This window comes from Lotus japonicus, chromosome 1 (genome assembly GCF_012489685.1).
Source record: "Lotus japonicus ecotype B-129 chromosome 1, LjGifu_v1.2".
NCBI lineage: Eukaryota > Viridiplantae > Streptophyta > Magnoliopsida > Fabales > Fabaceae > Lotus > Lotus japonicus.
The window spans coordinates 73751581-73822659 of record NC_080041.1 but is presented as its reverse complement, the minus strand read 5'-3'; the positions used below and the strand labels follow the sequence as shown (position 1 = coordinate 73822659).

General features: G+C 38.7%; 5 protein-coding genes and 1 long non-coding RNA gene across 6 annotated transcripts; 4 read left to right on the top strand and 2 right to left on the bottom strand.

Annotated features, from left to right (window-relative positions):
- Positions 1–20141: 20141 nt before the first annotated feature.
- Positions 20142–23058, bottom strand: LOC130745652 (uncharacterized). Its single transcript, XM_057598016.1, has 4 exons — positions 22789–23058; positions 22683–22691; positions 20722–22050; positions 20142–20612 (listed from the first exon to the last, which is right to left on the bottom strand). Exons 1-4 carry the CDS (start codon positions 23056–23058, stop codon positions 20142–20144), a joined length of 2079 nt encoding a protein of 692 aa, XP_057453999.1.
- An 885-nt stretch (positions 23059–23943) lies between these two features.
- LOC130732032 (uncharacterized) lies at positions 23944–26329 on the top strand. Its single transcript, XM_057584164.1, has 2 exons — positions 23944–24157; positions 25649–26329. Exon 2 carries the CDS (start codon positions 25649–25651, stop codon positions 26150–26152), a length of 504 nt encoding a protein of 167 aa, XP_057440147.1. The 5' UTR covers positions 23944–24157; the 3' UTR covers positions 26153–26329.
- Positions 26330–36107: 9778 nt separating this feature from the next.
- Positions 36108–40072, top strand: LOC130748815 (ribosome biogenesis protein NOP53-like). The gene is made up of 12 exons (XM_057602060.1): positions 36108–36485; positions 36847–37021; positions 37209–37257; positions 37360–37391; positions 37503–37583; positions 37682–37792; positions 37918–37997; positions 38428–38547; positions 38665–38787; positions 38999–39065; positions 39166–39242; positions 39807–40072. The coding sequence occupies exons 1-12, from the start codon at positions 36319–36321 to the stop codon at positions 39811–39813; spliced, it is 1089 nt and encodes a 362-aa protein (XP_057458043.1). The 5' UTR covers positions 36108–36318; the 3' UTR covers positions 39814–40072.
- Positions 40073–40236: 164 nt separating this feature from the next.
- LOC130745626 (uncharacterized) lies at positions 40237–44248 on the top strand. The gene is made up of 7 exons (XM_057597981.1): positions 40237–40805; positions 40854–40989; positions 41089–42436; positions 42599–42635; positions 42926–43250; positions 43569–43927; positions 44107–44248. The coding sequence occupies exons 1-7, from the start codon at positions 40237–40239 to the stop codon at positions 44246–44248; spliced, it is 2916 nt and encodes a 971-aa protein (XP_057453964.1).
- A 9126-nt stretch (positions 44249–53374) lies between these two features.
- On the top strand, positions 53375–54888 carry LOC130732031 (uncharacterized). The gene is made up of 2 exons (XR_009016923.1): positions 53375–54284; positions 54687–54888. It is a non-coding gene; the product is annotated as an uncharacterized LOC130732031 (long non-coding RNA).
- Positions 54889–66605: 11717 nt separating this feature from the next.
- LOC130748756 (chloroplastic import inner membrane translocase subunit HP30-2) lies at positions 66606–69480 on the bottom strand. Its single transcript, XM_057602001.1, has 6 exons — positions 69112–69480; positions 68907–69022; positions 67644–67770; positions 67156–67304; positions 66991–67053; positions 66606–66910 (listed from the first exon to the last, which is right to left on the bottom strand). Exons 1-6 carry the CDS (start codon positions 69406–69408, stop codon positions 66871–66873), a joined length of 792 nt encoding a protein of 263 aa, XP_057457984.1. The 5' UTR covers positions 69409–69480; the 3' UTR covers positions 66606–66870.
- Between the last annotated feature and the right edge of the window lie 1599 nt (positions 69481–71079).

Here is a 71079-nt window from a genome sequence, read left to right as displayed (position 1 = left end):
TTTAAGTATTATTAAATTTAAAATTAATTATAAACTAACAAAATGAAGTGTTGTAATTAAATGATTGTGTAAAACTCATTTACATCGTCGGTGCATAGAAATTAATCTCTATAATTATTAACTTTAATTTTGAAACTATATTTAATTATTAACTAAAAAGATTGCAACTTGCATGTGTCAAGTGTCCCAATCACATTGCCCCTTTTTCTTTTCTAAGACGCTTCCCATTGTCTTGTTGTGAATTATTTATTTTTGTTAACATTGTCTTGTTGTGATTGTGATTGTTTTTTATTTTTTTGGTCAAAGGTTCATCGGATCGGATTGTTTTTGGTCAAATGTTGTGATTGTGATTTGTGAGTGAAATTACCGCTTAACGCATCATGGCCTGCAAGCTGGTCCAATTAGCTCCTGGTCCGCTCAGCACCAATTCAAAAATAAGTGGTCCAATTAAATGGAACCATATGCTCACTGTCATTTAGGAGTGTACAAGGGACGGGTTGGGACGGGTTTTGGTTAACCCTAACCCGGCCCTAAATATTGACCGGGTCAATTCTTAGACCCTAACCCGTCCCTAGACCCGAAGCAACCTGATAATATGCGGGTCCAATTTAGGACGGGTCTATGTAGAACGGGACCGGGTTGACCCGAGGGACAATAAATCTAAGAGTATTTGATACTAATTGTAAAATTTAAAGATAATAACATACTAAAAGAGTTATAAGTGAGAACTATTTTTTAGAAGAAAGAACTTGAAATTATCCAATTCTTGCATAATCTATGTCATAATCTATTGTACTTGAGAGGTTCACATTTTGTTTGATATATTTGCACGTGTCACTCATTTTGTTTGATCTCTCTTCACTTGTCTCACATGTGCATTACATGATTTTCTCTTATTAAAGCATGAAAGTGTCCATCTTTTGACCAACGTTTATTTAATTCATAAGTTAGATGTTAAACATTTTCATCTCATCCACATGGTAAGATAAATTTGAGCACCATCTATCACATTTTGACCATTATAACAAATTGAAATCTTGTAAAATGTATATGTGGGACGGGCCGGGTGGCCCGAGTGCCAACCCGAACCCGACCCGACCTGAAGCCGGATAACTCTATGATCAACCCTAACCCGACATCTTTTAATGATCGGGCCGGGTTCAACCCGGCCCTAAAGGCTTGGGCCGGGACGGGTTGGCAGGTAGGGCCGGGTCTTGTACACCCCTACTGTCATTGGCTCATTGCTGCTAAATAGCTGCCTAAATATGAACTTTATTTTATTTAATTAATAAATATATTCAGTTTTTAATATATTATCTGATATTTTTTATGATTTAAATATATTATCTAGAAAAAAAATGCTACTTAACTATTTTTTTATAGGCAAATGTTAGTGGTTAGTTGTTAGTAATTACAAATGTTCATCTTCAGGGTTCGAATCCTAGACCTCCAACACCTATTGAAATATATACACCATTTTTTTTTTGCTACTTAACTAGTTAGCAAATGGAAAATGCTACCATACCTCAATTGTATCATACCTTAGTGACTTGGACCAATCAAAAATATTTGATAATTAAAATTGTCAGGTTGGGTTAAGTTAAATTAGTGTGGTTAACATTAATGAACATTACCAAATTGAACATTAAATGAGAAGATAGGGAAAATAGAGATTGTTGAAGTTTCCAGAAGAGGGAAAATAGAGAGGCATTGTTGAAAGGAGGGTTAGGGTTCATCGGATGGGTTGTTGTTGATCGTCGACAGCGTCAATGACTTGCTTGGTTTTTGGCGGTGACTTCATCGTGAAGCGTCTTCATCGTCAACGTGGTAAGCCCCAAGTTAACTTAACCAAACTTAAGTTGTATTAACCGGGGAATTAGTCATTAAACATTTTGTTTGGTTTATTTCATTTTGCTTGGAACTTAAGCGTGCCAATGTGTCTTGCTTCATCATGAAACTATGCACATCGTAGGGCCCACTATGTGGCTGCTTTATGACGGACACAATTTCTCTGTTAAGATAATAATGTTTGAGTTGAGTATGACCTGTATGAGTGAAAAATTATTCATAAGTATTTAATGCAATTCAATATATTCATATGAGTGAAAAATTATTCATAACTAATCAATATATACACACACACATGCATATTCTTGTTTTTTTTTTGTGTGTGCCAAGTTTAGTCTTTTCTTTCAACAATTTTACATATAGAACAAAAAGCTAGGGTCCAACAACCCTGAAGCCCAACCCAAGTTACTGAAACAACCATGAACAGGGTTGCTTTTAGGCTTTTAGCAACACACTCTTAACTCTTTTACTCCTCATCCTAAACATAAGTTTTTTCTCTGCTAGGTCAGAGTTTTTCTCCACCTCGTTGGAGCTCTTCTCCGCCGTGTCGGAGTCTAAAACCTTTCACCTCTACCCTCTTACACCCCTAATCCCCCCTAGACTCACCATACCCAACCTCCTTCTCCCACCTATCACTAGCCCTCACTCACCCACTTACACCTTTCCTCCCGCAAAGCATCCGGGTCTTTTCATCCACTGTTATGGATGTCCCCACCTCAGAGGGAGCTGTTGTCCATCTGGACTTCAACGCCCCTCAATCAGCCTCCTTTGCCACTCACTCTCTTGTTGGAAGAGTTCTGACTGAAAGAAATGTAAACCAGAATGCAGTTAAAGGGCTCATGGACAATGCTTGGCAACATGTCCATGGATGGCAAATGTCAGATCTGGGTGCAAATCTTTTTCTTTTCCAGTTCAAAAGCCAGCAAGATGATACACTCATTTTGCAGGAATCCCCCTGGTTTGTCATGGGTGATCTCTTGAGTCTCCAGGCATGGCACTGTGACACCTCGCTGCAGGACCTCAACTTTGACTGGGTGCCTTTCTGGACCCTGCTCCATGGACTCCCCCTTGAAGCTCTCACAATGGAGAACACAGCGAAAATTGCAGACTTAGCTGGTAAGGTAGTAGAAGTTGAGGACCCCTGGCTCAGGGGACAACTCCTCCGTCCCTTCTACCGAGTTCGCACACTCCTTAATGCCCGCAAGCTGTTACTCACTGGTGTCTGGGTACCTCGTATCAACAAAGAAAAAGTCTGGGTATCCATCCAATACGAGAAGCTACAAGACTTCTGTTATACTTGTGGCTGTTTTGGGCATGACCATCGCCGCTGCAAGAAGGAGAAACTGCTGGCTATCTATAACCCATCTTAACCTCGCTATGGTCCTAAGCTTAGTGCCCAGCCGGCTAAGCCGCTTGATTCTGCCATGGCCGGAGCGCCGCCGAAGGGGGCACAAACGACAGAAGATGAAGAGATGGGATTTGGAAATGGTGAGGGAGTCTCCACCTTTGCTGACCCTCCAACAACCACCAGCCAAAGGTGTCAGAGCAGTCCGAGGTTCTCTCCTAAGCAACCAACCATGTCTCCCCACACTAACACATGATCAACATATGACCCCACAAAGTTGACCTTAAAAGGTGGCCCCACTGCTGATGTCACTGTTGATTCTCTCAGCCCTCAACGGGAGGAACCCTGCTGCTACCACTTACCACCGGACCGACCCAAGCCCACCATCCCATGTCCCAGATTGACCCGGTTACACACCAAACAACCTATCCCACCCCAACCCCCCCCCCCCTAACCAAAAAATGGGCCCAATACCATTTACACAACCCAACAAACACACATCCCAGCATCCCCCTACCCTTTGACTGGGAGTCAATCTCAAGTCCAAAACACTAACGGGCTATCTCAGCAAATCAATAACTCTCCTAGCCCACCAATCAACCACCAAAATTACCACCACTTACCCACTAGAAAGGAAGGGGAAACCGTGAGAAGACTCACCATGCTTACTGCAGGGCATCCCCCAATCACCACGAATTACATACCAAAACTACTTTGTGGAGCTCCCCTCCGACGATGAAGGTGATAACCAGAAACAAGCACTATCCCTACCAACAAGGCACGAAAGTCACCTAAGTTTCTCCCTTCAGGAACTCTTGTGCCTCAAACGTGACAGGCATGTCCCAACTTTGGATGAAAAGGATTATGCTGGGGCTGTGGCAAAGAGAAAGAAGAAGGAGATTCATGATGCAAAGGACACTGCGAAATTTCTGAAGGAATAATTCCCTTTCAATCCACGTTTTATGGCCGGGGCGGCGGGCCTAAACTTGCCCCCAACGGAGCCATGAGGCTCCTCAGTTGGAACTGTCGTGGTGTGGGGGCTACCGCGATAGCCCGAGAGCTAAGATAACTCATCTCGAAGCAAAAGCCCTCCATCTTGTTCCAAATGGAGACCCGGGCCATAAGGAGCAAGGTTGAACATTTGAAATATGCATTAAAATTTACGAACTCTTTTGTGGTGGAACCAAATGGCACGACAGGGGGTCTTGCCCTATTTTGGAATAAGGATTGTGCTGTAGAAATCTCCTCCTCCTCCCAGAACTTCATCCACACAATGGTGACTATGAAGGACGAAATCATTGGCAAGGATTATACTTTTATCTATGGGGAGCCCATTCAGCAACGGAGACAGACCTTGTGGCAAGTGATATCGCGCCTTAAGCCCCCAGACCACAGAGCTTGGTGTTGTCTGGGCGACTTCAATGAAATTCTCTTCCATCACGAGAAAGATGGATTGAGGCCACAATTTCAGGCTAGTCTCAACTGATTCAAGGATTTTGTTGACTCCAATGAACTCACAGACCTGGACATCAAGGGCTGTAGGCTTACATGGTTAAGCAACCCACACAATGGCCATATCACAAGGGAAAAACTTGACATGACCCTTGTCAATTGGGGATGGAGACATGCTCACCCTCACGCGGTAGTTGTGGCTCTTCCAGCAGTGTCTTCCGATCACTCACCGATCATCCTTGACCTCATCCCCCGTCATAGTAGCGGTGCTCAATTTAAGTATGAAGCGATGTGGAATGAACATGCTGATTGTGGACGCATTGTTGAGGAATCGTGGAACAACAGCAACCAAGGGGAGGGCCATTGGGAAATTCTACGTGGCAAGATCAAAAGGTGTCAGCGAGACCTTATGAAGTGGCATCATGCAACATTCAACAATGCTGACAAGGAAATTGAGAAGCTCAAAGCCAAACTAAGGGGAATGCACAATGATGACCAGCAAAGCATTTATTGGAATGATATGGCTCGCACCAAGGCTCAAATTCGACAATTATGGGGGAAGGAGGAACTTTATTGGGGTCAAAGGTCTAGACTCAAATGGGCTAAGTGGGGTGATAAAAACACCCACTTTTTCCATGCTACAACGGTACAAAGGAGGGGAAGAAACAAAGTTCATAGACTCAAAGCTGCTGATGGTACTTGGCAGGAAGGACATGATAGCATAATGGCCTGCATCACAAACCATTTTCAAGAAGTTTTCAAGAGCGAACCGGTTTCACAAGTACAAGAATGCCTCAATTGTGTCCCAGAACTTATTACTGATGACCTCAACAACTTTCTGATGGAAGCGGTCACAGATCAAGAAATTAAAGATGTTATCTTCTCCATGGAGAGCCTTAAAGCACCCGGCTCAGATGGCCTTAATGGGCTATTCTTCAAGACCCATTGGAGTGTAGTGGGATCGAAGGTCAATGAAGCAATCCACACTTTCTTCAACACGGGTAACTTTCCTCAAAATTTTAATGAGACTCTTGTAGCACTAGTCCCAAAAAATCCCTCCCCCGAGATGGCTCATCAGTTTAGGCCTATTAGTTGTTGTAACTACATCTACAAGGCTGTTAGCAAAATCATTGTTTCTAGACTCAAAGGAAATCTCCATGACATCATCACCCCAAACCAAAGTGCCTTTATTAAGGGGCAGCTGATTCAAGATAATATCCTCATTGCCCATGAAATTTTCCATGCTCTGAAGAATAAAGGGAGAGATCACGAGGAACACATCGCCATCAAGATTGATATGAGTAAGGCCTACGACCGGGTAGAGTGGGACTTCCTTGAAGAGGCCCTCCTTGCCTATGGCTTCACAAGACCGTGGGTAAATATTGTGATGATACTTGTTAGAGGGGTCTCCTACAAGTACAAAGTGAATGGCTTCCTAAGCCAAACTTGCACTCCCCAAAGAGGCTTACGGCAGGGTGACCCGCTCTCCCCTTACCTCTTTGTCCTTGTGATGGATGTGCTCTCCCAATGATCCTCAAAGCATGCAACAATGGCCACATCCATGGTATCAAGCTGAGTCCCACTGCTCCACCTATTACACACCTATTCTTTGTTGATGATTCGCTCCTCTTTGCTAAAGTCTCAGCCCAGGAAGCATATCATTTAGTGAACCTACTCAACTCCTTCTCAAATGCATATGGGCAAAGAATTAATACCACAAAGTCAGGCATCATAACCAGCAAATTTATAAGCACAAGACACAAAGATCAAATGTCAAGGATCTTCCAAATGGAGGTTTGGGATGATCCAGGACGCTACCTGGGATTACCAGCAGTTTGGGGACGTTCAAAGATTAAATCCCTCGAATGGGATCAAGGAGAGAATGCTGGAAAAAGGTGGCGGGATGGAAAAAGGGACTCTTGACTCAAGCGGGGAAAGAGGTACTTATCAAATCTGTCATTCAAGCCATACCTTCTTATGCAATGGCGGATACTATCTTTCCCAAGTCCTTTTGCAAGACTCTAGACTCTCTAGTGGCAAAATTTTGGTGGAGTAGCCGAGGTAAACAAAGGGGTATTCATTAGAAATCATGGGGAAAGCTCACTTGTTCAAAACAGGAAGGAGGTCTAGGCTTTAGAGAGTTTCAACACCAAAATCTGGCCCACATTGGAAAACAAGCTTGGAGAATTTACAGTGACCCAAACACCCTGGTGGCTAGAGTCCTGAAGGCTATCTATTTCCCCCACTCGAGCTTCATGGATGCTGGCCCTCGCACAAACTCCTCCTGGATGTGGAAAGGTATTTTGCAAGGGAAAAATTTTCTCAGCAGAAATGCACACTGGTCTATTGGGGATGGCTCTCAGATTAAAATTTGGGGAGACAAATGGCTTTGGACAGGTGAAAGATTAGACAGCCCTCAGCATCAAGGTAACTAAAGGCTCCAAGACTTACTGATCCCAGGAGTAGGAGGCTGGAATCAAGCTGCAATCAACTCCACGCTCCCCATCCACATCCACCAAACTGTTCTCCAAACTCCCACAGCGCTCACCCCAGGCCACGATCACTTGGTATGGACCTTCACTAATGATGGTTTCTACTCGGTGAAGACGAGCTATCGTGTAGCTAAGAAGGAAGAGCCTCAAATCATAACAAACCACACCTCCTCCAGCGGTATCCCTGCTGAAACCACATTTGGAATGCTGAGATTCCTCAGCGTGTGAAACACTTCATGTGGGGAGCTATCAACAATGCCCTACCTCTGAAGGAGAACCTGCACAAGAAAAGGATCTCTACTGACCCACTCTGCCCTGTGTGTGGCTGCAACCCGGAAACCTTGGAGCATACTTTCCTTCTTTGCGAGTGGGTGCAGATGGTGTGGTTTGGATCTCAACTCCATTGGAGACCCTCACCTGGAAATTTTCTCAGCAGAAATGCACACTGGTCTATTGGGGATGGCTCTCAGATTAAAATTTGGGGAGACAAATGGCTTTGGACAGGTGAAAGATTAGACAGCCCTCAGCATCAAGGTAACTAAAGGCTCCAAGACTTACTGATCCCAGGAGTAGGAGGTTGGAATCAAGCTGCAATCAACTCCACGCTCCCCATCCACATCCACCAAACTGTTCTCCAAACTCCCACAGCGCTCACCCCAGGCCACGATCAGTTGGTATGGCCCTTCACTAATGATGGTTTCTACTCGGTGAAGACGGGCTATCATGTAGCTAAGAAGGAAGAGCCTCAAATCATAACAAACCACACCTCCTCCAGCGGTATCCCTGCTGAAACCACATTTGGAATGCTGAGATTCCTCAGCATGTGAAACACTTCATGTGGAGAGCTATCAACAATGCCCTACCTCTGAAGGAGAACCTGCACAAGAAAAGGATCTCTACTGACCCACTCTGCCCTGTGTGTGGCTGCAACCCGGAAACCTTGGAGCATACTTTCCTTCTTTGCGAGTGGGTGCAGATGGTGTGGTTTGGATCTCAACTCCATTGGAGACCGTCACCTAGAAATGTCATGCGACTTGATGCTTGGCTGGCGGAAAAGTTCAAGGATTTCCAACTGGATCCCCCCTCAGCTCAACAAAATCTGAACTTAGTATGCTGCACACTCTGGTCCATATGGAAGGGGAGAAATACAAAAGTCTTTGAAGACCAACGTCCCCACCCCTCCTTCACTCTAAAGCAGGCCTCGGGGCTATAGCAAGAGAGCCACCTTTATGGCTCCCTTTTGGAAAAGCAAGACCCCCACATACCAGCCCCTAGGAGCTATCCGATCAGGGCCCAGACTCGCTGGAGGAAGCCATCAAATGGGATGACAAAGTTCAATGTGGATGCAGCTTGGAATAAAGAAGCTCTAATTGCCTCCTCAGGCACAGCTGGCAGGGATGAAAACAGTAACCTCATATCGGAAGCTGCAAGCAACACCTTTGACCATTCGCCCATCATGGCAGAAAGCTTGGCCCTGAGAGAAGCTATGATCTTGGCAAGCAACCTCAACTGCAGGAGTGTCATCTTTGAATCGGATAACAAGTCACTTATAGAAGCCTGCTGCAATTCAAGAAACATTGGTGCCTTGACTACTATTATATCTGATATCAGAAGGTTGCAACTCTACTTTGAGGACTGCCACTTTAGTTGGATTCCGCGCCAGACAAACTCCCTAGCTCATGAAATTGCCAAGCTTAGCTTCCACGCTCTACTTCCTGACCTCTGGACAATGAATCCCCCAAGAGCAATTCACGGTATTATTCAAAGGGAAGCCTTACACAACGACCCGTGATTCCCAAAGATCGAGAGTACCCTTGTTGCTGGTCTCTACTCCCCCATGTGGTGTCTAATCTTACTTTACTAGCTAGCTATTCCTTTTTCTTAGATTCACGCCAGAGCACGTTAGGACTGCAAAGATAGCAGGAATCTATGTACCTTGAACTATTTCAATGTTTATTAGGCTAGCTAGTACTTGGGCCTGAGGCCATTATTGAGTGTAACTGGGCCATTGGCCGTTTCGTTCAATGAAATTCTATCCTTTGACAAAAAAAAAAACTCTTTTACTCCTCACATCACTCAATTTCAAAACTAAAAATTGCTGAACTTTTAGAAATACTGCAAATCCCGCTCATTTCTCTTTCCCTTACCCTTCCCTACTCCACCCCTTCACTCTCACATTCACTCCCACTCCCACTTTAACTCCTGCTCTCTCAACTCTATTGTCCAAGGCATTCACCACCTTTTCCATTGAAGATGGTCGCCATCAAAGTTGCACTGATGTATGGGGGTGTTGGTTTTCAGGCTACGGAAAATTAAAACATTGGTAGTTGGTACAAATATAGGCAAAACATCAAGAAGAGGATCAAAAGACTTGAGCTGAACATAAACATCTAGATAGTGTCTAAAGATAAGTGTGTAGCGTTTGGACCAAAACTTTCAAGTGCAAGATCAAAGTGTCTAGAACTGGGTATCCGTCTAGAACATGCATAGCGTCTGGAACAAAGCGTAATGTCTGGAGGAAGCAAATTGTTTGGGCTTTAGCAAAGTATCTAAGAGCGTACGAAGCGTGTGAAGCCCACTCTGTCTGAAGATGATAAAACAACTAGAGACTATCATCTAGGTCGCGTCGTCATTCTAACATGTCCATTTGAAGAGAAAATTCAAATTCAATTTACTTATGACGGCAGATCTATGCTTTCTTTTTAGGCTTAAATACTCTTTTGGTCCTTATAATTGTGAAGGGAATCAAACCTGACCCTGTAAATTTTTCATATCTTTAAGTCCTTTTGCCCAATTTTGACCGGTCAACGGTCCAGTGGCAAGCCTAGTCAGCTAAGGATGGCCACGTAGACTTTTTCACATCAATTTTAGTCCCTTGAAAGATATTTTAATCAATTTTAGTCTATGTTCTTCCACCTTCATCTTCTTCCTCTTCCACCTACTTCCCCTTCCTCCATAACTCAAATCCTTAAACCCAAAAAAACTATATGCTCATCATATTCACCTTGTTCTTAAAAAACTAGATGATCAGAGGCAACAAAAAAAATATTTTTCAAGGTGGAAGAACAGTGACTAAAATTAATAAAAATATTTTTCAAGGGACTAAAATTGATGTGAAAAAGTCCACGTGGTCATCCTCAGCTGACTAGGCTAGCCACTGGACCGTTGACCGGTCAAAATTGAACAAAAGGATTTAATTTGATTATAAAAATATTCTAGGGATCCAATTTGATGCGAAATTTTTTCAGGGACTCAATTTGATTCCCTTTACAATTTTAAGGACCAAAAGGTTATTTAAGCCGTATTTTTATGTAGAAAATGTGATAACATTTTGTAATGCTCATCAAGTTGAAGTTCCGAACATGAAAGCCCCTTATTTTATGTGTAATGGTCGTCATAAGAAACAAGATGGAGATATGGAACATCATTATAGAATAGATGTATTTTATTTTGCAATTGATTTGCAACTATATGAATTAAATAGAAGATTTAGTGCAGAGGCAGTGAAATTTCTCATACTTAGTTCAGCTTTAGATCCTAAGGAAAATTTTAAATCATTTGATAATGATAAAATCTGTAAGTTTGTTGAGAAATTTTATGCAGATAATTTTGAAGGTATGAAAAACGATAGGAAGGGGGGGGGGTTTGAATAGCGTTTTCAACTAAAAACTTTTCCCTCTTGAGATTTAGATAAATATCTCGAATAAACAACACAATGTGCAAAGATAAGAGATGAAGAGAAGCACACAAGTATTTTATCCTGGTTCACTTGATAATCGCTCAAGCTAATCCAGTCCACCCGTTAAGGTGATTTCTTCCTTCTTAGAATGAAGGCAATTCACTATTCAATGTTTGTTACAACTGCACTAGCAACTTGCTCAATGACTAACAATACAATGAACTAGCAAACACTAAGATTCACTCTCTTAGTCTTCTCAAGGAGCTGACCAACCTTGGTCCCTTAAGAAAATCAAACTAACTGTTTGAGGGTTTTGGGTTTACAATGAGTGCTTCTGAGAAAGCTAAGGTAAACACAGTAAGAACTATTGAAGAAAGATTGCTAAAAGAATATTGAATGGTTTCTTAAGCTTGTACAAAGTTTCTTAGCCGCTTCTTCCATCTTCAGCCTCTATTTATACTCCAAGGATTAGGGTTGTATTCGCTGTTTGAAATGCTACCGTTGGAGGGCAAATCCGGAACTTCCAGATTCTGCTGTGGCTGAACATCTTAGGTAAGGTCGTCAGGATAGTACAATTGCTTTTGTACTTGGACAGCGATGTGAGCCTTATCCTAGTTGACTTCTGATTAGACGACGCTTCATGTTGGAACTTGTGAAGCTTGGTGATCAGAGTCAGAGGGAAGCTTGGATCCTCTTACCTTCGTATCTTCTGCTTCTGAACATCAGAGTTGGAAGTACTTGTTCTTCAGAGCCAGCTTACTCTTGGACTTCAGAATCTTCACTTCTTAGCTTCTGGACCTTCAGAGCCTCTGGACCTTCAAAGCTTCTGGTCTTCAGAACTTTAAGTGATCTAAATCCACATCAGAGCTTATCATCTTCAGAACTTCTGAAGCATATACTACTGTTCAATCAGAACATAGTGAGTGCGAAAGAGTTGCGTTGGTTACTCTTGGGCTAAATGCTTCTGATAATTGTGAGTATTGACCACAGTTAGAGCTTGTCATTTAAACACTCAGAAAACAATGTTAGAGTACCATAATTGTTCATATACAATAGTTATCATGTAATCATCAAAACATAGAGTTGTACTACATGACCAAATCTTGGTCTTACAAATTTTTCCGAGCTAGAAAAAAGGAATTTTCCGTTCTAATGAGACATTGTCATTCAGATGTTTCCTGGTATCCTAATTTAGAAAAAAATTCCAGTTTATCCGAGTTTTTCCAAAAGTTAGTTGAAACTGGAAACACAACAATACTTTCACTTGTTGATAGATTGATGCGTCTTGTTTTGGTACTCCATGTTTCAACAACATCTATAGAACGATATTTTTCTCCAATGAGAGTTGTTAAGACTTCGACTTTGCAACAAAATTGAATATAATCTTCTCAGAAATTTATTAGTTACGTTGTATATATCGATAGAGAAATTGCTGAAAAAATCTTTGTTGATACAAATAATAGATAAATTTAGTACTATCAGAACGAAGAGTTATATTTAAATAATTTTTTATTATTTAAAGTTTATATAATATTCAATGAAGATTTTTTTAATCTTATATTTTGCTCCCAACAAAAAATCATGGATACGCCCGGGAGGTGAACTAACCTCGAAGGACAAGAAGGAAATTTCAACTCATTCCCCTTAATTCAATTGTAATCTCTCATTTCATCAGCAATTTACAAAACCCCTACTAGATGATATTTTACATGTTGTGAGTGTGTGACTATTTTATCATCGTTAATAATTGAAGAAAAATTGGCTTTTTATGTAGAATATATAAATTAAAGTTTAAATCGGAACTACAAAGAGAAAATTTAGTTTAAAAAAACAAAGATAAAATTCATACAAGCTACTTGGATTTGCTAATTGGGGAGTGTAGAACCTTTTGGTCTCAATTTCGTTCATGTTACCGTAGAAGAACAACTAATTAATAGTGTGACTGTATTTATAGTTAATTTGTCTTTTTACATGAATGTTAATTAAAATATTTTTCACGATCGAAAGTTAGATTAATCTATTGATTCACTGTCAGCGCAATAAGCAATAAAAGACATCGTAAGAGTTTGTTCGAATTTTCAACCACTTACTCAATGAATAAAGTGTTTAACCACGCAAACCAACTTAATTAATTAAAAATTGTATCTAACAACTAAATAAAAATACCTTATTTCTATTGAATATGAAGAAACTTCAATAACAAAAATTGTAATCCTTTCAAAGTTAAAAACCCAACATAAAGAAAACTATATGCAGCGGTAGCTCCAATTCGATCATGCAAGATCACACATATGATAATAACGGAAGCGCGGTCACAAGATTCATGCAATCATCATCACCACTCACGCCCCCAATCGACGACGGGGATACCAAGGTATTTGAATGCTCCCAACGGATAACTAACACTAGTTTCCAGCACCGGTGACGGTGAAGGCGGCGACGTTGGAATGATGTGAGTTAGTTGATTGTCTTTTGCATTCTTCTTCTTCTTCTTCTTCTTCTTATTGTTTCTTCTTCTTTTTTTCTTCATGTCGTCACTTTGAACTTCCTCGGTTCTCCTCCAATCATCTAGTGAAAGCAGCTCGTTTTCATCTACGGGTAACTTCCAAAACACATCGTCGTTTTCATCTTCCAGTAACTCATCTATCATGCTCTTGAGCATCATATCTAATTCAGACCAAGAAAAATCATCTGATGAAACAATATCATGTGAGGTTTTGACATTGAAAATCGATGCCATTAGGATTTGGAAGAAGTTGAAATGTTGAAGTAATGAAAAGAGAAAATGTTAGTGAGTGAAGGAAGGGCAAGGCCTAGCTATATTTATAACCAATTGGGTTTATCTTATTTAATTCAAGTTTGTTTAGATTTAAAAAATTAGACTCTTAATATGACACTAACTAACTACCTTTTTTTACAGTAGGAAAACACTAACTACTTTTTTTGAAACTGAGGAAAACACTATATAACTACTTGATTTAGTTCGAAATTAGTTTTATCATCATGGTATAATATGCAAAATCTAAAAAGTCACATATATTAAATATCTGCATCATAAAAATAGATTGGTAACTAGATTAATAATAATAGATTGATGTGCAGATTTTTTACAGTGGGGAACCCAGTTGCAATAAAGATTTGATATTAATCTTTTTTGAACGTGATTTGATGTTAATCTTGATTTAACTCTTTATATATGAAAATGAAATATGATAATTTGAAATCATGAGTGATAGATGATTTTACTTTTTTAGTTATGACGTGGGATTGGAATTATGATAGTAATTGTAAAGTTATCAAAAAAAATTACATAATCCTCTAATCACCATGGTCCAAGAGTAATCCTAGATTTAGTTAAAAAAAAGCCTAATCCTAGATTTAGATTAGAAAAAAAGTAATCCTAGATTTTAGATAAAATAACACAAGTTTCTAAATTATCAATTAAATTAGTTTCTTTCAAAAAAAAAAAATTAAGTTTACCAAGTTTTTAAGTAAGTCCTTACATTAACTTTTTTTAGTAGAGTTATGATATATACACACCTCTTCACTCCTTTTCCACATTCGTTTCTATCTATTTCTCTTTTCTCTATCAATCAAATCACATATCACATTTTTACTTTCTCCCTCCTTTTTTCTTATCTCTCTTACTCCACCTCTCCACACCTATTTTTTAGGTGTAAAGATATAATTATTCTTTTTAGCATGAACAACTGATATAGGGATATGCCAGATTTTAAGATAGAATAATTTTTAACACTTCAAATTCACCACCAGTAATGAACTCCAAAATGATGTAAATTTTAGTTCGGGTTGCAAGAACCTGAAGAAAATAAAACATCCAACCAACAGAATGAAGTGCTTGTAAATAAAAATGATAATTGACTATGATAAATCTCCTCTTTTTTAATTTTCTCTCATTATATTTATTTTCTTTTACAAGATGTTTTGTTTTTTGGGCTAATGGATGGGATTATTAGTTTTGGGCATAATTGAGAAGGAATAGTATCTAAGGAGAAAAAGGATGGATGGACTCTTTAGAGATGAAGGAACTTTTAACTCATTCCCCTTAATTAATTTTAATCTCTCTTTTCATCGACAATTTACAAAACCTAAATGCTATTTTACATGTTGTGAAGCTATATTTATCATCGTTAATCCTTGAATAAAAATATGTTTTTTATGTTGCATATACGAACTACAAATTAAAAGGAAAAAAGTTTAAATAGAAACTACAAAGACAAAATTGTATTTTCAAAGTTAAAAGTACTGAAAAAGTAATGAATTCATACAAGCTACTTGATTTGCTGATTGTGGACTGTAGAACCTTTTTGGTCTCAATTTCGTTCATGTTGTAGTAGAAGAACAACTAATAGAGTGATTGAGTTTATGGTTAATTTATATTTTCAAGATGTTTTCACAGTCAATAGACATATAGATAATTTATCGTTCCATTATTAGCGTTTTGTAAGTGTTTAGAATCGAACATCTAATTAACTACTTGCTCAAGAAATTAAGCAATTAACTACTTCACGAACCCAATTGATTAAAAATTATAGCTAACAACTGGATAAAAATACCCTATTTCTATTGAATATAGGACATGATAAAGAACAAAGTTCAAATAGAAACTTCAATAAACAACCAAGAAACTTCAAGAACAAAAAATGGTACTTTCCAAGTTAAAAACGCAACATAAAGAAAACTATGCAATTATTTCAGTGACAGTGAAAGTAGCTCCAATTCGATCATGCAAGATCACACATATGATAATAATGGAAGCGTTGGTCACAAGATTCATGCAATTATCACCACTCACGCCCCCAATCGACGACGGGACTACCAAGGTATTTGAATGCTCCCAACGGATAGGTAACATAAGTTTCTAGCACTGGTGACAGTGCTAGTGAAGGCGACGACATTGGGATGTTTTGAGTTAGTTGATAGTGATCTTTTGCATTCTTCTTCTTCTTCTTGTTTCTTCTTCTTCTTCTTTTTTTCTTCTTGTCATAACTTTGAACTTCCTCGGTTCTCCTCCAATCACCTAGTGAAAGTAGCTCATTTTCATCTACGGGTAACTTCGCAAACACATTATCGTTTTGATCTTCCAATAACTCATCCATCATGCTCTTGAGCATCTTATCTAATTCAGACCAAGAAAAACTATTTGATGAAGCAACACCATGTGAGGTTTTGACATTGGAGATTGACGCCATTAGAATTTGGGAGAAATTAAAATTAATGTTGAATTAGTGAAAAGGGAAATTTGTGAGTGAAGGAAGGGCAAGACCTAGCTATATTTATAATCAATTGGGTTTATCTTATTTAAATAGTTTGTTTAGATTTAAAGAAATAGTCTCTCAGTATGACACTAACTAACTACTTGATTTAGTTCGAAATTAGTTTTATCATCATGATATGATATGCAAAATCCAAAGAGTCACATATATAAAATATCCGCATCATAGATTGTTAACTAGATTAATAATGATAGATTGCTGTGCAGTTTTTTTTTTAATGTAATACATGTATGTTAATTTCCACGATAATTTGGTTTTCCCATTTGCAATAAAGATTTGGTTTTTTTTTAATAGGCGCAATAAAGATTTGGAAGATTTGGTGTTAGATAACTGAATGATAAAGATTATGATAATCCTCTAATCACCATGGCCCAACATGTTTTATAAATTCAAACCATAAAATGAAAAACTAAAAATGTTTTCTCAATCCAAATCAAACGGATTTATATTTCCAAGCGTTTAAGCCTTGAAGGAGAAAAAGAATCACTTCCAAGTAGGGTTGGCAATGGCCCCATGGGTGCGGGTTTAGTCATTCCCACACCCAAACCTAAATTTAACACCCAAACCCAAACCCAAACCCAAACCCAAACCCAAACCCAAATTCAATATGGGTGCAAAAGTTAAACCCAAACCCAAACCCCTGGGTTTCGGGTTACCCGAACCCAAACCCAATGTGAGCACCGAACCGACAAAAAATTAAAAATATCAACCCGGAAACAACATGTACATAAGCTGATTAAACTTCATTATCATTCCAATACAAAGGAAAAAATATAGTTCATGAACATAAGCCTACTTAGTAACTTTAAAAAAAACTCTACTTAGTAGCTTTAATAGTATATATATAAGGGTTGGTAATTACATGCATCAGACTTCGGGTTTGAGTTTGGGTTTGGGTGCGGGTTTAATCAATCTCACACCCAAACCCAAACATGTTTTAAATTTTGGGTGAAACCCAAACCCGAATCCAAACCCAAAGAAATCGGGTTTCACCCACAATTTCGGGTCGGGTTCGAGTTGGGCCCCGCGGGTTTGGGTTTTCCTGCCATCTTTACTTCCAAGAGGTAAAAACTTCAAATATACTTTCAAAGAAAAACTTGAAATATATAATTTATTTTTGATACATTGGAAAGAGAAATCACACCCTCCAGGGTTTGATCCCTGGATGGACCATCCCTTCCCTTCCTCAATTCATATGTCTCAAGCTTTTACCACTTGAGCTATTATTCAGGGACCAAATATATAAATTTATAAACACAAGGGTATAAAAAAATACATAAATAATTTTAATAAAATGATAGTTTCAGAAATAAAACTTTTTAATTGGGTTTAAAAGGTCAAAAGACCCCTGTAATTGTAAAGGGAATCAGTTTCAATCCCTAAATTTTTTTTTTCATCAAATTGGGTCCTTATAAAAAAAAATTACGTGGCATTTTTATTTTATTTTTTTAAATTGAAAAATTATACAACTTTATTTTTCAATTCCAACTCATTTATTTAAGCAGGAAAAAAAATAAAAACTTAATAAAATTCCTAATTTAAATAAAACCTCTTTTTTTTGTTGAAATCTGTTAATAACTCTCTCTCTCTCTCTCTCTCTCTCTCTCCCTCCCTCCCTCCCTCCCTCAAACCCTAGAGCAAGGTTTTCTTTATCCTTCCACAAAGCCACCAGATCTTGCCTCCTCGCGGTAGCTCTCTTCACAGCGGCAAAAATATTAGGAAAAATTATCAAAAGAAATTATTAGATACAGACCTGAGGCAAAAAATGAAGAGGTTTTAGAAATTGAATATGATTATTATGGATATTGGGTAAACCTTGAAAGACTCATTAATGATAGTTTTATTTTCTCTTAATTATTTGACATCAATATTTCTCATACTCTCTCTAGTGCATATAAAGCCATCTAGCTGTCATATAAATGATGTTGAGAATATTTGACAGCATCCTTGCAAAGCTGAAGGCATATGTCAGAAAATTGTTCAAAGCCTTGGCTGGGGAGCTAAGTGATACCAAAAATGCAGCATGTTGACCACACAGCTCTTCTGCATTACTTATAAATAAATTTGGAAACCCATCAGCAAAAGACCTGGATAAGCATAAAATTTTGCAGGGGATCATAGTTCCAAATACTCTACCATATGAGTTCATCTCTAGTATCATAGTTCCAAATACTCTACCAAAATCTACCCTTTCAAAGTGTCATCACTAAAGACTAAATATTAGCATTATGTAAATATTACCAAGAAAATTATTAACCTTGTTTAGTAGAGTTTGGTGTACATGCAGATATGTTCATCTCTTGAGAACCTGAAACATGAAACAACACAACATATGTACTTTGAGATAAGATAAGAAAAACTGACCAATGTGTGAGTATCAAATAGGAGACCTTAATCAAACACAACAAACTTGGGTTGGAATCAACTTTGGACATTTTCTTTACTTGTGTAGCAGCAGGCTTCACACTGCGATTATGATTTGATTAAACAAACAATGAAAGCTGAAATTAAATTTATGAACAAATAAACAATGCCGCGAAAAGGGAAACCAAAGAACAGTTCAGTATGCCAACACGGTTCAAAAAACAAAAATAATGATAAGCCTGCTGAAACATGAATGTATCAGAAGTCATGGCAAGCAATTGTATCTGAATCAAGAGAAATCGCATAAGGTGAAACGGATGCCAAAGAAAACGTTGAACCATGGCATTTGAAATTCAGGTTCCCTTGGACCAGATGTCCTACACGATGCTGGGACAACAGGTTCAACAACCGACTAACAGTAACAGCAGTAATTAAAAAGACAAGTAAACAAGACACAAGAATTGGTAACCCAGTTCAGTGAAAAAACTTCACCTACGTCTGGAGGGTTTTCACCCAAAGAAAGGAAATCCACTATCTCAAGATTCAGGAATTACAGACACTCATGAACACCACAGTTCATAGTTCACTTCCTAATCTACCGAGTGTATTTCTACTTAGTATCTCAACCTAAGTATGAGAGCCTCTCTCACTTTCTCTCAATCACTACCACAGTGATTGGTAACTGACAATCAACAATCAGAGTTTGGAGATGCAAACAACACATATCATAACCTTGCTTTATAGAATCAGTGAGCAAGGTATGATCACAAGCAACAAAGAACAAAGAACAAAGAACAATAACAATCCTAAAACACTTAATCTCTCTATCAGCTTCGGTAGCCTTCAAGCTTTAGGTCTTTGTTCTTTTATAGACTTCAGCAGCGGGGCTTGGGCAATAGGGTTTGCTTGGCTGAAATAACAGATTGCAGCAACAAATCAAAACTGAATCTCCAAGATATTGTTGCAAAATTCAAACGTGAAGATAGAAACTAAATCTTTTATCAAAGATTGTTTCAACAAATAACAACCCACAAATCAAACCCTTCTAGTACAACTACTTGTTCCTCAAGTAACTACAAAAATATATCTTCATAAAATCTACATGGGCCCACAAGTAACGTTCCAAACAGAGGACTGATGTCCTAGCAACACAAAGGCAGATGCCATAGCATCAGCTTTGACATCAGGTTGTTTTTGACAAAATGCACGACAACAAAGTAACAACAATCTCCCCCTTTGTCAAATTTTGTCTAAAACCACTTAATGAACAGAGAGAGTAAACAAAGAGAACCAAAGCTCCCCCTTAGTAGCAGATTCCCCCTCAAATGATGCATCCAATTAACAACCAGCACACTCCATAAAGCACAGTTGGAACAAAGAACATGACAGCAGAAACATACTAACTATCCAACAAGTGCAAACCAACAAACCAGAAGCAATTTGAACAAAAGGTAATCACCAAATGCATCAAGAGACATACAGTAGCTAAACAACCAGTCAATTACTTGCCTCTGTCTTGAACTTGTCTTCAAATTATTACAGACCAAAGTCATCAACACAACAAAACACATAGTTTTCACAGCTACACAGATCTACTCCCCCTTTTTAACACAAATTTGGCAAAGGGACACAAACTACAGCCAAAAGAATACGAGAAACACAAACTAATCTTCAGAACTGGAGTCGCCTTCAGTTTCTTCTATACTCTCTTCAGATTGTCCCTCTTCTTCAGTGTTGGCATTCTGAGGAGCAACAGCAGCACCACTTGGCTCACCCTCTTGACCTTCTTCCTCTTGAAGCTTGAGAAGCAAAGCATCAACCTTTAGCTTCCTTGCAGTGCTGATCCTAATAGTCTCATGTAGAGCCTTAGAAACATCCATCAATTCAGCAATAATGGCCTTAGTACTAGATTCACTCACAGGAGCAGGGGTAGAAGTCCTGCTAAATGGCAAAGCAATGTCTATGACATGTGGCACCATAAACAATCGTTGATCCAGGGTAATAGGAACACCCTTGGGCAAATGAACCTCATCAGCCCTGATGATCTGAGGATGCTGTTGAAGAATGATTTCTGTAAGAAGAGATGGAAATGATATGGGCAGCTTCACAGCACAAGTGTCAGCATGCTTCAGAGTCTGTTCAAACACAAAAGACCCAAAATCAAAATCAGTAGAAGTGCCAATTTTGTAGATCAATCTGGCAAGAGCGAGCAGTAGAAACTCCAGAAGTATGTTGGGTAGGAACCCAATTCACAGCCCCAATCCGGTTAAGAATGGCATACTTCACACTCAGTGTTCCTGTAGACAGCAACTTCTTGATGGGCCACTTCTTGACTTGGCCTGCAGTAATCTCCTTGGCAATCACATCCAAGGACAACTCCTCATCAACAAACTCAACAACACTTCTTCCAAGTGCTTTGTTGATCACAGCAGGGGAGAATTCAACACATTGTGCCCTTACAAACACCTTTCTAAACTCAATACTTTCAGGAAGTCCCACTTCCACACACAGATTCACCAGAAATTCCCTCACCAGTTTTTCATAACACCTTCCCACCTTGAGAATGGTCTTCATAAGTCCAGCCTTTTCAATAAGTGCAACCACTTCCTTGCACTCAAGTACATTAGAGCCAACTTCCCTTTCCTTGGCAACTCTGCGTTGACACACATACTTCCACTTCTGGACATTACCTTCAGCATGAAAGGACACATTGTCAATAGGAACAGCAGGGACATTCTGAGGAATGCGTTTTCCTGCATACTTCTTCTTCTCAGAAGGCAAGATGTCCTCGACATCCCCCTCAACATCTGACCCATATTCCTCAGCAGCAACGGGAACCTTCTTCTTCTTGACACTCTTGGATTTAACTTCCTGTTGCCTACCTTTTCCCTTCACATCTTTTTGCTTAGACTTAGAAGTTGTTGGAGTGGACTTGGTCTTCTTCTTTGGACTAGGAGATTCTTCAACATCAGGAACCCTTCTTTTTCTCTTGATCCTGGCAGCGACACTATCATGCAGAGAAGCAGTTAAAGGAACATCAGAGTCATCATCAGAAATATTCTGAACAGAGGCAGGAGCCTGGCTTGTTTCCTTGGGCTGAGAATCATCAATGGTCACATGCACTGGTTCATCCTCTTTCGAAGGAGAAGAAGAACCATCAGAATGAGTGGGTACACCTGAATCTACACGAGCAGTGGATTCCTTCCCAGAAGTTTCTTGATTAGGAACATCTTCAGGTACAGAAGCCCTAACATCGGGCACAACATCTTGATTGGAACCAATGGCAGAGTTTTCAGCAGAAAGCTCTTCTTCATCTGTGACATCCTCAATAATAGGAGCATTTGAGGGAGTCTTATCACGAGCCTGAGATTGATACACCTTTCTTGATGGAGTCTTGGTCGTCTTCTTCACAAACTTCTTCTTTGAATCTGATGAACCACTCTTGAGGCCTATGCATTTCACACCAAGTGGAGTTCTTTCAACCTTGGCCTTGACAGAATCGTGCTTCCCTGATGCTTCAGACATGATGATTTGAGTGAAACAACACTTTGAATACAGAAATTTGATGAGAAACTGAGAATGAAAGAAGTTAAAACTTGCAAAAACAAGAAGTACAAGCGGTTGAATATAGACAATTTGCCCGTTGAAGGAGGTTATATAACAGTTGGACAAAGAAGCAACCTTCTCTCTGCTGACGTCACAACGGCAGTTAATGATGAGAAAAGTAAAACTAGCCGTTAACACATTTAGGAACATTGATTGCTATGCTCCTTCAAAGAGGCAAATCCCAATATTTCCTCTTAATTTATCAAAAGTACTTGCATCAAGGGGCTTTGTAAATATGTCAGCCAATTGCTTCTCAATTGTAACATGCTCCAAAGTGACAATTTTATCCTCCACTAATTCCCTGATAAAATGATGTCTTATGTCAATGTGCTTGGTCCTGCTGTGCTGAATGGGATTCTTGGAAATATTGATTGCACTGAGATTGTCACAATACAATGTCATGACATCCTGTTCAACATCATACTCTTTGAGCATTTGCTTCATCCACATGAGTTGTGTGCAACTACTTCCAGCAGCAATATACTCTGCTTCTACAGTTGTTAAAGATATACAGTTCTGCTTCTTACTAAACCACGAGATTAGATTATTTCCTAAAAAGAAACAACCTCCTGATGTGCTTTTTCTGTCATCTGCACTACCTGCCCAATCTGCATCACAATATCCAACTAAAGAAGAGTTTGTATCATGAGTATAGAGAATACCATAATCACTTGTAGCATTGATGTACTTGATGATTCTCTTTACTTGCAGTAGATGACTTGTTTTAGGAGCAGCTTGGTATCTAGCACACACACCCACATCAAAAGTGACATCAGGTCTACTAGCAGTAAGATACAACAAGCTTCCTATCATGCTTCTGTAGAGACTTTGATCAACATCTTCTCCCTGCTCATCCTTGGTTAATTTAACATGAGTTGCAGCTGGAGTTCTTTTGTGACCTGACTTCTCTAAACCAAACTTCTTGACCAAGCCCTTGGCATATTTGCTCTGTGAGATAAACATGGAATCCTCCATTTGCTTAACTTGTAGACCTAGAAAATAACTCAACTCACCAACTAAGCTCATTTCAAACTCAGATTTCATTTGTTGAACGAAATGCTCCACCATCGTGTTTGACATTCCTTGTAAGACCTTAACCTTACTTATGTATTGCTTAAGTGATTTGTTGAATAAAAGTGAAATTTCTAGTGAAGTTTGATTTAATTGATAAACTGTCCGTGACCTTGTGTAAATTTTTGAGAGGTCTTAAAGACCTAATCTTGAAAAGCTTCCTTCATGAGAGTTGTAGCTCTCTGAGTTAGCTAAATTCTCTCGTTGGTTTCAGGTCATTCCGACCTCTGTAGCCCGAGATAGCCTTGTTTTAGTGACAGAAGGTCAGGCTGTTCTGTACTAGCAATTTTATTAGAAGAAAATTCTTAAGTCCGAATTTGTTTCTTTAAAAATCAAGAGAAGGAGTTTGCCTTGATTTAATTGAGCTTCTTAATCAGTAGCTAGGAGAGTATTTAGTTGGACTTGGGCCAAGTTATGAAGGGAGAAGAAAAAAACAAAGAAAACCTAGCCATGATGCATGCTAGTCGAATTTCATGAGGAAGGAAGGAGGGAAAACTTGGTTGACTTGGTTGTGCTGAATTGGTTGACTATTTAGCAAGAGTTTAGAGAAGATAATTAGGGTTTAAGGCTCATGAACAAAAGCTGGTCAGTTTTGAGACAAGGATTAATAGAAAATTAAGTGCCATTAATGCCTTGTTCCCATTCAAAAATTGTGAATTATGCATGCCCTTGATGGTGCATGTCTTGGCCGTGTATAGAGGGGCAAAAGGGGGAACTTTGCTTCAGTTTTTGAGAGAACTATAAGGCTGAAAGGAAACCTAATCAAACCCTCTTGTTTTGCCCTCACAATTCAGAAGTGAAAAAGAAAGAAAAGAAGAGAGAAAGGGAGAGGGAGAGTGGCGGCTAGAGAGGAAGAAAGGAGAAGAGCAAGAGGGAAAGCAAGTGTGATCAAGAGGGAGAGGAGGAGACCAGACCAAGGTTGAAGGTGCAGCAGAGAGTAGCCCTTTCCATTCATCTTTTTCCAGAACCAAACCTTCATCTTTCTCAAAACCCAACACCAAAGGTAAGGGGTGGATCTAGTGGGTAGAGTCTAGGTTCTATGTGATGATGGATTCCTTAGTTAGCATGACTATATTCTGTTCTTAGTTGGGTGTATGATGCACGTTTGGATGAGGGTAGAATGCATGTTTAAGGGTTTGAAATTTGCAGCCTCAAATTTGATACAAGATGATACCATGCTACTTGCCATAGTTGCCAATTTGGACTAGTTTTGTCATGTTGATGCTGAGAACGAATTCTGTACTGAATTTGCATGTTTAGGGCTGAGAATGATGATTCTTAGGTTGATGTTTTGCTGCTGTATAATGGCCTAGAGGATGGCCAAATGTTTTTCAAAAAAAAAAAGAAAGAACCCTAGAGCAAATGGTGCTCTCGGCTAGGCCAAAACCTTGGGTTTTGGTGGATTTTTCTTTAGCTTTCAATGTATTGATTATTGCTGATTATTTCTGGAATTTGTACCATATTTGTGAAGCTTGTGTGATGCCTTGATCAGTAGGTTGATGTTTGCCAAATGACCCTAGGTTTTATGTATGAAAATCATGATTTTATGCTAAATTTGCCTAGATTATCACATGATTTTAAGAAGCAATTTGTAACATGATCTTTGCTGGATTTTTGGGAGAGTATATGTTTATGTTTGTTGGCTGGACTTTGACTTGTGAAGTTGAGATGGAAGGGAGGAAGTGTTTTAGAAAACCTTGGACCCTTTGGGGTTCGGCTAAGCCATTTTTGTGGTTGTTGGCAAGTTTTCTTCTTTCCGACTAATGCACAAGTTTATGTGATAGCTTGATTGGTGGAGTTGTCATGATCTAAGTATTGATATGCATGAGAACATGTTAAGTGCCTTGGAATGACTTATATGTTTCCTATCTTGATTACTACCAAAAGGTCGCTCACCTAGCTGTAATTCCTTTTGGTGCTGTGCTTATTTACTGTCATCTAAGTTATATAAGTTTTGTGAAAATGTTAAGACTCTAGGTTGACTCAATAGAGCCTTTAACAAAGAGAAATGAGAACTTAATCGCTTGCAAGTAAAATGTGAATAATTGGACATAGGTCTGGTGAAGACTATGGACCATGAGAACGATGGTACTGTTAGAGACAAACGGTTACTTGCACGCGAGGGTGTTTTGTGGGTTGTACGGTGTGTCCCCACGTGATTGGCTAACTGCGGTCGCCTTGTGATTCTGTGGACAGACGGTGAGTCTGGCGGACGGTGTGTCTCCCCACATGAATGAGGGTTGTACGGTGAGTCCCCTCCGAGATTTGTTCATCTACGGATGATCGTGATTATGGCCATTGGTGTTGAGGTGGTTGTGTGAATGGTGAGGTCGCTAGCCTAACTGAACTTAGGTGACTTACTGTGATATAATATAAAGTTTATGCTTATTGTACCTTGTTACTTATGAGTATTACTTGGATATGTGAATGTTATATGAGAACATGAGATCTGACCCTGTTGTTTGTTTATGTGTTATTCTGGGGGGGGGCCCAGATGATGAAGACCAAGAGTACAGTGGTCTCATGGACGATAGACTTACCTGACCAGCATAACGACAACGCTTGGCAGTCCGACTCTGCCAAGGCACGTCGCATCTACGTCGGCAGCGCTACGATCATTGGACGTGACCGGCATGGGAACGTCGTCGAGACTCAGAGCATGGAGTGGGGCAAGGTCAAGATGCCCTTTTTACCTTGTCGCTTCTTACATCCAGGAGACGAGGGTTCGTGCTCGAACTCTCCACAGAGGATTGCAGGAGGGGAGGTTTCTTCACGGGCGTTCGAGGCACCAAATTGGTGGGCACGCCTTGGCGACTTTCCAGCTCCGCCTCTCGAGTCCCTTCCAGTTCCTGCTGAGCCTATGGATGTCTTTGCTCCACGGTATGTTGCAGCAGCTGATGCACCTAGGGATGCCGAGACGGAGGGGAGTGGAGATGCACCGGAGGTCAGGGCTCCTGTGAAGAAGCGCCAGCGACAGTGCGGTTGGCTCGACGAGTGACTGATATTGCCATGCTGGGGGTCGAGTGTTCGTGGTGTTGGACTATCTTTATCAGTTTTGTTTTCCGGTTTTTGATGTATTGATGACATAGGGCTTTAGCCCAAGGATTCATTTATGTATTTGATTATTCTTCCGTTTATTTATGAGTTATTTTATTCAGTAAAACATGTCTTATTTATTCCGCAGATTTATATCGTAAAGGTTTTCAAGAGCTTCGTAATAAATGAACTTTTGTCATTAAGTCAAGATTAATAATTGAACGGCGAAAATTCTTTACGAAAATGGTGATGTTTGGTTTACTGTGTGACACTCGAGAAATCGGGGCGTTACATTCCTCCAAAGACTATATCATCCACATAAATTTGTGCTATCATGAGCTTTCCTTTGTCATTCTTAACAAATAAGGTCTTGTCAAGTCCTCCCTTGCAATAGCCATTACTAACAAGAAATTCAGTAAGCCTCTCATACCAAGCTCTGGGAGCTTGCTTCTATCCATACAGTGCTTTCCTTAATTTATTTACATAATCTGGATGATGAGGGTCTATGAACCCTGTAGGTTGCTCTACATATACTTCTTCGTTTAAGTAACCATTCAGAAATGCACTCTTGACATCCATCTGGTAGAGTCTGAACTTTAGAAGACATGCAACTCCCAACAACAATCTTATAGACTCCAATCTTGCTACTGGTGCAAAGGTTTCATCAAAGTCAATTCCCTCTATCTGTGTATACCCCTGAGCAACCAGTCTTGCTTTGTTTCTGGTGACAATTCCATTTTCATCAGACTTGTTTCTGAAAATCCATTTTGTGCCAATGATGTTTACTCCTTCAGGTCTTGGTACCAGATTCCAAACTTCATTCCTTGTGAACTGATCAAGCTCTTCTTGCATTGCATTTATCCAGTATTCATCAGTAAGAGCTTCTTTGACATTGCTAGGTTCTATCTTTGAGATGTAGCATCCATGAGCAATAAGACTTCTGGACCTGGTTGTTACTCCCTCCTGAAGCTCACCAATGATATTTTCTTGAGGATGAATCTTTTGAATTTTGATGGATGGGGCTTTATTCTGTGTGGGCAGCTTGTCTTCATGTTCATCTGTACTTGTATCAGACTCATTGTCGAGGTTGGTTGCTGGAGCATCTGCTAGAACATCTGCACTATCTTCATCTTCACTGAGATTGGATTCCTTGCTTACACTAGGCTCATCATCAACACTCACATTTACTGAATCCATCATGGTTTTTGTGCGAGAATTGAATACTCTGTAGGCTTTTCTATTTGTTGAGTATCCCATGAATATCCCTTCATCACTCTTTGGATCCAACTTTCTTCTTGGTTCACGATCAGCAAGAATGCATTTGCTTCCAAATATATGAAAGTGTTTTACTGTAGGTTTCCTACCTTTCCATATTTCATACTGAGTAGAGGAAGTTCCAGCTCTAATGGTGACTCTGTTGTGAATGTAGCACGCAGTATTCATAGCCTCAGCCCAGAACTTAAGAGGAATCTTCTTGGCATGCAACATGACCCTGGCTGACTCCTGAAGAGTTCTATTCTTTCTCTCAACAATTCCATTCTGTCATGGTGTGATGGGTGCTGAAAACTCATGATTGATTCCTTATGATTCACAAAACTCAGAGAATTTTGAATTCCCAAACTCCTTTCCATGGTCACTTCTGATCCTTACAATCACAGAACTCTTATCATTCTGAAGCCTCAGACACAGGTTCATGAAGATATCAAAAGTTTCTGACTTTTCTTTCAAGAACTCTATCCAAGTGTATCTGGAAAAATCATCAACACAAACAAACACATATCTTTTACCTCCCAAGCTTTCAACCTGCATTGGTCCCATGAGGTCCATGTGCAGCAGTTCTAGTACCTTTGTTGTGGTCTGATGCTGAAGTTTTGTATGAGATACCTTGGTTTGTTTTCCAATCTTGCATTCTCCACACAACTTTCCTTCTCTTATCCTCAGCCTAGGTAAATCTCTTATGGCTTCTTCAGCAACTATCTTCTGCATACTCTTCAAATCGAGATGTCCTAGCTTTTGGTGTCATACATTTAACTCATCTTCCTTTGTTAACAAGCATCTAGAGACTTGAGCTATCTCTTGAGGTGTCCACATATAGCAATTATCTTTCGATCTAACTCCTCTCATAAAGACTTTGTCATCTTCTGTAGTTACAATACAACCTGCTCTGTTGAACTTCACTTCAAGCCCTTAATCACAGAGTTGGCTTATGTTAATTAGATTAGCAGTTAGGTCATTAACCAGAAGCACATTATTCAAATCTGGGGATCCAGCATTAACCAGTTTTCCTACCCCTTTAATTTTTCCTTTAGCTCCATCTCCAAATGTGACATAGTTGCTAGAGTGACTTCTGAGATCCTTCAGATATCCTTTATTTCCTATCATATGCTTTGAGCAACCACTATCAAAGTATCCGTCTTCTCTTGCAGAGGCTCTGAAATATGTGTAGGCAACCAGACAAGTAACTTCACTCTTGGGTTCCATTCCTTCTTCATCCGTGTGACCTTTGAGTTATTTGACCTATCATAAGCTTGAGGGTAGCCATACAATTTGAAATAGTAGGGTTTTATATGTCCATTCCTTCCACAATAGTGACACTTCCAAGGTGTTGTTTTGATACTCTTGACTTGAGAACTCACATGTCGAGGCACATGTCGAGGCATCGGTCTTGACATCTGATAATTAGCAGGTTTCTTGAATTCAGATTGTTCTGTTGCAGCAACAAAATTCTTTGACCCCTTCTGATCTTTCTTGTTTGCAATCCCATAGTCAAATCCAATTCCCTTCAAGCTTCTTCCATGCTTACTTGTTTCTTTCAAAATCTCATCTAACATGTCAGAACCACTATTCAACATTCGGAGTGATTTGTGAGTGGCTTCAAGCTTGCTTTTCAGAATTGCTATTTCCTCTTGTAATTCTGTATTGACTAACATCAGTTTTGCCTTTTCCACAGTGTCAACATTTTCAAGCTTGGATTTCCACTTATCACAATCTTCTTTTAGCTTAGCACTGAGTTCTTTCAATCTTTCATTCTGAGTGGAGAGTTGTTTTATCTCACTTTCCTGTTCTCTTACAAGTTTACAGGCTTCCTCCCATTTGATATGCAACAGCTTATAAGTCTCAACAAGTTCCTCATCTGAAATATCTTCATCACTTGTATCTGTATCACAAACTGTTCCAGAGAAGGCATTTACCTTGTTGGAAGAAATCTCCTCCTCATCTTCAGTGTCTTCATCTGACCAAGTGACCATCATCCCTTTCTTCTGCTTTTTCAGATAAGTGGCACATTCAGATCTAATATGACCATAACCTTCACACTCATGACACTGCACTCCTTTACCCTGACCAGATCTTTCTTCTTCCTTGGTCCTCCTCTGTGAATTAGAAAACTTGGGTTTGTTGTCGAACTTCATGTTCTGGACATTAGGCCTGGTTCTTTTGTCTATCTTTCTCAATGCTCTGTTGAATTTTTTTGCTAGCATAGCCAGAGCCTCAGAAAGGTTTTCACCCTCACAGCCTTCATCATCACCCTCATTTTTGTTAGATACAAAAGCAATACTCTTGTGTTTCTTTTCAGTCTTGTCACCAAGTTTCAACTCAAAAGTCTGCAAGGATCCAATTAACTCATCAACCTTCATGCTCTCAATATCTTGAGCCTCCTCAATCGCAGTAACTTTCATAGCAAATTTCTTTGGTAGAGACCTTAAGATTTTCCTTACAAGCTTTTCATCTGGCATAGGTTCTCCCAGAGCAAAAGAAGCATTGGACAAGTCACAAACACGCATGTGGAATTCAGAGATGGTTTCTTCTTCAGTAATCATCAGATTTTCAAACTGAGTAGCAAGCATCTGAAGTCTTGACATTCTCACTCTAGTAGTTCCTTCATGAGTTGTCTTCAGTATCTCCCAGGCATCCTTGGCCACAGTACAAGTGTTAATTAGCCTGAACATATTCTTGTCAACTCCATTGAAAATAGCATTCAGTGCTTTAGAATTCCCAAGAGCAGCTTCATCTTCTTCCTTAGTCCGTTCTTCCTCAGGTTTCTCAGCAGTAACAGTTGAAGTACCTTCTGCTTGTGCCTTGGTGGGGTGCTTCCAACCCTTAACAATAGCTTTCCAAGTCTTGTTGTCAATTGACTTGAGAAAGGCTGTCATGCGAACCTTCCGGTAGTCATAGTTAGTACCATCCAGAATAGGTGGCCTATTGACTGATCCTCCCTCCTTGTTATCCATGAGAACTGAATTAGATTCCTTGGAGCTCACCCAATCAGAACAGGGTGCTTGCTCTGATGCCAATTGAAATTCAGGTTCCCTTGGACCAGATGTCCTACACGATGCTGGGACAACAGGTTCAACAATCGACTAACAGTAACAACAATAATTAAAAAGACAAGTAAACAAGACACAAGAATTGGTAACCCAGTTCAGTGAAAAAACTTCACCTACGTCTGGAGGGTTTTCACCCAAAGAAAGGAAATCCATTATCTCAAGATTCAGGAATTACAGACACTCATGAACACCACAGTTCATAGTTCACTTCCTAATCTACCGAGTGTATTTCTACTTAGTATCTCAACCTAAGTATGAGATCCCCTCTCACTTTCTCTCAATCACTGTCACAGTGATTGGTAACTAACAATCAACAATCAAAGTTTGCAGATGCAAACAACACAGATCATAACCTTGCTTTATAGAATCAGTGAACAAGGTATGATCACAAGCAACAAAGAACAATAACAATCCTAAAACACTTAATCTTTTGGTAGCCTTCAAGCTTTAGGTCTTTGTTCTTTTATAGACTTCAGCAGCGGTGGCTTGGGCAATAGGGTTTGCTTGGCTGAAGTAACAGATTGCAACAACAAATCAAAACTGAATCTCCAAGATATTGTTGCAAAATTCAAATGTGAAGATAGAAACTCAATCTTTTATCAAAGATTGTTTCAATAAATAACAACCCACAAATCAAACCCTTCTGGTACAGCTACTTGTTCCTCAAGTAACTACAAAAATATATCTTCATAAAATCTACATGGGCCCACAAGTAACGTTCCAAATAGAGGACTGATGTCCTAGCAATACAAAGGCAGATGCCACGGCATCAGCTTCGACATCCGGTTGTTTTTTACAAAATGCACGACAACAAAGTAACAACAGCATTAATAGAATTTGAAAATTACATACCTGTTGTGTTGCGTTATCAACCTGCTCTGAATCTACATTGATATAAAATAGACATAAATCTTGTTGTAGAGTGCAAAGGGGTATCATCCTTTTTCCAATCAATTGTTTGTTCATTTTTTTTCCTAGGAGGGTTCTTACTGGTGCAGCCATATTGAATTCACCTCCTTGAAAATTTCCTCTTTTTATGCTAATTCACATATCAGTAGAACCTTTTTTTTCACAAACCTGATGCTTCTCAAATAGAGAGCAAGGAAATTGTTTGTGCAGGTAAAGGAAAATTCAATGAACAAAAGAGGCAGAAAATTAAAGTTACGTGAAAAGGGCAAGGTCTGCTTCATCTCCTCTACCGTGTTGGTGGTACCTTCGAGTGAATCAAGCAGAGAGCGAGGCAACTTCAACACAGTGCATATGAAAGACCTGCTCCTCCATGTCCAACTCCTCGCCGATTTAATTAAGCTGAAATTTCAACATCGAAAGATCAGGGTTTAGGAGTCACATAATAACGAAAAAAAAACATAGCGGTTGGAAATTCACACTGCAGGTTGATGTTACAGGGATAGCAACTCAAGTGACCATTAATTGCGAACGAAACATGACAAGCACAGGCGAACATGAAGGGCGACATTTTGTCACAACTCGAAACTCTGAAAGTGGGACAATCCAACAAAAGGGGGAATGCCTACATAGATCTAACCTGGCTACGGCGAAGGAGACATCTTAACGGGGTGGAGTGGACAACGATTTGGTGATGAAAGCGGCGGAGGAGCATATAGGAGAATTGAGTCCTCTGTCGAAACCTATCTCTCTGATGCAGCGGACATATAAGGGTTTTCATCGTTCCCTTATTACTGAAACAGAATGAATGAAGGTAGAAGAAGTGGTGGAATGGAAACTGAAGCCTTGCAGAATCAAAACGTAAGCATCTGAAGAGGTGGTAGAAATAAAATGGAAATCCTAATTCTAGAGCGAATGTGAGAGGGCTAAGACTGAAAGATGACAACCGTAAAGATTAAGGCAATGGACGGCTGAGATTGAGTTCCATTTTAATTATTTCAAGATTGACTGAAATATCCATGGTTAAATTGTAGTTCATGTGCATTAATATATTGAATTACTGATTTGCCCTCAAGGCTGCAAAAACTCTCCCTTTATATAGTTTATAGATAGATAGATAGATAGATATCTCAAGCTAATAGAGCCCAATCTGCAGTCCAACAAGAGAAAATTTGGTATAAAGCGGGCTTCACAATATGTTGAATGGGCCCAAGTCCAACTTCATTGAACAAGATTCATTCCATATGTATTTTTTTTAAAGTCATTCAATATGTTTTTTTTTTGAAACTAAGTCATTCAATATGTATGATGTATCATGATCAGTTGTAAGTGTCGTTGGGCTACCTTTGGGTATTGAATGAATTTCAACCTTCGACAAAAAAAACTAATAAATGTGCTTTCAAAAGAAAACTTTTCTTCATAAAAAGCGTTGCCAAATAATATTATAATATTATAACCTCACAATTTTATCAATGTGTAACCCATGTGAAACAAAGCCCAAAAAACAAACCCTAATATATGTAGCAGTCTCACAATTCTTCTTTTTTCTATTCAATTTTCCCCAATTTCTTCTCATAAGAACTATCATTTCTTCTTTTCAAAAAAAAAAATTATCGTTTCTTAATTTTTAGGCAACAATTGGAGCCAGTGTTATTAAACTCGGCCCGGTGATCAACTCGATCAAGGCACTGAGTCAATGGGTAACTGGTCTGACCACTGGGTCACTGGTTGAACCGGTTGACTCGGTATTTACTACAAAATTATAAATTCATAATATACCAAATATTATTTAACAACTGATCGTTTTATTACAAAAAAAACAACTAATCTTTTAATTTATTACCAAAATTAATTGTATATAATACATTGAATACGTTACATATATAGAAATATATGTATATATAATCTTATAAACGCTAACTTATTATACATATATATAGTTTATTTTTTTGTTCGAAACATATATAGTTTATCTGCAACAATGAGGAATTAGTGTGAGCATTTATTTAAATAATGAACTCTTTTGGTTTGCACTTGAAAGAGTAAAGTTGTGGCCCAAATATATAGATAATAGAAGCAAATGGTTTTTTTTTTTTTTGGATAAGCCAATGAAATTATATTGAAAGAAGTACAAGGGGTACTTCAACCCAATACAATATAGAGAGGGAAAAGAAAGAGACAGAAAACAAAGACGCTAAATGTAAGAACTAATACAAAACGAACACCAGTGAAACACCTACTAGCAAAGTACCCCACCTCAAGCCCACCCCTTCCTAAGGGAACGAGTATAGAAATTGTGCCTCGTTAAAACCTTACCAGGAAAAACCCCCTTGGGAAAACCCGGATAAGGAAAAAGAGTACAGAATTTCTATACACCAGCAAAATCCCCAAGGAATACATTACAAAATAGCAGCCAATAAATGGCTGCTCTCATTACAGGTTACACCCATGGGATAGCATCAAAATGGCTCCAGCTTCCTCTGCAAATGTCACCAGCCACGATCCCAAGTGAAGAAGCTAGTTCATCACATCCTTTGCCAGTAAATTCCACACTCCATAATACGTATTGCAAACCTACATGTATCCAATTGATGTCCTTTTGAAGCAATACACGCCAGGCATCAGTAAAATCCAATTATTCCAGCAACCAACCAATATCCCCTTCATCCAGCGCAGAACAATTATAAAGATAACAGACATGAGGTTGGGTTCAGTTTCCACTCATACCATGAATAGGAGAATTCTGCAGCTCTTGCACTCAGCCATTGCCAAGCCCGCAACTGAGCCATTTCGAAAACCTGCTCCCATTCAAATACACCTCCTTGGAAGATCACTTTATTCCTGTACAGCCACACAGACCATATAATTGCCAGCCAGATCACTACCTCACCCTCGTGTTGAGCTTTGCTTCTCCCAATTGATGGAAATTGGATGATATGCAGCCGAGACGAAGGAACCAACGCTGTGGAGATGCCTAGCCAGCCAAAACAAGTGTACCAAATTTGCACAGTTACAGGGCATAAGAAGAACAAGTAAGAGCTTGTCTCAACCTCAAACTCACACAATGGGCACAAAGATGCCACGCCGCCGCCAATTACTCCACGCTTGCGCAAGTTGTCTCTTGTTTGCACCCTATCCCATAGCACTCGCCAGGCCAACGCGGATTAGAAGGAGCAGGCACAGACCAAAGCAATTGGAACGCTGGATCACCCTCAACATTAGCATGTTCCTGCAAAAAACAGTAAGATGAATTAACAGTGTAAGCTCCCTCGCCTTCATGTCTCCAAATCCACTTATCACCCTCATTTTCCACAACCTGCATCTGCTGTACCACCCCCAACAAATCCTCTAGCCAAACCACCTCCCTACCACAAAGTCTCCTTCTCCATTTGAAGTTCCATGACCATACTCCATTTTCCCAGCTTCCCATATCCTTGACAGTGTTATGTTTCTGATTAGAGAGGTTATAGAGCCGATGGAATTGTAGCTCTAAAGATCCATCCCCACACCAATGTTCAGACCAAAATTTTGTAGCATCCCCAGAGCGAAACTGTTTTTGTAAACCAGAATCGAACCAGTTCCACCCTTCCAAAATACAGATTGAATTAATGTCACGCCACCAAGAAGAAACACCAAACTTACCTTTACGTGCTCTGATCACCTTACACCATAGACTACTTTGTTCGTGTAAGAGTCTCCATTTCCATTTGCCAAGGAGTGCCACATTGAACAGCCGCAAATTCTTCACACCCAATCCACCCTTCTCTTTAGGGGTACAAACCACTGACCATTTTATCCATGAAATTTTTGTCTCCAAGTCCGCTCCTCCCCATAGAAATTTCCGCATAATTTTATTGCAGACCTTGAGCACTCCTTCTGCAGCTTAAAAAAGGATAGGAAAAATAATGGTAACGCAGATAGAACGCTTTGGATAAGACATAAACGTCCCCCAAACGAGATGTGCTTCTGTTTCCAAGAAGAAAGCCTCTTCTTCATTTTATTAATTACAGGTTCCCACAAAGCCAAGCTTCTAGCCTTTCCTCCTACAGGGATGCCCAAATATGTGAATGGGAGACTCATAGTTTTACAGTAAAGCACAGCCGCAAACCTTCCAAGGCTATCATTATCAACTGATATCCCTGCTAATATGCTTTTATGGAAATTTACCTTGAGGCCAGATGAATAGAATGGTAACAAAAAACATATACTGGCCCATTTCACTTATACTAATCACGTGTAACCCTAACAATTAACATCTGAAAATGGTAGAAAAGGGACAATAAAAAAAAAAGGTAGAAAAGGTTGCAATCATGGCGTGGGGGTGATTGGAACACTGTTATTTTAGAAAAATTAATGAAACATATTTCCAGGGGCACCACTGTCATTTACACAAAATATTCATGTGTTTTCACCTTTTCCGTCCGTTTTGAGCGGAAAGTTTTCTGTGTGGGCCCCATGTCTTTTTTACCATTCTTTTCTCTCTTTATAATAAACCAAACAGAGGAAGGATTCTAGGTAACTGTGCTTTCCTTCCCTTTCTCTTCTTTTCCCTCCAACCAAACATACCCTAAAGTTGTGGCCCAAATATATAGATAATAGAAGCAAATGGTAACAAAAAACATATACTGGCCCATTTCACTTATACTAATCACGTGTAACCCTAAATTATAACAATATATTTAATTTTGTGTGGTTTTCTTAAAATTTTCCAGCAAGAGGCTCGAAGCTGAGGGAGCAAATTCAAAGTTTCATGGAGAAGAAGGTTTCATAAAGAGGATCTCGACCCACCACATTTTTTAGATTCTCCAGCTGCCACATCGATTTCCCTCTAAACTGAGGGAGCAAATTCAAAGTAGAGAGATAACACTGAACGTCTGAAGCAGAGTCTGAGAGAAGAATGGGGAAGAAAGCAAAGGGTTCAAGGAAGGGTAAGAAGGCATGGAGAGCTAACATAAGCACTGAAGACATCGAAGATTTCTTTGAAAAATCAACTAAGGATGCTCTCTCTGGAGGCTCTCTCGAAGCGGTTGCCAGTGACACCCTCTTTTACGAAGACAAGTCCAAAGGACCCACCCTTTTGATCTTTCTTTTATGCGTTTTTAGCAACAGCTGTCGGTTTCTAGTTTTGCTTTGTTTGTTCCTTGTTCTGAAATCTGTGTTTTATTTATGCAAAAAGAAAATAATGGGAGATGCTCAGATGCTGATTTTTATTGTATGAGTGCTGCCATGAGAAAAAGTTTTGATTTTAAGTTTATTTGGAAGATGGGTCTAATGGTAATTATTTGTGGTTCTTTCTAGTTTCTGCTTGATTTTTTGGTGTGGAAAGAACACTATTTCCAAAATGTTATTCTAGCAGAACTAGTTGGCTCTTCTATTGATTGTTGGATTAGGATATATCCTTGAAAATGTCTAATTTCATGTGAATAGATCTTTCTGTGAAGAGAAAGATTGAAAAACATAGAGAAAGAGTGCTCCGTGTTGATAGTGTGCTGCAGAAGAACCAATTTGTTAAGCCAGTGCCGTCTTCGATTCTGAAGAAGGGCTCTAAGAACCGTAAACCGGTCTCTATAAGTTTAGAGGCCAATCAAGATGTTCATAAGGTTAGTAGGTTGTCCATTAAGGCAGTAAGGCTAAAGTACTTGTAGGATTGGATTGTGTTTGAATTATTTGCTCAGCTAGGATCTCATCTGGATAAATTTGGGTGGTTACTTCTTGTCCCCTTTTCAACCTAAACCTGATTTTAAATCTGTTTAATTGACATTTCTTAACTCCAATGATCCATATCAGGATGATTCAGCGTTAGCCTCCGGCACGTTTGATTTATGGGGTGACAAAGGTACCTTATACTTGTATTTTTATTAATTTGAAGTATTGGTGTACTTTTTTGTTATAATTATTATGGGATGTTTAACATAGGTTTTTTTTTATTATCTTGCAGATGAGGACGTCAAGAAGTTGAAGAAGAAAAAGGTACAGTTCCTGGCATTGTATATACTATGTATCATGAATTTCTTATTTCATGTTATCTTCATGGCACTTTCAATGTTTGAGCTGATAATATGATGGATGCCTGCTTAACAGGTGTCAAAGTCTTCTATTATTCCAGCTGTTGAGGTTGATCATCCGGGATGCTCGTTTAATCCCTCATTTGAAAGCCATCAGGTAGTTTCTTGAGAAATGGTGTGTTCCCATACTATTTGTGATCTTTGTTTTGTCTGTAATCTTAAGGAAGAATCTTAAGAGCTTGATTGTTAAATCAGGATATGTTGGCTTCTGCGGTTGCGGAAGAAATGCAAAAAGTCTACAAAGATGAATTGGGCCCTGAACCAGTGCCATTAACTGTTCCTGGAGAACCTATTGCTGAAGAAGATGTGAGTCGCGTTAGCTTCATTTATATAAATACTGCCCTACATAATTTTGGCACAGTTATAAAGCTTTAGATGTGAATTTATATGGCTTTTGTCCCTGCTTTATCAGTAACGTACTTTTTTGACAGATGTATTTTCTTGATGTGGATAATGGTAGTGATGATGATGAAAGTAGTCCTGACAATGAGGATGATGCAGCAGAGAAAGGGTAAGCTATCATAAATTTAATTAACCTGACATTATTTAATGATATTAGTTAACCCCCAAATTATATTTTTTACCATCAAGGCACTTAATATAATGCTCTATTGTTTTCTGTTAATTTTCTGCTCATGATTTTGTGTACAATAGTAATTCAGGCATCTGAATGATTGTTGATCACTATTATGGTCCTTTCTGCATTTAACTTATAGTCTCTTCTGCTATTGTTAACAATACTTTTTAGATACATAAAAATATTTCTTACTGAGATCACATATTGTATTTTTTCATAAAGAATTATGTAAATGTGAAATTTCTTCTGAAATCTGCAAAATGTCTTAATTTCTTATCATGCAATGGCAGGAACTTGTATTGGGTAGCTTTTTATTTTCAAAACCCCATAATTTTTAAAGATCTGATGAACTTGTATTGTACAGGCCTATTAAAACAAAGAGAGTAACTAGAGTTGTGATGAATAAGAGAGCTAGGCGCAAAGAACAACTGAAAACAGAATTTGAATCAAAGAAGAGGAAGGAAATATCAAAAGAAATTGATAGGTAATGTGACCATTCTCTCTCCCTTCCTCCCTCTTCAACCACAATATGAGATGATATATATAACATCTCTTTCTTTCTTTCAAAAAAAAAAAACATCTTTGGTTCTTCGGGCTACAGCTTACCTGAAATTTTTGAGGAAATTGCGAAAGAAGATGAGGAAAAAAAGAGAAGACGTTTGAGGAGACATGTTGCTATGGAAGAGAAGTTAAAGGTGTGTCCGCCACGCTTAGGAAAGCACAAGTAAGCAAGCTTTAGTATCTATCGTAATTTGCTCCCCGCATCATACTTATGGGCATGGAAGCAGTTGTTAAGTGTTCTTAACTGTATTAGTGATTGTTATTATTTCAATTTTACAACAAAAATTTACCCAGTGTTTGTTGAGCTTCTCTGTTACTTAAGCCTACCAATAGAATCCGGTAGTTATGATTCACTGATTCCATTCTCAAAACAGGTTTGTGCCAGCGCCTGTTCAAGTTTTATTAAGTGAAGAGATAAGTGGTTCAATCCGCAAGCTTAAGGTATGCTTGCAAATTTCTCCTCCTGAGATATTGGTTATTTTGGTGTCTTTTTTTGTTAACATACAAGTAAATTTTCCTACTTTTGTAACTATCTATATAGGGTTGTTCCACCCTCTTAAAGGATAGATATAAAAGCTTTCAGAAAAGAGGATTGATTGTTCCAACCAAGAGTAAAAGGTTAGTTCTACTTCAAACTGCTCTATCATCTTATATCAAACAGATTTAGCAATAGAATGTTCATATTTTGATTTTGGACATATATGAATCATATATTGCTGCCCAGTACTTTATTGTCTCCTTCTTGGCCCTGTTTTGAAGAGTTTGTTTCAGCTTATCTTATAGCATTAACACTTATTCAAGTGTTTGGGAGAGGTTATGTAAATACTAAATAGCATTAACCTATCTATGAGAAGTTTTAAGCTTATCTTCCCAAGCTACTCTGATTAACATATAAATAAGCTTTTATATCTACCTATCCATAACCTATTATGAGCTCAATAAACTTCTCAGATTAGTTTATGAATAAGCGTTTATTGTCTTACCGCTTGCTACTTTGTGGCACGATGGTCTATATCTTTTTGAAGCCAACTTGATCAGGAATTGTATTGTCTTTCATTTGGATTTTGATTACAGTGGACAGTACATATTTCAATGATTTTACTTCCATAAAATGTTTTGTTTTTTTGAGTCATTATTATGAATTAAAGCCCTTCTGATCCTATGGGGGTTTGCATTGTACAGGAAGTAGTTTTCTCTTCATTGTTGGCTCTCCAAAATTCAGGCCTTGATATGTAGCAAGAAGACTATTGATGGATGAAAGACCAAGAAAGTTTCTTTTTTCAGTGATTATTATGCTTTTTTCTTATTTAGCTCAATTTTCACATTTTTGGTTGTTGTAAACTTCAATATCGTATGTATTGTTATTGAATACATTTTACCTTTTTATTGGAAAGCAAATAACTATAGATATAGCAACTCACTTGTTAGAATGCAGAAGGGTTTATTCAGCTCTTTTTAATTGTTAGCAACATACTCTTTTAAATACATTATTCCACATGTCAGTTTAGTTTTTTATATCCTAGCTTGGAACTGCCGGGGGCTTGGGAACCAGCCGGCAGTTAAAGCCTTGAAGAGGCTTGTTCGTTCAAAAGATCCCGACGTGGTGTTTGCTATGGAGACAAAATGGTATACGACAGAGACAGCAAATCAGAGGGGCATGGGAGGGTTGACAAACATTTTTCCAGTTCAATGTGCGGGGCATGGACATTCTAGAGCGGGTGGCCTATGCTTATGGTGGAGACAAGAGCTCCAGGTGGACATTTTGGAGGCTTCTCTTAATCACATTCTATGTACTATTTTGCATCCTGAGGACAAGCATCCGATGACTGTTATTTTTGTGTATGGATTTCCGGACGACCGGTTAAAAGAACAAACTTGGAATTTTGTGACTCGTTTGCATTCAGATGTGTCACGCCCTTGTTTGGTTATTGGTGACTTTAATGATATTCTTTCTCCGAGAGATAAGCTAGGAGGTGACCTCCCTGACTTGCGACATCTCCAGAAGGTGACCCAAGTGTGTGCTCAGCTGGGTTTGCATGAGGTAGATTTCACAGGTTACCGTTACACGTGGTCAAATAAACGTGTGGCTCCGAGAACTATTCAGGAGCGGTTGGACTATGCCCTAACAAATGACGCTTGGGATGCGCTTTGGCCGGTGACGGTGGTGTCCCATCTTCCGAGGTACCATTCTGATCATAATCCTATTTTACTAACTTGTGGTTCCTGCAGGGCTCAGAAGGAATCAAAGCGAGCTCATATGTTCCGCTTTGAGGAACTATGGTTGAGAGAAGGGGAGGAGTGCATGGAGATTATCACGGAGACTTGGTGCCGGGATACAACAAATGTTTTGGCAAAATTCACAGAAGTGAGTGGAGTGCTTGATGACTAGGGGCGGAAAAAATTTGGTGTTCTCCCCCGGAAAATTTCAGATAAACAAAGTTTGCTCCAGGATTTACAACGCCAGATTCAGAATGAGCAGGTGATTAAGGAAACTCATGAGGCAGAAAAGGAGCTTGAGGCTCTCTTGGCGCAAGAAGAGCTTTGGTGGAGTCAGCGCTCTAGAGCTACTTGGCTTCAGAAAGGAGACAAAAACACAAGTTTCTTCCATCAGAAAGCGTCCCAGAGAAGGAAGAGGAACATGATAGAGTTGATCAAAGATGACCGCGGGAGAGAGTTTGAGGACGATAGAGATATTTCCAATGTCCTTATGGACTATTTTATGCAACTTTTTGCAACATCACACCCATCAGGAATTGAGGAGGCCACTAATCTGGTATCGGGAAGGATAACACAGGCTCACTTAGCTGTCTTATCGGACCCTTTCACGAAGGAAGAGGTGGAGGCGGCTTTATTTCAAATGCACCCGACAAAGGCTCCAGGGATTGATGACTTTCCGGCTCTTTTCTATAAAAAAATTTGGGGCGTGATTGGAGATGATGTAGCGCGGTTCTGCCTACAGATTCTTCAGGGTCAAGCATCACTAGGTAACATCAATCATACTTTACTTGTTCTTATTCCTAAGATAAAAAAGGCGGAACATGCAACCCAATTTAGACCTATCAGTTTATGTAATGTAATTTTCAAAATAGTGACAAAAACGATTGCCAATAGATTGAAATTAATTTTGCCTGATTTAATTTGTGAAGCACAAAGTGCCTTTGTGCATAATAGGCTGATAACAGATAATGCTCTTATTGCCCATGAGTGTTTTCACTACATGAAGAAGGAAATTACTGGCCGGAATGACATTATGGCTCTGAAATTAGACATGGCGAAAGCCTATGACCGAATTGAATGGTCCTTTTTGCGATCCGTGATGGAAAAGATGGGGTTTCCACAGAATTGGGTGAGTTTGATTATGAGATGTGTCTCAACTGTTTCTTTTTCTATTATGCTTAATGGTAACCCCGAAACTGTTTTCAGCCCAGGTCGTGGCTTACGGCAAGGGGACCCTTTATCACCTTACTTATTTATTTTGTGTGGGGAGGTTTTTTCAGCTTTGGTTGAAAGAGCTGTCTTGTCTGCAAACCTGAGTGGTATCCGTGTTGCCAGAGCGGCACCTGTTATATCTCATTTACTCTTTGCAGACGATAGCATTGTGTTTGCTAGGGCAAATGTGGATGAGGCAAGAACTTTACAGGCTATTGTAGCTACGTACGAGCGAGCTTCCGGACAAGTTATCAACCTAGATAAGTCCATGCTCTTAGTAAGCCGAAATGTGACTGATAATATATTTGATGAGCTAAAACAACTATTGAATGTTAAGGCGGTCGAGAGCTATGACAAATATCTGGGGTTGCCAACTGTTATTGGTAAGTCGAAAGTACAAATTTTTAATTTTGTCAAAGAACGTGTTTGGAAGAAATTAAAGGGGTGGAAAGAAAAGGCCCTCTCGAGGGCAGGTAGAGAAGTTTTAATTAAAGCGGTGGCTCAGGCTATCCCCTCATATGTTATGTCTTGTTTTATCTTACCAGATGGTATTTGTGCAGAGATAGACAGCATGATATCCAGGTTTTTCTAGAGTGGTGATGTTACCAGGCGTGGTTTGCACTGGACGGGGTGGGAAAACCTTTGCAGGAATAAAGCTGATGGTGGCCTAAGTTTCAGAGATTTTAAGTCCTTTAATTTATCCCTAGTGGCAAAGAACTGGTGGAGAGTCTATACTCAACCTGACACCTTGCTTGCCCGTGTTTTCAGTGGTGTGTATTTCCCGAGGGGATCGATTTTGGGAGCCAAAAAAGGGTATAGGCCAAGTTATGCTTGGTCTAGTATATTGAAAGCTAGTTGGATTTTTGAGAGAGGTGGGCGTGGCGTATAGGAGATGGTTCAAAGGTTCATGCTTGGACGGATAAATGGTTGCCAAATGGTGTGCCACTCACTTACCGGCATGATGTGGTGGATAGCCTTGGCATTGTCATGGTCTCAGATTTGATTGATAAGGGCCCAAACAGGTGGAGAAGGGACGTGGTGGAGGAAGTTTTCCATCCTACAACAGCAGCTTATATTCTAGCTCTCCCATTGGGGGCGCACGGTGGTGATGATGTCCTTGCATGGCCTCACACCACGACAGGGCAGTATACATCTAAGACGGGTTATAATTATGTGTGCGGCTTGTTAGCCTTGGAGGTGGCTACGTCCTCTTCCACAGCGGGTTCGACGTTGTAGCCCAAGCTTTGGCGGAAATTCTGGGCAACCAATGCATTACCGAGGTGTAAGGAGACCGCTTGGCGAGCTATCCGTGGCTTTCTTCCGGTTCGCGACCAGCTCTTCCGCCGCCATGTAGATACGGATCCGGGGTGCTCCCTTTGCGGACACGAGCGAGAGACCATTGATCATATCTTTTTGAGATGTCCGGCGGCCATGGCAATTTGGTATGTGTCCCCTCTCTCCTTTAGAGTTGAACATTTTGCATCTTTCCAGGTTTTTTGGCACATTATTCTCTAGCAGCATGAATCCGAGGTGGTGGAGATGTGTCAGTCTTTGGTGTACAGCATTTGGGATGTGAGGAATAGGGTGATTTTTCTGAGTGGGAGATTGGTTGATGGGGATGTTATTGATCGGGCCTTGGGGCTATTGGTACCAATTTCTCCGGCGGTGCGTGAGGAGCGGGGAGGGACCAAAGCGGTGTGGAGGAGGCCACAGGGAAGGGTGATTAAGCTAAACTTTGATGCTTCATTTGTGGATGGTATGGGAGCGGGATTGGGGATGGTTGCCCGCAACCGTCTTGGGGAGATCATGGCTGCTGCAACCTCCCATCCGGTCCCAGTTCTTTCGTCTCTGTTGGCAGAAGCGAGCGGGTTGAGGTGGACTTTACGGCTGGCAAGAAGCTTGGTTTTCGTCGTGTCTGTTTAGTGACGGATTGTCTTCAGTTATATCAGTGGTGGCAGAACGGTACAGTGGGGAGATCTTACTTGGACACCATCATTGGAGATTGTCGCTCTTTAGTTCCATTTTTTGATGTTTTTTCTTTGTCGTTTGTTAGACGTTCTGGTAATTCAGTTGCAGACTTTCTGGCTAAGAACGCTTCCACTTATGCGGATTGTGTATGGGTGGAAGAGGCTCCTGATGTCGTTTCTGGTTTGGTTGATTTGGATGTAATTGCTTCTAGGCCGGTTGGCCCTTAATATTATTTCAGTTCACTTTAAAAAAAAAATATTTAGTTTTTAAGATGGCAACATATTTTTTTTTTTTTTTTTGAAACTAGATGTCAACATATTTTAAAAGAGGTGAATATGTTGATTTTTGAAGGTAGACCAAATCCTTGCCCGGACTATTTTGGTTTGCTTGTAAAATCGTATGAAGTTCATATTAACGTCTAGTATATCTTGTTGCCTTTATAACAAATTACAGGAAAGAAGTGTCAAAACCCGACTGCATGCAGAGTCTAAGATTATTGTATATTTTCTTTCTAATTTTTTAATAGATTACACTTTTATAAATTATTTACAAGTCCAAAACTAGATAATAATTATTAATAATTAAAATTCTAACTATTTTTAATTAATACTTAACTAATTATTATTTTATAAGAAACTCAAAAGTTGATAACAAATTATTTTTAATTTATGACTTTGTAGTCTTTCTTAATGTGTTTAATTCTTTTATTGCTAATGTGATTAATTTTATTTTTTCAATTCTGCTTTACATCTGTATATAGATAGATAGGTTTATTGCTTTCATTAATTTTTTTTATTAGATTGATAGCAGTATCAATCTAATTATAGTCTTGTAATCGAAAAAAGATTTTTTTTTTGTTACAGGAGAAAATTTAACCAAGAAAAGATTGACAGCATTACTTTTCCACGATTTATTCCGTTAATTTGCCTATATTTCTGATTCATTGATTAATTGTTTTTACTCGATTTTACATAGTTGATTTTTTCTCAAATTTATTTTTGGAAGGATTTATTTCATTAATTTGCATGAACATGTTAAATAGCCTCTAGGATCACTGCATCAAAGCACAACACCAAAGCACAGACTAACTCTGTCTATTTTTCAAGAGAGAAGAATGGCTACCAAAATCAACTATTTCTGGTTTCTTTTGGCAGTTCTATGCATTACGTCTTCTCTCGCTTCAGGTAACAAAAATATAAAAAGCATATTTTGAAGGTTTTGTTTTCCCTTGTAAAATTGAAAACAAAAAACGACCAAAACATCATTACATATTTACATTCACTCTATTATATTGGTATAGAAAAATTGTATATATATCACTGTCTATGTGTCAGCGAGTTTTTAATTCTTTCTTGGTCTGGTCCCCTTTTCATTTCAAATTTATTAATTGTTCCAAAAAAATAGAAAGTATTTTTTCTTTAACTTTTTTATTCATATATTTTTTATTTCTATTATAGAAACTACAAAGTAAAAGATAATATTATTAGATTTAATAATTTAAGAATTTCATTAAGGAGAAATTTACTCTTCTCCAAAAATTATCATTCCACATGTTATACACAAATTGTTGTTTTTTGTTATTTTGAAATATTATAACTCATGGATGGATGATATATGAACTATTTTATTCTACAATATAAAGTTTCTAATTATATTTCTCTAATATCATTTTACTAATTGCAGGAAAAATTGTCAATCTAGGAAATTCACCTCAGCTGGATGAGAAGAATTGTTTTTTCGAATATACATCGTGTACTGATGAAGATACATGTAAAGAATTTTGTAAGGCGATGGGCGCCGGTTATACGAGTGGTCATTGTGCTTGTGTTCCAAATTGTGATATTGGAGTCAAATGTTGCTGCTCCTAGCTAGATATAATATGTAGGCTTAAATGTTCAAATGACCCATAAAATAAAATTGTAAAGGGAATCAGTTTCAATTCCTTAAAAGTTTTTATATCAAATTGGGTCTCTAGAATTTTTTTTTAATTCAATTGAGGACAAAGGCGGTCAGCAATTTCACGTGGCTTTTATCCTAGTCAGCAATTTCACGTGGCTTTTATTCTAGTCAACAATTTCACGTGGCTTTTATCAGCAATTCTGTTTTATCCTAGTCACCAATTTCACGTGGCTTTTATCATTTTATTTCAAATACCAATTAATATTTTTCATTTTATTTTATTTCCAACTCATTTTCTAAAAAATAAAACCTAAATCTAATTAAAACTAAACCTAATCCTTATGTCAAAAAAAAAAAAACTAAACCTAATCCTAATTTGAGAACCTCACCATCTTCAACCCCTCCATCTTCTCCCCTCTCATAACAATTCCTCACCAGTCACCACCACCGCAACAACACTGCTATAGCACTCTGACAGATCAAGCTCAGAGAAAAACCCATTTCACTCTCATAAAATCCTGATTCTTAATCCTCGGGATCCAGAACCCTAACCACAGGCAGAAGAAGATTGGTTTGGGTTCGACATGCTTTTCTTACTGACAACTCGTACTGCAGATTGGTTTGTGAGGCGTGGATTTTCAGAATGATCAATTGATTATATACCTGAGAAGAAAAGAAAATCAATTAATCTGTCCCGCAAGTACAACTTCCAAGTACTATATGAAGAAGCTTTTAGCTAAGACTATCTCCAATGGTTTCAACATTCAACACCCTCAACACTCCACTTTTTCTCTTCCCAACACTCCACATCACCTTCTCTCTCCAGTTCAACACTTCATTCAACTTTTACCCACTTCAATGGTTTTTCATTCAACACCCTACCCCACCACTTTTTTTATTTCATATTTTGATTTAATTTTATATTTTTCTTTTTATTATTTCATAAAATTAAAATTTTCTATAAAATTAAATTAAATAAACTATTATCGATTTAATTTAATTTAATGTTTTTTTATTTTTTTAAATTAAATTAAATTAACGTAATATTTTTTTAACGCAAAGGGATAATAGAAAGATAATAAGATGAATAATATGATGGAAAACTTGATTTTTTTTTTCTGTGTCCAAATCAAACGAACCAAGTCTCTATTTATAGAGGAAAAAAAAATCATGAATTTTGGTAAAAAAATTATATTTTTAAATTTTTTTTTGAATGAAATAATTGAGTTGGAAAGATTAGGATAAATGAAAATCGCTCGGACCAATCAAACGGAGCCACGTGTTGATCTGCAGCCCCTCTCTCTCTCCACTGGGTCCCACACGCAGGTTTCAACTATGTTTAATTTTTTCAACTCCTCTCTCCTCCTTTCAACTTTCAACACTTTATTTAAACACCATTACACACCCCTTTCAACATTAAACACCCTCAATTCAACACCATTGGAGATGGTCTAACAAGAGTGGAATTACTGTTCATAGGAAACTTACTTCCTTTTAGCGCTTTTTGAACCATGGTAGTGGGATCGTGTTTGGCACTTGTGTAGACTAGGAGATAACCTCATAAATGCAGTTACTCTCTTCCAGTAGTGAATCTTCTTGGACGTATGACATTTGATTTTTCTCTCAAAAAAAGAAGAAGAGGTTGATTTTGTCTGGGTTTTGTTTTTGAGATGGAGATTGAAAGAATAGTGATGAAGATTATATGTTTAATTTGAATTTAGTTCATAGATTTATTTAAGTTTAGGTTTATATTATGATTTTATTTTTTGGTACAGATATGTCACTAAGGATCTAGGTTCTGTCTCTCTTTTCTTGCAGATTTGGTGGTCGAGGATTTGACACTAAAAGAATTTCTGCTGTGAACTTGAAGAGCTTTGAATGGGCTTTTGTACCCTAGAAGTATAGTTTTTTTTGGAAATTACAGTTTTGGGGTACTTTTTTATTTATTTACCAATCTAGTATAAATCGCCACTGTCAGTGGCGATTCTATTTATTTTTTTTAAAGAATCGCCAATAGCATTGGCGTTTTCAATTTTTTTTTTCGTTTTTTATATAAATCGCCAACCATGTTGGCGTTTTCTTATTTTTTATTTTTGTTTTTTTCTGACAATCGCCAACTATGACGTTTTTTACCTTTTTATTTATTTTTAAATCGCCCACACATTTTTAATTTTTTTTTAAATTAGTAATTAAAATGGTATTTAATCAATTGATTTTTTTTGCAGCACTTTGATAATAAATTATTTGGTCTACCGACAAGTTCTCGCCTAAGCATGCAATTAGGGCTTGAGTAAGATGGCCAATACTCTTCATCCCCAACTAAACTATGCAATGCATATGTTTATCTTTAAATATCGGTTCAAATATTTATGATTAAAGTGCTGCAAAAGTGAGTAATGACACAAAATTGTGTGTGAGTATCAATTGATTAAATACCATTTTAATTACTAATTTAAAAAAAATTAAAAAAACGTGTGGGTGATTTAAAAAAAACAAAAAGGTAAGAAACGCCAACATAGTTGGCGCTTGTCAGAAAAACAAAAATAAAAAATAAGAAAACGCCAATGCTATTGGCGATTCTTTAAAAAAATTAAAAAAAATAAATAGAATCGCCACTGACAGTGGCGATTTATACTAGATTGGTAAATAAAAGAAAAAGTACCCCAAAGCTGTAATTTCCAACAAAAAACTATACTACTAGGGTTCAAAAGCCGCTTTGAATGCTTAGGAGAATGAAGGAATGAATGTTTGGTGTTCTTGTTCTTTCGGTCTTAACTCTTCTACTTCTTCTTTCTTAAGAATCGCCTTAAATACTTGCTTGCATTTGTTGTAGCCGTTGTCAGACAAATCCAACTGTTGTTATGGCCGTTGTGAGATAAATTCATCCATTGATTCAAATGGCTCCGGTTGGTAGATGCATTAAATGCATGCTACTGTTTAAGTCTGTCCTTTTGTCGAAAATGTGAATCTTATCAGCTAGTAGGTGACAGTAGACTTTGGCTACTTCTCAGAAGTGAGACAATTTGGAAATTTGATGTTGACATGTTGTACTTTTTCTCTTTGTTCAGCGTGCTTCAAGGCGTGATCTCGTTTGAATCCTTGGCAACTGGTTGCATTCTGACTTTATCTTTGACGCTTTGACATTTGTCTTCAACTTTCTGAATGATGAGCTGGCATTAAACGATTAGTAGTGGATGTGGCTCAGCTTGTGTCACATATGTGCCAGACAGTCTTGCAAATTTGAATATTTATCTCTAGGATAGATTGACATTGAAGTCCTTTATTCATAAAAATAAATCCTGAAGTTCAAATTAATTGAGAAGTTTAGATTTTAGCGAAGTGCTTCTATTTATACCAAAATCTTAGTGACATATCTGTACTAAATTATAGAATGGAGTAATAAAATTTCAGGAAAAAAAAAAATATTTCTGAAATTTAGTATATAAAGGGCCACTCAAGTATGTATGTCTCTAAAAGATTAGGAATAGATGAAGTATTATTCCAACTTAATTTATAATATAACACTTATATAAATGTTTGGAAGAATTTACATTAATGCTTTATGAGTTTATTTTTATAAGATATTTATATCTACTAAATTATTTTGAGATTATTTCAATAATTTTGTCAAATTGGCTTATGAAAAAATATTTATGCAATAGATTCTTATTATGATAAGCACTTTATTAAATTGTTCGATAAAATTCACTCATATATATATAATCACTTATTCATAAAAAAAACCACTTGATCATGAATCTCTACAAAATGGACATATGAAACAACGGACAGTGACTATAAATGTTACAAATATTTCACATATATAATATAGGCTTAAAAGCATTTTATGCCCCTAATGTATTAAGTTTGTGCAAATGCCAACTTACTCTTTTTCGTCTATGTTTGTACCCTCCATATTTCACAAATGTGCACCGTTTGCCCCTTTGTTAAAAAAGGACGACATGGCTGTTAAATGTCACGTCAGCATCCTACTTGGCGTGACACAAAATTAAGCTGACACAAAATTATTCTATCTTAAGTAGAAATATTAGATACAATCGTACAACTCATTATGAATACAATTGCATAAGTTGATATAAAGTTATTTTAGCTTTTTTTATTATCCTATACCATAGTTATTTTAACTTAAATAAAGATATTGAGTTCAAGTTCTTATGAATATATTGAATTGCATTAAATACTTATGAATAATTTTTCACTCATACAGGTCATACTCAACTCAAACATTATTATCTTAACAGAGAAATTGTGTCCGTCATAAAGCAGCCACATAGTGGGCCCTACGATGTGCATAGTTTCATGATGAAGCAAGACACATTGGCACGCTTAAGTTCCAAGCAAAATGAAATAAACCAAACAAAATGTTTAATGACTAATTCCCCGGTTAATACAACTTAAGTTTGGTTAAGTTAACTTGGGGCTTACCACGTTGACGATGAAGACGCTTCACGATGAAGTCACCGCCAAAAACCAAGCAAGTCATTGACGCTGTCGACGATCAACAACAACCCATCCGATGAACCCTAACCCTCCTTTCAACAATGCCTCTCTATTTTCCCTCTTCTGGAAACTTCAACAATCTCTATTTTCCCTATCTTCTCATTTAATGTTCAATTTGGTAATGTTCATTAATGTTAACCACACTAATTTAACTTAACCCAACCTGACAATTTTAATTATCAAATATTTTTGATTGGTCCAAGTCACTAAGGTATGATACAATTGAGGTATGGTAGCATTTTCCATTTGCTAAATAGTTAAGTAGCAAAAAAAAAATGGTGTATATATTTCAATAGGTGTTGGAGGTCTAGGGTTCGAACCCTGAAGATGAACATTTGTAATTACTAACAACTAACCACTAACATTTGCCTATAAAAAAATAGTTAAGTAGCATTTTTTTTCTAGATAATATATTTAAATCATAAAAAATATCAGATAATATATTAAAAACTGAATATATTTATTAATTAAATAAAATAAAGTTCATATTTAGGCAGCTATTTAGCAGCAATGAGCCAATGACAGTAGGGGTGTACAAGACCCGGCCCTACCTGCCAACCCGTCCCGGCCCAAGCCTTTAGGGCCGGGTTAACCCGGCCCGATCATTAAAAGATGTCGGGTTAGGGTTGATCATAGAGTTATCCGGCTTCAGGTCGGGTCGGGTTCGGGTTGGCACTCGGGCCACCCGGCCCGTCCCACATATACATTTTACAAGATTTCAATTTGTTATAATGGTCAAAATGTGATAGATGGTGCTCAAATTTATCTTACCATGTGGATGAGATGAAAATGTTTAACATCTAACTTATGAATTAAATAAACGTTGGTCAAAAGATGGACACTTTCATGCTTTAATAAGAGAAAATCATGTAATGCACATGTGAGACAAGTGAAGAGAGATCAAACAAAATGAGTGACACGTGCAAATATATCAAACAAAATGTGAACCTCTCAAGTGCAATAGATTATGACATAGATTATGCAAGAATTGGATAATTTCAAGTTCTTTCTTCTAAAAAATAGTTCTCACTTATAACTCTTTTAGTATGTTATTATCTTTAAATTTTACAATTAGTATCAAATACTCTTAGATTTATTGTCCCTCGGGTCAACCCGGTCCCGTTCTACATAGACCCGTCCTAAATTGGACCCGCATATTATCAGGTTGCTTCGGGTCTAGGGACGGGTTAGGGACTAAGAATTGACCCGGTCAATATTTAGGGCCGGGTTAGGGTTAACCAAAACCCGTTCCAACCCGTCCCTTGTACACTCCTAAATGACAGTGAGCATATGGTTCCATTTAATTGGACCACTTATTTTTGAATTGGTGCTGAGCGGACCAGGAGCTAATTGGACCAGCTTGCAGGCCATGATGCGTTAAGCGGTAATTTCACTCACAAATCACAATCACAACATTTGACCAAAAACAATCCGATCCGATGAACCTTTGACAAAAAAAAAACAATCACAATCACAACAAGACAATGTTAACAAAAATAAATAATTCACAACAAGACAATGGGAAGCGTCTTAGAAAAGAAAAAGGGGCAATGTGATTGGGACACTTGACACATGCAAGTTGCAATCTTTTTAGTTAATAATTAAATATAGTTTCAAAATTAAAGTTAATAATTATAGAGATTAATTTCTATGCACCGACGATGTAAATGAGTTTTACACAATCATTTAATTACAACACTTCATTTTGTTAGTTTATAATTAATTTTAAATTTAATAATACTTAAAATAGGAAATAGAAGGTTGTGATTGAATGATTGTGTAAAATTTTTGACACTGTCAGTGCATAGAAATGAATCTCATAATTAAATATAGATAATTATTTTATGAATAATGTTGTCATTATCATACTTCATGCCTACTCCTTTTATTTTTTAAAAAATGGTTTGCTTAAAGTTGTGACACAAAAAGTAAAAAATGACAATTATTAAGAGTACAATATTATTAAAATACTTTTATTTAGTTTTAGTAGTAACATGTGCAGCTATTAAATTTCACATTAAATAGAGAAGAATGTAGTTATTAATAAAGAAGAGTTGTGGTTCTTTAAAAAAAAAAAAGTTGTGGTTGCTTGATAAAATTATATATGATAAGTGTGAGAAAATTTATTAAATAATGGTATAAGTGGAAAAAGAAAAATTTAGAAAAGATGAGCTGATTTTTTGAAATAGCAAACATTTTGAAATACTTGAAAGATACATAAAATAACAATATTTCTTAAATGGAGTGAGTATATGATAAAATAAAGTAATAATTTTTGACATTTCCAACCCACCAAAAGCATTAGGATTTGTAAATTGTAATTTGTACATGACATTACACTTTATTTTAGTTTTTGTTAATATAGATCATTATTCACGACATTGCCACTAATGAGATGTGGCCAAAGTTGTAAACGTTGTAGCCAAAGTTCTTTAACCCAATTGATGAGATGTGGGCCTCATATCGTTGAGACTTGAGACTTGAGAGTAATGATTCCACAGTTGATAGCTTGCCACCATTGATGTGCATGCCTCCTTCTGTCCTTCACGAGGCATGAGCAAGTTGATCATGACTCGCACTCACTCCATTGGATCTATATGATAATAAGATGGATTAATGCTCATATGAAATTTTCTGATTTTACAAATGAGTTTGATATTAATCAGTAGCCGAACTTCAACAAAATTTATGGGGGAGCTCAAATAAATTTGAAATATATAAATTTTGAAATATTTTATTAACAGAAAAAAATATTTTATAGAGAATCAAAAGTCATTTAATCTAAGTACATAAATATTTTAATTTATATATTGATATTGATATCTTATACTAAAATTAAAATCACAATAAAGTGTTGCTACTCTTTTTACTTTTTTTTTGGCACTGTGATGTTGCTGACATAAGTTTTATTAGGGCTGAGCAGGTTTATTCGACCCGACCCAAACCCGACTTAACCGAGCCCAAAACAGCATGAACGGGCGGGTCGGGTCGGATACATTGTAACGGGTCAACCTGTCAAGGTTCCAGTTGGGTATAAACGGTCGGGTTCGGGTTGATTTTTTAAAACCCGTCGAAACCCAACCCGACCCGTATTATTGGAGAAAAGCATGCGCAGTGGCAGAGTAGTTCACGTCTCACTCCATCCACACTTTATATACTCTATAAAAAAAGGAAAACCCTAACACTCCTCACTTTCTCAGTTCCTCTCTCTTGTGCGGCGCATCTCACTCAAAGACACAAAGAGAAAACCTACAATTTCTCCTTCCTCCTTCTTGATTTTTCCTTCTTGTTCCTTCTCTTCCACCAAGCTGTAGCGCCCTTTCACTCATTTTTGGTCCATATTTTCTCATTCCTCTCTTGAAGTTTTAGAAGTCTGCAAAGTTTTCTTTCACTATGCATGTGAAAGCTCATACCTTTCTCCCTTTTCCCCCAAAAGATCCCTCATTTTTAAGCAACAACAAGAAAGTTTGGTTTTCTTACTACTATATTTGCTATCTTGTTTTAAAGATTGTTTCTTTTCATTGTGAGCACTGAGCACCTCTTTCTGACTTTGCTTCTCTAAAGCTTTTAACTTTCTTTGATTTGGTTTTGGTTTTGATTTGATCAGAGTGGAGATGATAGCAGATCTGATTCTTCTTTGATTTATGTAAAAAAAAGAGATTTTATTTTTATGTGTCTGTTGTTTGAAGTGTTCAAGTGTTGTTTTTGATTGCTTTTAGTCTATCATCTTTGTTGCTTATTGTTATGTAAATATCATTTGCACATTTTTCTTTGCTGATCTATTAATGTTCATTTTCCAGAGCTAACTCAACAATGAAGCCAATGACCACATTCAGCATACAGGTTCGTATTTTTTTTCCTTCAAACATGTAAAGGTTGGATTTTTATTAGTTGATTGTGCATGATAATGTGTAAGACCATGATTTTTTTATGTAAACAACTAAAGGTTGAATCTTTCATTGAAATTTCTTCCATTCTTTGTAAAGGTGTAATCTTTCATTGAATTTTTTTGACATTGTTGTTCCATATTTAAATATGTGGAAGTAATAGATCTGTTGACCTCTGTATGTTCTTGACTGATCTGAACTAAACTGACTTGATCTATAAGCTGAATCTATTTGTAAATTTGTTCTTAGATGGAAGTTTCTTTTTGTGCTGTGTATTTGTCTATTCGTTGTTCAAGCTTGAATTGATCTTACATTATTTTAACTCACTAATATTCTGTTTTTTTTTTTTCATTTTCAGTGTAGAAAAGAAAGAGGAGATCGAAAATCTTGCCAAACAAGTTTGAAAGGAGCTTGAAGCCAGAAACTTAATGGGATGATGATGTTATGCTTGTTTCAACTTGTAAAATGATTATTAATTTGTATTTGATTGGGATTATTATTTTATGTGATTTTTGTAAGTTCAAAATTGTTGTGCAGTCAAATGAAGTAATTTTATTCGACATTTTTGGATAAATGTACCATTAGTTTTTTAGTAACTGATTCAGATTTCAAAAATAATAAAGCCAAAATAGTCCTAAACTATAAATTGGATCACGGGCTGTCAAAAGTTGCAGCCCACTATACTTTTTATCCTTAAAAAAAGTTTTTTTTTTGTAGAAAAACGCGTTTTTGAAAAAAAAAGGCAAAAAACTTCCTTTGGGCCCAATCCGTTGCAACCCGCCCGAATAAACCGGCTACCCGCCCAAACCGAACCCGACAAACCCGTTGTTGTCTACGGTCGGTAATGGGCCAGTATATGAGCAAGTCGGTTTTGGTCGGTTGGGCCAAAATGGGCCCAAATCCGACCGAACCCGCCCGATGCTCAGCCCTACCAGGAAACATCTGAATGACAATGTCTCATTAGAACGGAAAATTCCTTTTTTCTAGCTCGGAAAAATTTGTAAGACCAAGATTTGGTCATGTAGTACAACTCTATGTTTTGATGATTACATGATAACTATTGTATATGAACAATTATGGTACTCTAACATTGTTTTCTGAGTGTTTAAATGACAAGCTCTAACTGTGGTCAATACTCACAATTATCAGAAGCATTTAGCCCAAGAGTAACCAACGCAACTCTTTCGCACTCACTATGTTCTGATTGAACAGTAGTATATGCTTCAGAAGTTCTGAAGATGATAAGCTCTGATGTGGATTTAGATCACTTAAAGTTCTGAAGACCAGAAGCTTTGAAGGTCCAGAGGCTCTGAAGGTCCAGAAGCTAAGAAGTGAAGATTCTGAAGTCCAAGAGTAAGCTGGCTCTGAAGAACAAGTACTTCCAACTCTGATGTTCAGAAGCAGAAGATACGAAGGTAAGAGGATCCAAGCTTCCCTCTGACTCTGATCACCAAGCTTCACAAGTTCCAACATGAAGCGTCGTCTGATCAGAAGTCAACTAGGATAAGGCTCACATCGCTGTCCAAGTACAAAAGCAATTGTACTATCCTGACGACCTTACCTAAGATGTTCAGCCACAGCAGAATCTGGAAGTTCCGGATTTGCCCTCCAACGGTAGCATTTCAAACAGCGAATACAACCCTAATCCTTGGAGTATAAATAGAGGCTGAAGATGGAAGAAGCGGCTAAGAAACTTTGTACAAGCTTAAGAAACCATTCAATATTCTTTTAGCAATCTTTCTTCAATAGTTCTTACTGTGTTTACCTTAGCTTTCTCAGAAGCACTCATTGTAAACCCAAAACCCTCAAACAGTTAGTTTGATTTTCTTAAGGGACCAAGGTTGGTCAGCTCCTTGAGAAGACTAAGAGAGTGAATCTTAGTGTTTGCTAGTTCATTGTATTGTTAGTCACTGAGCAAGTTGCTAGTGCAGTTGTAACAAACATTGAATAGTGAATTGCCTTCATTCTAAGAAGGAAGAAATCACCTTAACGGGTGGACTGGATTAGCTTGAGCGATTATCAAGTGAACCAGGATAAAATACTTGTGTGCTTCTCTTCATCTCTTATCTTTGCACATTGTGTTGTTTATTCGAGATATTTATCTAAATCTCAAGAGGGAAAAGTTTTTAGTTGAAAACGCTATTCAAACCCCCCCCCCTTCCTATCGTTTTTCATACCTTCAAAATTATCTGCATAAAATTTCTCAACAAACTTACAGATTTTATCATTATCAAATGATTTAAAATTTTCCTTAGGATCTAAAGCTGAACTAAGTATGAGAAATTTCACTGCCTCTGCACTAAATCTTCTATTTAATTCATATAGTTGCAAATCAATTGCAAAATAAAATACATCTATTCTATAATGATGTTCCATATCTCCATCTTGTTTCTTATGACGACCATTACACATAAAATAAGGGGCTTTCATGTTCGGAACTTCAACTTGATGAGCATTACAAAATGTTATCACATTTTCTACATAAAAATACGGCTTAAATAACCTTTTGGTCCTTAAAATTGTAAAGGGAATCAAATTGAGTCCCTGAAAAAATTTCGCATCAAATTGGATCCCTAGTATATTTTTATAATCAAATTAAATCCTTTTGTTCAATTTTGACCGGTCAACGGTCCAGTGGCTAGCCTAGTCAGCTGAGGATGACCACGTGGACTTTTTCACATCAATTTTAGTCCCTTGAAAAATATTTTTATTAATTTTAGTCACTGTTCTTCCACCTTGAAAAATATTTTTTTTGTTGCCTCTGATCATCTAGTTTTTTAAGAACAAGGTGAATATGATGAGCATATAGTTTTTTTGGGTTTAAGGATTTGAGTTATGGAGGAAGGGGAAGTAGGTGGAAGAGGAAGAAGATGAAGGTGGAAGAACATAGACTAAAATTGATTAAAATATCTTTCAAGGGACTAAAATTGATGTGAAAAAGTCTACGTGGCCATCCTTAGCTGACTAGGCTTGCCACTGGACCGTTGACCGGTCAAAATTGGGCAAAAGGACTTAAAGATATGAAAATTTTACAGGGTCAGGTTTGATTCCCTTCACAATTATAAGGACCAAAAGAGTATTTAAGCCTAAAAAGAAAGCATAGATCTGCCGTCATAAGTAAATTGAATTTGAATTTTCTCTTCAAATGGACATGTTAGAATGACGACGCGACCTAGATGATAGTCTCTAGTTGTTTTATCATCTTCAGACAGAGTGGGCTTCACACGCTTCGTACGCTCTTAGATACTTTGCTAAAGCCCAAACAATTTGCTTCCTCCAGACATTACGCTTTGTTCCAGACGCTATGCATGTTCTAGACGGATACCCAGTTCTAGACACTTTGATCTTGCACTTGAAAGTTTTGGTCCAAACGCTACACACTTATCTTTAGACACTATCTAGATGTTTATGTTCAGCTCAAGTCTTTTGATCCTCTTCTTGATGTTTTGCCTATATTTGTACCAACTACCAATGTTTTAATTTTCCGTAGCCTGAAAACCAACACCCCCATACATCAGTGCAACTTTGATGGCGACCATCTTCAATGGCAAAGGTGGTGAATGCCTTGGACAATAGAGTTGAGAGAGCAGGAGTTAAAGTGGGAGTGGGAGTGAATGTGAGAGTGAAGGGGTGGAGTAGGGAAGGGTAAGGGAAAGAGAAATGAGCGGGATTTGCAGTATTTCTAAAAGTTCAGCAATTTTTAGTTTTGAAATTGAGTGATGTGAGGAGTAAAAGAGTTTTTTTTTTTGTCAAAGGATAGAATTTCATTGAACGAAACGGCCAATGGCCCAGTTACACTCAATAATGGCCTCAGGCCCAAGTACTAGCTAGCCTAATAAACATTGAAATAGTTCAAGGTACATAGATTCCTGCTATCTTTGCAGTCCTAACGTGTTCTGGCGTGAATCTAAGAAAAAGGAATAGCTAGCTAGTAAAGTAAGATTAGACACCACATGGGGGAGTAGAGACCAGCAACAAGGGTACTCTCGATCTTTGGGAATCACGGGTCGTTGTGTAAGGCTTCCCTTTGAATAATACCGTGAATTGCTCTTGGGGGATTCATTGTCCAGAGGTCAGGAAGTAGAGCGTGGAAGCTAAGCTTGGCAATTTCATGAGCTAGGGAGTTTGTCTGGCGCGGAATCCAACTAAAGTAGCAGTCCTCAAAGTAGAGTTGCAACCTTCTGATATCAGATATAATAGTAGTCAAGGCACCAATGTTTCTTGAATTGCAGCAGGCTTCTATAAGTGACTTGTTATCCGATTCAAAGATGACACTCCTGCAGTTGAGGTTGCTTGCCAAGATCATAGCTTCTCTCAGGGCCAAGCTTTCTGCCATGATGGGCGAATGGTCAAAGGTGTTGCTTGCAGCTTCCGATATGAGGTTACTGTTTTCATCCCTGCCAGCTGTGCCTGAGGAGGCAATTAGAGCTTCTTTATTCCAAGCTGCATCCACATTGAACTTTGTCATCCCATTTGATGGCTTCCTCCAGCGAGTCTGGGCCCTGATCGGATAGCTCCTAGGGGCTGGTATGTGGGGGTCTTGCTTTTCCAAAAGGGAGCCATAAAGGTGGCTCTCTTGCTATAGCCCCGAGGCCTGCTTTAGAGTGAAGGAGGGGTGGGGACGTTGGTCTTCAAAGACTTTTGTATTTCTCCCCTTCCATATGGACCAGAGTGTGCAGCATACTAAGTTCAGATTTTGTTGAGCTGAGGGGGGATCCAGTTGGAAATCCTTGAACTTTTCCGCCAGCCAAGCATCAAGTCGCATGACATTTCTAGGTGACGGTCTCCAATGGAGTTGAGATCCAAACCACACCATCTGCACCCACTCGCAAAGAAGGAAAGTATGCTCCAAGGTTTCCGGGTTGCAGCCACACACAGGGCAGAGTGGGTCAGTAGAGATCCTTTTCTTGTGCAGGTTCTCCTTCAGAGGTAGGGCATTGTTGATAGCTCTCCACATGAAGTGTTTCACATGCTGAGGAATCTCAGCATTCCAAATGTGGTTTCAGCAGGGATACCGCTGGAGGAGGTGTGGTTTGTTATGATTTGAGGCTCTTCCTTCTTAGCTACATGATAGCCCGTCTTCACCGAGTAGAAACCATCATTAGTGAAGGGCCATACCAACTGATCGTGGCCTGGGGTGAGCGCTGTGGGAGTTTGGAGAACAGTTTGGTGGATGTGGATGGGGAGCGTGGAGTTGATTGCAGCTTGATTCCAACCTCCTACTCTTGGGATCAGTAAGTCTTGGAGCCTTTAGTTACCTTGATGCTGAGGGTTGTCTAATCTTTCACCTGTCCAAAGCCATTTGTCTCCCCAAATTTTAATCTGAGAGCCATCCCCAATAGACCAGTGTGCATTTCTGCTGAGAAAATTTCCAGGTGAGGGTCTCCAATGGAGTTGAGATCCAAACCACACCATCTGCACCCACTCGCAAAGAAGGAAAGTATGCTCCAAGGTTTCCGGGTTGCAGCCACACACAGGGCAGAGTGGGTCAGTAGAGATCCTTTTCTTGTGCAGGTTCTCCTTCAGAGGTAGGGCATTGTTGATAGCTCTCCACATGAAGTGTTTCACACGCTGAGGAATCTCAGCATTCCAAATGTGGTTTCAGCAGGGATACCGCTGGAGGAGGTGTGGTTTGTTATGATTTGAGGCTCTTCCTTCTTAGCTACATGATAGCTCGTCTTCACCGAGTAGAAACCATCATTAGTGAAGGTCCATACCAAGTGATCGTGGCCTGGGGTGAGCGCTGTGGGAGTTTGGAGAACAGTTTGGTGGATGTGGATGGGGAGCGTGGAGTTGATTGCAGCTTGATTCCAGCCTCCTACTCCTGGGATCAGTAAGTCTTGGAGCCTTTAGTTACCTTGATGCTGAGGGCTGTCTAATCTTTCACCTGTCCAAAGCCATTTGTCTCCCCAAATTTTAATCTGAGAGCCATCCCCAATAGACCAGTGTGCATTTCTGCTGAGAAAATTTTTCCCTTGCAAAATACCTTTCCACATCCAGGAGGAGTTTGTGCGAGGGCCAACATCCATGAAGCTCGAGTGGGGGAAATAGATAGCCTTCAGGACTCTAGCCACCAGGGTGTTTGGGTCACTGTAAATTCTCCAAGCTTGTTTTCCAATGTGGGCCAGATTTTGGTGTTGAAACTCTCTAAAGCCTAGACCTCCTTCCTGTTTTGAACAAGTGAGCTTTCCCCATGATTTCTAATGAATACCCCTTTGTTTACCTCGGCTACTCCACCAAAATTTTGCCACTAGAGAGTCTAGAGTCTTGCAAAAGGACTTGGGAAAGATAGTATCCGCCATTGCATAAGAAGGTATGGCTTGAATGACAGATTTGATAAGTACCTCTTTCCCCGCTTGAGTCAAGAGTCCCTTTTTCCATCCCGCCACCTTTTTCCAGCATTCTCTCCTTGATCCCATTTGAGGGATTTAATCTTTGAACGTCCCCAAACTGCTGGTAATCCCAGGTAGCGTCCTGGATCATCCCAAACCTCCATTTGGAAGATCCTTGACATTTGATCTTTGTGTCTTGTGCTTATAAATTTGCTGGTTATGATGCCTGACTTTGTGGTATTAATTCTTTGCCCATATGCATTTGAGAAGGAGTTGAGTAGGTTCACTAAATGATATGCTTCCTGGGCTGAGACTTTAGCAAAGAGGAGCGAATCATCAACAAAGAATAGGTGTGTAATAGGTGGAGCAGTGGGACTCAGCTTGATACCATGGATGTGGCCATTGTTGCATGCTTTGAGGATCATTGGGAGAGCACATCCATCACAAGGACAAAGAGGTAAGGGGAGAACGGGTCACCCTGCCGTAAGCCTCTTTGGGGAGTGCAAGTTTGGCTTAGGAAGCCATTCACTTTGTACTTGTAGGAGACCCCTCTAACAAGTATCATCACAATATTTACCCACGGTCTTGTGAAGCCATAGGCAAGGAGGGCCTCTTCAAGGAAGTCCCACTCTACCCGGTCGTAGGCCTTACTCATATCAATCTTGATGGCGATGTGTTCCTCGTGATCTCTCCCTTTATTCTTCAGAGCATGGAAAATTTCATGGGCAATGAGGATATTATCTTGAATCAGCTGCCCCTTAATAAAGGCACTTTGGTTTGGGGTGATGATGTCATGGAGATTTCCTTTGAGTCTAGAAACAATGATTTTGCTAACAGCCTTGTAGATGTAGTTACAACAACTAATAGGCCTAAACTGATGAGCCATCTCAGGGGAGGGATTTTTTGGGACTAGTGCTACAAGAGTCTCATTAAAATTTTGAGGAAAGTTACCCGTGTTGAAGAAAGTGTGGATTGCTTCATTGACCTTCGATCCCACTACACTCCAATGGGTCTTGAAGAATAGCCCATTAAGGCCATCTGAGCCGGGTGCTTTAAGGCTCTCCATGGAGAAGATAACATCTTTAATTTCTTGATCTGTGACCGCTTCCATCAGAAAGTTGTTGAGGTCATCAGTAATAAGTTCTGGGACACAATTGAGGCATTCTTGTACTTGTGAAACCGGTTCGCTCTTGAAAACTTCTTGAAAATGGTTTGTGATGCAGGCCATTATGCTATCATGTCCTTCCTGCCAAGTACCATCAGCAGCTTTGAGTCTATGAACTTTGTTTCTTCCCCTCCTTTGTACCGTTGTAGCATGGAAAAAGTGGGTGTTTTTATCACCCCACTTAGCCCATTTGAGTCTAGACCTTTGACCCCAATAAAGTTCCTCCTTCCCCCATAATTGTCGAATTTGAGCCTTGGTGCGAGCCATATCATTCCAATAAATGCTTTGCTGGTCATCATTGTGCATTCCCCTTAGTTTGGCTTTGAGCTTCTCAATTTCCTTGTCAGCATTGTTGAATGTTGCATGATGCCACTTCATAAGGTCTCGCTGACACCTTTTGATCTTGCCACGTAGAATTTCCCAATGGCCCTCCCCTTGGTTGCTGTTGTTCCACGATTCCTCAACAATGCGTCCACAATCAGCATGTTCATTCCACATCGCTTCATACTTAAATTGAGCACCGCTACTATGACGGGGGATGAGGTCAAGGATGATCGGTGAGTGATCGGAAGACACTGCTGGAAGAGCCACAACTACCGCGTGAGGGTGAGCATGTCTCCATCCCCAATTGACAAGGGTCATGTCAAGTTTTTCCCTTGTGATATGGCCATTGTGTGGGTTGCTTAACCATGTAAGCCTACAGCCCTTGATGTCCAGGTCTGTGAGTTCATTGGAGTCAACAAAATCCTTGAATCAGTTGAGACTAGCCTGAAATTGTGGCCTCAATCCATCTTTCTCGTGATGGAAGAGAATTTCATTGAAGTCGCCCAGACAACACCAAGCTCTGTGGTCTGGGGGCTTAAGGCGCGATATCACTTGCCACAAGGTCTGTCTCCGTTGCTGAATGGGCTCCCCATAGATAAAAGTATAATCCTTGCCAATGATTTCGTCCTTCATAGTCACCATTGTGTGGATGAAGTTCTGGGAGGAGGAGGAGATTTCTACAGCACAATCCTTATTCCAAAATAGGGCAAGACCCCCTGTCGTGCCATTTGGTTCCACCACAAAAGAGTTCGTAAATTTTAATGCATATTTCAAATGTTCAACCTTGCTCCTTATGGCCCGGGTCTCCATTTGGAACAAGATGGAGGGCTTTTGCTTCGAGATGAGTTATCTTAGCTCTCGGGCTATTGCGGTAGCCCCCACACCACGACAGTTCCAACTGAGGAGCCTCATGGCTCCGTTGGGGGCAAGTTTAGGCCCGCCGCCCCGGCCATAAAACGTGGATTGAAAGGGAATTATTCCTTCAGAAATTCCGCAGTGTCCTTTGCATCATGAATCTCCTTCTTCTTTCTCTTTGCCACAGCCCCAGCATAATCCTTTTCATCCAAAGTTGGGACATGCCTGTCACGTTTGAGGCACAAGAGTTCCTAAAGGGAGAAACTTAGGTGACTTTCGTGCCTTGTTGGTAGGGATAGTGCTTGTTTCTGGTTATCACCTTCATCGTCGGAGGGGAGCTCCACAAAGTAGTTTTGGTATGTAATTCGTGGTGATTGGGGGATGCCCTGCAGTAAGCATGGTGAGTCTTCTCACGGTTTCCCCTTCCTTTCTAGTGGGTAAGTGGTGGTAATTTTGGTGGTTGATTGGTGGGCTAGGAGAGTTATTGATTTGCTGAGATAGCCCGTTAGTGTTTTGGACTTGAGATTGACTCCCAGTCAAAGGGTAGGGGGATGCTGGGATGTGTGTTTGTTGGGTTGTGTAAATGGTATTGGGCCCATTTTTTGGTTAGGGGGGGGGGGGTTGGGGTGGGATAGGTTGTTTGGTGTGTAACCGGGTCAATCTGGGACATGGGATGGTGGGCTTGGGTCGGTCCGGTGGTAAGTGGTAGCAGCAGGGTTCCTCCCGTTGAGGGCTGAGAGAATCAACAGTGACATCAGCAGTGGGGCCACCTTTTAAGGTCAACTTTGTGGGGTCATATGTTGATCATGTGTTAGTGTGGGGAGACATGGTTGGTTGCTTAGGAGAGAACCTCGGACTGCTCTGACACCTTTGGCTGGTGGTTGTTGGAGGGTCAGCAAAGGTGGAGACTCCCTCACCATTTCCAAATCCCATCTCTTCATCTTCTGTCGTTTGTGCCCCCTTCGGCGGCGCTCCGGCCATGGCAGAATCAAGCGGCTTAGCCGGCTGGGCACTAAGCTTAGGACCATAGCGAGGTTAAGATGGGTTATAGATAGCCAGCAGTTTCTCCTTCTTGCAGCGGCGATGGTCATGCCCAAAACAGCCACAAGTATAACAGAAGTCTTGTAGCTTCTCGTATTGGATGGATACCCAGACTTTTTCTTTGTTGATACGAGGTACCCAGACACCAGTGAGTAACAGCTTGCGGGCATTAAGGAGTGTGCGAACTCGGTAGAAGGGACGGAGGAGTTGTCCCCTGAGCCAGGGGTCCTCAACTTCTACTACCTTACCAGCTAAGTCTGCAATTTTCGCTGTGTTCTCCATTGTGAGAGCTTCAAGGGGGAGTCCATGGAGCAGGGTCCAGAAAGGCACCCAGTCAAAGTTGAGGTCCTGCAGCGAGGTGTCACAGTGCCATGCCTGGAGACTCAAGAGATCACCCATGACAAACCAGGGGGATTCCTGCAAAATGAGTGTATCATCTTGCTGGCTTTTGAACTGGAAAAGAAAAAGATTTGCACCCAGATCTGACATTTGCCATCCATGGACATGTTGCCAAGCAGTGTCCATGAGCCCTTTAACTGCATTCTGGTTTACATTTCTTTCAGTCAGAACTCTTCCAACAAGAGAGTGAGTGGCAAAGGAGGCTGATTGAGGGGCGTTGAAGTCCAGATGGACAACAGCTCCCTCTGAGGTGGGGACATCCATAACAGTGGATGAAAAGACCCGGATGCTTTGCGGGAGGAAAGGTGTAAGTGGGTGAGTGAGGGCTAGTGATAGGTGGGAGAAGGAGGTTGGGTATGGTGAGTCTAGGGGGGGATTAGGGGTGTAAGAGGGTAGAGGTGAAAGGTTTTAGACTCCGACACGGCGGAGAAGAGCTCCAACGAGGTGGAGAAAAACTCTGACCTAGCAGAGAAAAAACTTATGTTTAGGATGAGGAGTAAAAGAGTTAAGAGTGTGTTGCTAAAAGCCTAAAAGCAACCCTGTTCATGGTTGTTTCAGTAACTTGGGTTGGGCTTCAGGGTTGTTGGACCCTAGCTTTTTGTTCTATATGTAAAATTGTTGAAAGAAAAGACTAAACTTGGCACACAAAAAAAAAAACAAGAATATGCATGTGTGTGTGTATATATTGATTAGTTAGAATAAAATATGATGTTCACACGTTAAACTTGTCCTGTACGAATCAAGAACAAAAAAGAAACATGAAACACAACCCCCCCCCCCCCTCCATTACCCTAGATTAGCAAAGATTATCATGTTCCAACTTCCAACTCCCAAGGTAGAATATTCCCAGTTCCCACAACTTAAGACCAAAACTACGGGAAATCAAGTCGACTGTTCCTCGAGCAAGAGATCTTTGATCCTTGAATCCTGCCATTGACACTGTTATTTATTGGAAAACACTCCCCTTCACCAAATCAAACTAAAGAACAAGGATTAAAAAATGCTTTTCAATTTCAAGTTCAGATTCAACAAGGATACATTATCTATTTTATAGGGTGCCAGAAACAAATCACATCCATTCAATAAATAATTAATATCTCCAATTGTTCCTATACCGATTTCAAATGATGCAAGTTAGAAGGCTGAAGGGTGTAAGTTCAAGGATTGAAAATATTTCATGGTGTGTGAATGGTGAAGGGGAGCCAATTCAGCCACTCTCAGAAGATTATGTTAGGTGATGAATATTTTCACGACAGAGAATTACAAAGAAATAAAACAAAAACTGAAGACTGAGAAAACTATCATATAAAACCCAAAAATCATTGACTTTCCAACATTAAGCTATTAAGCTTCACATTTCTCTATCTTCTTGGCACACTACATCTTCTGAATTGATATTAGAAAATGAACAAAATCTAAACTTCAAAACAAACCCATCAAACCAAATAGGTTTTTCCTCTTGTTTCTCCATCCATGGAGTTGTTTCTTTTTTATTTTCTGAACCTTGTCCATTTTAAAAACTTTTTCTTTCTAACAGTTTCTCTACTAATTCAAGCTCCTTCCACAACCAAGACAAGTGTGTAAAATTTGTCAGACGTAAAAGATAAATAACATTTTCTGTGAGAACTAAGGTAAATGAAAATAACAGGAAGAATTTTTTTTTGTATAGAACATAACTTGCTGGTAGTGAACAGTAAATTTGGTGGAGCATCTATGCCACAAGTTTTTCAGGAGAATTGTACAACCAACGCTCCTTCTCACGTCTGTAAGTGTTTGGTGTGCTATATTGAAAAGCAAGACATTTTTTATATTACAAATTATCATCATCTATATGGCGCATGCTTGGAATTTGAATTGATTATAAATCCATAATTAACTCTGAAGAGAAGCTTTTGTGAATGACTTCTAGATTCCAGAATTGATTCTTAAGAAAGAGAAGCTTGTGCTATATTGAAAAGCAAGACATTTTTTATATTACAAATTATCATCATCTATATGGCGCATGCTTGGAATTTGAATTGATTATAAATCCATAATTAACTCTGAAGAGAAGCTTTTGTGAATGACTTCTAGATTCCAGAATTGATTCTTAAGAAAGAGAAGCTAGTCCAAACATGTAGGTAGAATCTAACAACTACATGGATGTTAGACAGAATTCATGTAATCACTCAGTGACAATTCCTCCAAAAGGAAGAGAGAACTTTTCTTATTTAAGCTAACAAATTCATGCTTCAGAATTAACTTTCACGCCATTTTTCACAGCAACTAAAATAGCCGAAAAGTTAACTAAATTTTATCTAGTACACTGCAACAATAATAGAGCTGAAAACATAATAAACAAAAATGACAAAACTCATTTGCAACACAAACCCCCTTCTACGCTTTTAGTCACTAAGAGTTCGAAGGCAGCAAGCTGTTCATATCAGTCAACTCCGGCCTCCTCGTTTCTCTTTTGCATCTGGGTCCCTGAAGCCAGATTTCAGCATTTAAGAGGGTATAGGAAGACAGGGAAATAATGCTATATGACAACACAGAGAAACTCCTACCTCTGGATGTGGTCTAGAATTAAAAGCCTGGGTCCAGGAGGAATCTTCACATCTCTGAGAGCACTGAAAAAACATCATAGGGAAAAAAAAAAAAGGACTTCCATTTCAATACTAGGTAAACACATATATGAAGATAAAAAACTGACAACAAATTTAATTTCATACCTGTCCGTTAGTAAAGGTAAAGTGTTGTCCGTTAACAAGCCTTTCTTAAAATGCTTTTCGTAATTCTGAAGGCCAAGGTTGTGCAACATGTGTCTTGTTTTCACATAGTTAGTATCTTCAACAGGTGGTTGAGAAAACTTTTGTCCCAACTGCATGATTAATGAAATAGTTTAATACATGCTAAAAGTTAAATGGGACACCGGACCATAAATCTACATCTACATACACACAAAACAGAGATCTAGGTGCTAAGCACACCTCACCTGGACACAGCCAAAAAGTCATGTACAAAATTTTATACACTAGGTAAATTAAAAGCCTAACAAGGATTAATCCCATAAATTTGTATGTAGATGATATCAATCAACACTCATTTACTGTTTTATGTTGCCAACATGGAAAGCGAGCAGACATTGTTCCTATTGATCAAATGTACAAAATATACAGACACTGCATCAAAGATACATTTGTTTTTCCTTCATGCTCACCTGGAAAAGTCCACCTTGAACAAGTGCAAAGAAAAGCCCAGAGGTGACTGCATTTGCTGCTTGATTTGGTCCGCCCACGCCACTTACCAATGAAAACATGGCGCCAGAGCCAAAAGCTGCTGCCATGCTGCAATAGCAATTTAGTGAGTTCTCAAAATCATAACTGCTTTAAGAAAGTATATTTGGTTGTAATAAGTACATAGCAAACCTGAATACTGAGCATATTATTACACAATAGGAAATGAATAAAAGCTTTTGTTTGGTACGTAATAATAATATTCAGTCATGCATGACCATAATAGTCAAATGTAATGTAGAAGAGAAGATCACACTAAATATACAATATACTCATAGCATCAGACCTTTTCTTCTATCGCTTTTTCACTTCTAAATTTTTTTTGATAAAAAAATAATGTATGAAGAAGGAAATTTTCTTCTTAGTTTCAAGTGATTCAACTAATCCAGCATGACCTGACTACAGGGGTCGGAAGTCATGAATCGGCCAAAGTGTATACACTTCACAACATTGCAGGAAAAGAAAGAAATAGAAGAGCCAATTTAAACCTATTTGAATTGAGTGATTGACACCAATCACAAGTAAGGTAGCTATAAAAGCAGTCATATATAGTGTTTACAGGTAATGTCAACTTCCTTCTATCTATCTTTCAAACAACAAACATTTTTTCCCATTTAAACGAGGAGAATAAACATGAAAACTTTACCTTTTCCTTTAAGCTTTTAATAGTTGTAATCGCTATGAATAATAGTACCATCCCAATAGTACATACAAGCAGAGTTGATATTATCGACAATGGGTTGACCAAAACAAGATTTTATGTAAGGAAAGGTGGCTCACAAATATTTCCAAGTATGACCCCACTTGCAATAGTACATTGTTTACATGCATAAAGAGTATACAATTAAAAATCATTTAAGGTAATGGCAGTTTATAAAACATCCTCCACGACCGAATCACATGGCAGGTTTTTGGCTCTCCGACATGGCCAATATCCCAAAATAATCCAACATCCGCCATCATTATCTGCATTTGTCAAATATGGCAGTTTTTCGCTAACGTGCAATTAACAACATTGGGTAAGGGATTGTAGGGAACAAATATGTTGCTTGAACAATTATAGGAGCTCAGATTTAGAAAAGGTAAAAGCAAAACTGCCAAGCAATAAAAGCAGCAGAATTTCAATAATTTCACTCACAAAACATGTATCACTGTGAATTGAGGCAATGAAATTCATGAAATCAAACCTGGACTGCACATCTTCCTTCCCCCTTATCCTTTTCAAAACACTTGTAATACCAGCATTCACACCAGTCATGACAGCAAAATTACGAGCTTGAACTAAAGGGCCTCCAGCAAGAGCCTTCAACACAATAAACAAACAATCAAAACCCTAAATTGATCAAAAAAATTCAAAACCCTAAAATCAAAATTGGGGAAATAGAGCTCAACCTGAGCTTGATTAAGAGAAGCCATAGCCTGAGGGTTAAGAGAGGCATTAGGTGGCGGAGTAGGAAACGGGGAGGAAGCGTCCCCAGTGAGGGTACCCATGAAGGCGCCGATGGCGGCACCTTGGGCGGCGCTGGTGGTGGTGACGACGGCGGCTTCGACGGCGATGGATTGCTTGGAGAGCCAGAGTTTGAAGCCGGATTCGACTTCCTTGAAGCGAGTTTGAAGCTGCTCTATTGGGTTGAGAAGCTGCTGTGGTAATATCTTCGCCACCATCACCCCTTGCTTCCCAGGTTCCATTTCTACGCCGCAGTGTGGAGTGGATAGTTTCGTTGCTGCTTCTCTTTTTGTTTTTGATAACGTTTCGTTTCGTTTTGTTTTGTTTTTATATACTTGTCAATTTTTTTTTATTTGAGTAGAAAATAAATAAAGGAATTTTCACTTACCTAGTCACCCTATCAAACAAGCCGGCTCTTTCAAACCAAGGAGCGGCGCCCATTTTGTATTTAAGTCCCTAGGTCTTATTCTAAATTTTTGCGCTCATACATTCACTAGTGTGATAACCCGTGCGCTGCACAAAATTTTATGTCAAAATTTTTTAATAAATAAATTAGATTTCATATATATGTAGTTTTTAAATTATAAATAAGTCAATCGTGTATAAGTCAACCGTGTAATAATATATGAAGACAAAAATGGAGTAAATAAATGTAATCGTGTTGTATACATTAAACATTTCTAAAAACTTCATTAAACACTACATTTACAGTACTGGTATGTTGTTTGTTCGACTCATACAGTATACAAAGTTTAAAACCATTTCTTGAGCGTACTCTAGAGAGAGCTACATATAACTGACCATGAGTGAAGACGGGCCTCAGAAGGAAGACCCAACCTGAGATAGTGTTAGTCTTTGACTTTTGTATATGGTCATCGCAAAGCATACTGAAATTGGAAACTGACTTCTTCTAAATTTAATTGGAAATTTAGAATAAGAAGGAACCAAGTTCATTCTTAAAATGTGCAATTTGTCATTAGGATTTGTTCACGTGATAAAAGTTGCACCAATAACACGTTCACCAAGTTCATCCACAGTTAACTGGTTCCATTGCATAAACATTTTGCTTGGTCTATATTTCTCAAAAGCATGATTGGAGTACCAACTTTCAATAATAGATAGTGGTTAGTGATTCCTGAACATTTAGTATCGTTCAAAAATTATGTGGTAAACCACTCACCTCGGATTTTAGAATCCTCATCAGATCGCAAGGCAGAGTCGGAGCTCAGATATTCATGTTCTGGTGCAGCTATCATGCCAACCATGTAAATGTTTACTATTTCAAGCGTCTATGGTGTAGGGGCCAATATTGATCTATCTTGAAAGAATCGCGGGACTTTCATTTGTGTGGAAGGTCACGATATGTATTTTAATCAATTCCATTAATGGGTCAGGACAATTGGGATGAGAAAATCTAACGGGATTTGAACATCATACTCTCCTGCTTCAGAATAAGGATGATCATCATTTCCAATTTTAAGAATCCAATCTGTAAACTCTTTGATTTCTTTTGCTTCATCAGGCGTCTCATTTGCGGTTAGCTGCATGTTCTTAGACAATTTCATAACTTTGCAATGCTTCCACAATGATGAAGAGTTTATAGAATCTTCCACGACTTCCTGTTTGCTTCCTCTAGTTATTACAGGTAGTATTTGTCTAAAATCACCTCCAAGTATTACTACTTTTCCTCCAAAAGGTTTATGTACGTTGTCTTCATTTTTCAACCTTATTAAATCTCAGAGTGTAACGTCTAGAGTTTCGAAACAAAACTCTTTCAACTTTGGAGCTTCATCCCATATAATAAGACTTGTTTCAAGAAGAAGCTTTACTCGTAGACTTCCCTGCTTTATATTACATGTTGAGGTCTTTGTATCATCTAATATAATGCAAAATTTAGAATGAGTTGTTCTGCC

What these genes read in the sequence shown, in the direction of transcription:
- LOC130745652 (XM_057598016.1), bottom strand. Translation starts at nt 23,058, where the DNA reads ATGGAGGATTCCATGTTTATCTCACAGAGCAAATATGCCAAGGGCTTG. An exon ending in GGATTGGGGCTGTGAATTGG is followed by an intron (nt 20,613 to 20,721) that starts GTTCCTACCCAA and finishes GTGTTTGAACAG; the next exon opens with ACTCTGAAGCATGCTGACAC.
- LOC130732032 (XM_057584164.1), top strand. Translation starts at nt 25,649, where the DNA reads ATGATGAAGACCAAGAGTACAGTGGTCTCATGGACGATAGACTTACCT.
- LOC130748815 (XM_057602060.1), top strand. Translation starts at nt 36,319, where the DNA reads ATGGGGAAGAAAGCAAAGGGTTCAAGGAAGGGTAAGAAGGCATGGAGA. An exon ending in TTTTACGAAGACAAGTCCAA is followed by an intron (nt 36,486 to 36,846) that starts AGGACCCACCCT and finishes TTTCATGTGAAT; the next exon opens with AGATCTTTCTGTGAAGAGAA. An exon ending in AGAAGTTGAAGAAGAAAAAG is followed by an intron (nt 37,392 to 37,502) that starts GTACAGTTCCTG and finishes CCTGCTTAACAG; the next exon opens with GTGTCAAAGTCTTCTATTAT.
- LOC130745626 (XM_057597981.1), top strand. Translation starts at nt 40,237, where the DNA reads ATGGAGACAAAATGGTATACGACAGAGACAGCAAATCAGAGGGGCATG. An exon ending in GCGGCTTGTTAGCCTTGGAG is followed by an intron (nt 43,251 to 43,568) that starts GTGGCTACGTCC and finishes ATTATTCTCTAG; the next exon opens with CAGCATGAATCCGAGGTGGT. An exon ending in GCAGAAGCGAGCGGGTTGAG is followed by an intron (nt 43,928 to 44,106) that starts GTGGACTTTACG and finishes GTCGTTTGTTAG; the next exon opens with ACGTTCTGGTAATTCAGTTG.
- LOC130748756 (XM_057602001.1), bottom strand. Translation starts at nt 69,408, where the DNA reads ATGGAACCTGGGAAGCAAGGGGTGATGGTGGCGAAGATATTACCACAG. An exon ending in AAGGAAGATGTGCAGTCCAG is followed by an intron (nt 67,771 to 68,906) that starts GTTTGATTTCAT and finishes TTGCTATTGCAG; the next exon opens with CATGGCAGCAGCTTTTGGCT. An exon ending in ATTCTAGACCACATCCAGAG is followed by an intron (nt 66,911 to 66,990) that starts GTAGGAGTTTCT and finishes ATCTGGCTTCAG; the next exon opens with GGACCCAGATGCAAAAGAGA.